We start from the raw sequence: 72,089 nt of genomic DNA, 5'->3' as shown, positions 1-72,089 counted from the left end.
TGGCATCCAGTCCCATCATTTCATGGCAAATAGAAGGGAAAAGTAGAAGCAGTGAGTTTTTATTTTCTTGGTCTCCAAAATCACTGCAGATGGTGACTGCAGTCATGAAATTAAAAGATGCTTGCTCCTTGGAAGGATAGCTATGACAAACTTAGCATATTAAAAAGCAAAGACATCACTTTGCCAACAAAGGTCCATATGGTCAAAACTAGTTTTTCCCACAGTCATGTACAGATGTGAGAGGTGGACCATAAAGAAAGCTGAGTGCCAAAGAACTGATGGTTTCAAACTGCAGTGCTGGAGAAGACTCTTGAGAGTCCCTTGGACTGTATGGTGATCAAATCAGTCAATCCTAAAGGAAATCAACCCTGAATATTCACTGGAAGGACTGATGCTGAAGCCGAAGCTCCAATACTTTGGCCATTTGATGCAAAGAGCTGACACACTGGAAAAGACCCTGATGCTGTGAATGACTGATAGTAAAAGAAGTAGGCAGCAGAGGATGAGATGGTTAGACACCATCTACAACTCAATGGACATGAATTTGAGCAAACTCCGGGAGATAGTGAAGGACAGGGAAGCCTGGCATGCCGCAGTCCACAGGGTTGCAGAGTCAGACAGGACTTAGTGACTGAACAACATCAAAGGAATATTATTCTTTCATATTTCATGTAAGTTTTAATTACTTTTTCTCATTCTATCATCTTTTAAACTGTAATCTTTTTGGTGCTAAGTTTTGAACTTTTTATGTAACAGATCTACCAACTTTTCCTATATGACTTGGATTTGTTTTGCATTCCTTATCTGAACCATTAAAATAATCTCCTAAAAAAATAAAATAAAATAATCTCCTAAGGTATCTTTGTAATTATAATTTTGTCTCAATAAATAAAATCTTAAATAACACTTTAAATACCTTTCACCATCAAAAGGGTAATAATTTGAACTAAAAAGTCTATCCTTTTCCTGACATAAATGCTGTCTATAGCATGTATTATTAAAACTTTTTATCTAGTTGTAAATTTTGTTCCAATGATCTATTCACTTAATACCACACACAAATCTATTCAATACCATACTTCATATATTGTAGTTTTATTATATGTTCTAAAACATACCAACTTTCCCATCATAATGCTTTTTCAGAAGTTTATTATTCCACCACCCTGAAGGACACTTACAATTTTTACTTATGTGACTGTGCTGTACAATTTGTGGGATCTTAGTTTCCAGACCAGGGACTGAACCCAGGCCAACAGTGAGAGCCCAGAGTCCTAATCACTAGACTGCCAGGAAATTCACATTTATTTACTATTCTTGTGAATCTTACTTTTCCAAATCTTTAATATCAACTGGACAAGTTCTTTTTAAAAACCTATTATTATTCATATTGCACTGAATTTATAGGGGGAAAAAAGGCAGTCACTTGTACCATATTGAGTATTCTCATCTAATAATATTGTCTACTTTCTCATTACTCCTATCTCCTCTCTTGTCCTTCAAGAAATGCTAGTTTTATTCATATGTATCTTGCATAATCTTGTTAAATTTATACCCTTCAAGTTTATACCCACTGCACTTTTTGATTTGTGTATGTATGTGTACATGTGTGGTACAAATGAATTAGTAAAATTACTGAGTAAATTAACAATTTTTTCATGTTTATTTTGAACTATCACCTCACTGAACTCTTGTAGCAGTGCAAGTTTTTCAGCTTCTGGTTTATATTTTCTAGGTAGATAATCTTATACCTTGTAAGTAACATTCTGTTGCTTCCATTCTCAATATTTCTATCTCATTTGCTAAGCCCCAGAGAATACTGAAGAATTCAAGTGGCAGCTGACATTTCTGACTTGTTCCAGACTCTGAGAATATAGAAAAATCAAACAATAATATGAATTCCAGTATATGCAATTGATGACTACTTCCCAACCCTCTGAATTTGCCCGTTATTTGGTCAAGCTCACAACCCCACATTTTAGCCAAATGAAACCTTACCCCACCCAGCATTATGGGAGGATGTTACTGTGCTCCAATGTTTCATCATTAACACTGATTCTGATATTCTCTAAGTACCTTATGGCAAGTTAACAATTTCCTTCTCTATATTAACTACATTAAAAAAACTTTGAAGTGTATCAAATGTATCTTCAAGTTATGCTTTTTTCTTTCCACCAATAAAAGATCCATGCACATACAAGAATGCATTACTCTTTCAATATAATGTTGGACTTAATTTACCAATGTTTTAGAATGGATTTTGTAACTGTGAGAATGGCCTCAGGTGGTTTGCTTTTGCTTTGTCTCAAGCCAGAGAATGGCCCCTCTCCAGGTTTGGGCAGCAAGAATGTAAAAATTTTGAACAATGAATCAGAACATCTCCTTTTTTGCCTCCTTTTTGTGTCCTACATTATGAAACTACTTAAATAACAGGAATTACCTATTCCTTGAAATCTGGCAGAATGTATGAGTCTGTGGAAACTTCTGCAGAGGTAATTTTTTAATAACCTTGCTTCTTGATTATCAGTATTTTAAGGGTATCTGCTTTGTTCTCAGGTAATTTGAAAAACTTTTATATATTTCCAGAAAAGCATCCATTTTCCTCCGCCATGTTAAATTTTCCTAGAAACACAATTTCAGAAGTTTATGAGTGCAGCTATTTGCACTCCAAATCAGAAACACACAAACACACACATTATCTTTGGAGGTTACAAAGAAATAGCAGAGCAAGCTTTCTAGTCTGGAAATTATTTGGATGACATCAAAGCTAGTGTTCTCGTGTCCCCCATTTTCATGAGATGAACTTTACAGTTTATGAGTTTTACTGGGTTGACCAAAAACTTCGTTTGGGTTTTCTGTACATCGTTATGGGAGAACCCGAATGAATATTTTGGCTAACCCAATACATAGCATTCTCTTACAAAAAGGTTAACTCTGCCTGTGTTACCCCACAGACTGCAGTGGGACAAGTGTGGAAGGCAGGAGTTGTTACAGGGCTATTCTAGGTGAGAGCCACTGGTGGCTGGGAATAGGACAACAGCAGTGAAGATGGTGAGAACTGGTCAGATTGTGAAAATATTTTAACAGGAGAGACAAGAGGATTCACATATACAGTTACTTTCATCAGTAACATCACACTATAGGCAGATTCTCAACCAGGTACAACTTTTACTGAGAATCACTGTACGGACTTCAGGTTCTATGAAAATATGGTCTGTTGTTTTCATATTTGTGTATTCCCATTTACAGTAAGTACAGTGCTTTGCAAATTTATTGAAAGTCATGTGCATGTCTGAAATAGTTCTGACATGAGATTAATTACAATAAACAAGTCAACTTGGGTCTTATGTTACTCCAGAACTTCAGGTAGAAGGTGCTTATGTTAGACATAAAATCAACGTTTGGATTAAAATTTTGCTTCATTAAACTGTGTTTCTCATGCTATAATGCAACCTTTCAAAGTCAAGCAACTATGTAATATTAATATGCTTCCTCAAAACTTACGTTAACAACCAGAGTCAGCTTTTAAACTTCTACATGTCAGCATGTCCAATGCCCAAAAGACCACAAGGGTACAACTGTGGGCATCAAGTCCCACATTAAATGCAAATTTAAGAAAAATAAACTAAAGAGTATTATCAGACTACCCAAACATAGTAAGAATCTGTGTTATTTGATAAACCTACTTCTCAACTCTCTAAATTTGTTTTTCAACACAGGGGAGCTTTAAAAAAAATAACGCCTGGGCTCCATCCAAAGCCAATTAAAACCAGAATCTTCATGGAGCACTTTTTAAAAAAAATAAAAAACTTCTCCAACAATGCTAGTATCAGCCTGTTAAGAACCACTGCTTCAACAGAATTTTATGAAAGATAAAATAAGCAAAATTAAAATGCGCAGCACAGGAAAAGTATAGGAAAAGGGAGAGTAAGTTAAAACCCAAAGGGCTCACCCTTTGCTACCTCCTCGAACTACGAAAGATTACTAATATTAGGGTATACATCATAATCTTATCAATTAGGCTGCTAAGATAAAACATAAAATGAAGCCTGGAAAGATCTTTGCTACTTAACTAAAATCATCTGGTGTTTACAATACTTTCCAATGGGAGAAGGCTGTAGGGTTTCAGGCGTAAAGCAATGCAGAGACAATCGCAGGGCACCAGGTGGAGTAGCTGAAAACTTCGGGCTCTAGTTTCCTGTGCTCTAGTCCAGAAAGGGAAAGGGGAGAGAAAGGCCATGTCCATGGAAACAAGCCCTCATGCCTGAAAGGATAATTTTATTTGAATCTATTTTCACTCAAAATTTTAAAAAATAAAGCAACATAAAATATGGGGAAAGGGAAGGTGGTCTTTGAGAATTTGTCAAGTTTTCACTGCTACAACAATCCTTCAAACCTGGAGCTACTCAAAGATGAATCATGAAAAATAAGAACAAAGACTTTATTTCAAACAGGTTCAGTGGTATGTCTACTACAGCAAAGTCTGGTTGTAGCAGTTTCCTTTCAAATCTGCACTGACATATAAATTAGACATTATTTGGGAATGATTAATTTCTGGTAAAATGTAGATTCAATCCAACATGATACTAATTTATTGTAGGCTCTATTTCAGTACTAGAGGTTAAATTTTCATCACCAAAAAATGAGAATAACCTTACAGCTACTACTAAGGTAATGAGCTGTGAAATTACTTTCCCAGTATTGTTCTGAAAATATACCCCTAGGTTGTTAAGAGAAATTCCAACTTCATCCAAATCTGTTATTTAATTCTTCAGTCATCATCTACTGTTGGCTTGATTGTCACTCCTCTTCTTATTTGACCCCAACCAATTAAACTGCAAAATGAAAATAAAAGAAATCATGAATTTTATATCCGCTTCATCATCATTACCACATAATCACATGACACAACTAGTTTTACTTGCCTATCTGCTCAAACTGAATGTTTCCAAAACCTGCTCCTCCAGAAAGAAAGCTCACACTATCTTCATAGACCCAGAGATGGGCTCTGGCCAGAAGGACTGACAGGAAAAGCAAACAAAAAGTTGCTACTATAAACATGCTCAACTTCGCAAATACACCTGCCCCTTCAGAACCACTAATGAAGAACATTCCAGTCCACCCAAGGAACCATGCTAACATACAAACCACTTCGGTCTGATTTTTTAAAATTCTTTTTCCCTTTTTGAAAAAAATAAAATAAAATAAAATAAATTTTTTTTAACGGTTCGCAACACTTCAACAGGTCACATGGCTTTCTCATGACTTTAACTGGTAAAGGAAATTAAGAGATGACCTAGAGTAGATAATCTATAAACAGATTACTCTCAATAGCAGACGGATTTCTGCTCCATCTGTTTCAGTGTCTGCTTTAGTCAATGGCCAGGACAGATTGTTATCTAAATTGTAGGTTACAGAACAGAACTTACCTAAGCATGGGTTAAAAACAATAAATCTAAAGAATATTTCTTTTAACAATTTTAACATACTTGCTTATTTTTAAGCAACATCTAAAATTTCATTTGGACAGAATCCTCTTATAATATTAGTAGATACACAAAAATCATTCCTTTCTTTAAAAATACACTGGGGAAAAGGGAAAAAAAAAAGATAAAAAATACACTGGAAATCAGTCTGTCTATAACAGCAAATAGTATAATCACATGAGAGTCAGATCAAGCAGGCATGAATCACCACAAAGCAGGATGATTTATTTAAAGGTTTAACTCTGTCTCAATTAGAAATAATTCAGATCTTCTGAACAGTACATGATTAGATCATCCTGAGGCCCTGTGCCAGGGAAGCCTTAATAAGGGAGGTAGATAGTGAGGAATAAACAAAATTAAACCAAAGGTGATTTAAGTAATTATGTGGACAATCAGGACACAAAACAGTCTAATATAGAAGGTTTATATGAGACTAAGCAGGAGGAATTTAAAATGCATTCAAGTAGACTTCCAGAAAGGTCCTGAATCAGAAAGTAGTGGGAAGTTACTAGAAATTACTGAGTACTGCATGAAAAAATGTTCTAGGAAGATCAATTTTGACTGAATGCTTAAATAACAGTAGAAGAGGCATATTAGCAATCTTTTGCAATAACTTTTAAGTGTGAAATGATGATGGTATGGGCTACAGAGAGGTCACACAGAATAGAAAGGAAAGGGTAGATTTAGTAACTAACCAGGAAAAGAGAAAAGAGGAGTCAACAATATGTGTATGTTTCCAAGCTCTACCCACTCAAAGGGCCCTGAAGAAACAGCACCTTTGGAGAAGTGAGCACACCTCAGTTCAGTTCAGTCGCTCAATCGTGTCTGACTCTTTGCGACCCCATGAATCACAGCACGCCAGGCCTCCCTGTCCATCACCAACTCCCGGAGTCTATCTAAACCCATGTCCATCAGGGGTGATGCCATCCAGCCATCTCATCCTCTGTCGTCCCCTTCTCCTCCTGCCCCCAATTCTTCCCAGCATTAGGGTCTTTTCTAATAAGTCAACTCTTTGCATGAGGTGTCCAAAGTATTGGAGTTTCAGCTTCAACATCAGTCCTTCCAACAAACACCCAGGACTGATCTCCTTTAGGATGGACTGGTTGGATCTTCTTGCAATCCTAGCACACCTAGCACCCAAATCTTCATTTCTAACACCATTTCCCACTAAGAGGAACCAGGGCTCCCTGGAGAAATGGCCAATTCTAAACTGGAGCAGGGGAGACACAAAAAACATGGGGAAATACCAACAGGACATAGGAGCCAGTTTGTCTCCTGGACAAATTCTAGACATCAAAATAAGTAAGTACAGTAATGAATCGGTAAGGGCCTACTGAATAAAATAGGACTCCATGAATGCATATTATAACTAGGTAAGTAAATAATGGGGAAGAAAGAATGTCAAATGACAAATGATGAGTGACAGAGTTAGAGTTTTGGGAGATGGGTAATCACCATTTTGTAATCACTATAATCAAGCTCAATTAAGACAAAAATCATCAGTGGATGCTAAGCTAAATCCCTACCCCTGGGGGGAGGGTGGGGTGTGATAAGGAACAGACTATTTGCATAGGGTCTCCCCCAAAGAATACTAATTCACAAGTGTAAAGAGTAACTATAGGGTGGAGAAATTGGCTAATGCCTTGCCTGTATGATCAAAATTAACCTCAACAAGAAGCAATCAGATAACATGCATCTCTAGTTATGACTCCCTGAGGAGACATCACCACCTACCTGAAAATATCCTAACCAAGAATACATAACCCGAACCTAATCTTAGGAAACATCAAATAAACCCAAATTGAGGAACAATCTATAAAGTAACTAGCTTGTATTCTTCAAAATTGCCACTGACAAGTAAGACAAGGAAAGGCTGAGGAAATTCCAAATTAGAGATCAAAGAGCCATGAAAACTAAATGCAATGCATGACCCTAGACAGGAAGGAGACAGACGACATTATCAGAACAAGTAATAAAACTGACTGTAGACTTTAGTATTTTAACAATGTTAAGCTTCTTGAAGTGGTTATATAAGATAATCTTGTTTTTAAGAAATATATACCAAAGTATAAAGAGATAAAGGGGCAACCTATTTCTCAAACAGTTCAGAAAAAGGGAGGTATTAAACCTAAATTCACTGGTTTTTGCATGCTTGTGTCTATCAAAAATCAGGCCTAGAAATAGAGATTTCAAAATCATCCGAATAAACGGTTAAGAATTAAAGCCATGGTACAGTAACTGCTGCATTCAAGGTAAAGTGTGTTTGTGAGTGTGTTAAGTAAACTATGTCTTTTTTATTGGACACTGACAAAGGCTAATAAACTTACCGCCAGTGTTTCTCAACTCTTCGGCTAAGTGCAATTTTTTCTCCTACTTCTGTGCACACAGGATTAGTCAAGACGATTTTGCCCAAATCAGCCTTGACTGCACTAACTCTTCCTCCTGTTGACAGGGATCCTATATTCACCATAAGCACTTCATTCTTAGACAGCTTTTGTACCTAAGGAAATCAAGTGGTGAAAAATAAACCCCCAAATCAAGAAGATGCTTTCCAAATAACTGCTTATTTTCCTACCACCTTACCAACAAAAGACACCAGCAATTTTTCATCTCTGCCAACCTGATTTCAGTTAAGACTTTTAAGAAAAACATACAGATAACAGGAATTATCATGTCACTGTTATATAGGACATACTGTTTCCTGTTTTGTTTTACTTTAGACTGCCATATGCAAGTTCTCGATTTTCAGGAAGTCAAATTTATTTACCTTCTCTCTTTTCTTAATCCTATGTTAACTAAAAAGTATGAATCTCAAAACTGGTCCTAAAGTCACTGGCACTTGAAGCACTTACTTTCGCTGCTTTCTTGTCTCCTTCAGTGCGAACACCTAGAAGCCGTCTAAGCAGGAAATAGGAAATTTCCAATTCTGTGAAGATCTCAGGTAAAGCTCCAACTGCACCAAGTACTTGCCCCACCATTCTGTCAGCCCGGCACAAAGTGGGGTCAATTTTTGTTCCAACTCCTGATCCAAAATAAGATATATGTGGTCCAACATTTTATTTCCGTTTACCCAAAAACCTTATTCAAACTAGTACAGCACATACCTACCTACACATTTTAATACACACCTTATATTTTCATACTCGTTTATTGGCTACATAGATGTGACAATAGTTATCTGAAGGAAGAGAACTGTAAACTCACAAGTTAGTTGGGTATTTGAGGACGATTCTCTTGATTTAAATTGTAAGCAAAGGACAAACAGAGATAACAGCCTAAATAAAAAATGAATCTGAATATCCTTAATGAAGGCTGAAACAATACAAAATTCATGAGTAGTTTGCAAGATATTTACCCCCATTTCTCCCCTGAAAGAATGATCAAAAAGATAGCGTAAAGATTTTAAGTGATTCCTGGGATTGATTTCAAAATATTTTAGCTGCATGTCTTTCATGGAGGAGAGAAGATATAAAGATGAGGCAAGAATGGTAAAGTATTGGGAATTCCCTGGCGGTTCAGTGGTTAGGAATTGGCACTCTCACTGCTGTAGACCTAAGTTCGATCCCTGGTTGGAGAACTAAGATCCTGTAAGCCATGTAGCACAACCCCCCTAAAAAACAACTGTAAAGTATTGCATGGTGGCTACATGACCACACATTACACTATTCTCTGTACTTTTATGTTTGAAAAGTTCCATAAGTTAAACCTTAAAAGTCCCAAGAGTTTCTTTATTTACAAAACAAACAAAAAGGATAACATTATACACAGCAAACTCCTAATTACAAAATACAATAGAAAAATGAATTAAAGGGCCAAACATCAGAGAACAAAAAGACGAACTCCTTCACACCAAACATTTTCTTTAATCCAAAAGTTATTAACACCTCTGACTAATTTTCACTGTATCTTGCCTTTTTCTGGGTACCTGGTAATACACTACTGCATGAGACCAGGAAACCCATATATTTCAGTAACAGCAAGATAATGGAAGTTATAATCTTTAATTCCCACCTCAGTGTTTAACTATGATCTATCATGATTTAATTGACATTTGTGGGTAACTCTCCATTTGAAAATTATACAAAAACAACAAAAAAACCACACTACCCTAAAACCATGTTTAAAAAAAACTATGGTTAGGTATTTTTACATTTTAGGCCATAAAATTTACTTTGGTACTGCTAAAAAGGAGCTACTTTAAAAATTAAACCAAAATTCTTATGTTTAAAAATAATTAAAAAAAAAAAAAATTTTTTTTCACAAGCATATGAAATCATCATATGACCTAAAATCAACAGCTTAACCACATAAACATCCCTCTACCCTGCTCGATCATTAAACATCAAATGCTGATTCTTGTTGATGTTTGACAGAAAACAGCAAAATTCTGTAAAGTAATTACCCTTCAAAAAAAATAAATAAATAAAGTGGCAAACAAAAACCCCGTAGGGATGAGAGGAAAAGCCTTACCAATAAGACCTCCTGGGGCAGCATACTGAAGATCATTATGCTCTGCGAAAAGTGATACAATTTTGGAAAAGATAGGTTTACACATGAGTTTTCCTTCACTGTCTTTGGAAACAATACCAGGTCTGACTTCTATCTCCTGGCCCACCTGTAAAAATATAAATTAATAATTAGAATTTGTGGGACAACACCATTTTCCTTACATACGGAAAGTCCTAACAGGAAGACCACAAAACTGAAAGGTTATCCTTATTTCAAAGATCACTATTAAAAAAAAAAAAAGATGTGGAAGAGATCTTCAAATTCAGAACCATCCAAATGTTTTGAACAACCTATCATATAAGCCTATTGCCAATTTAAAATGTGCTTCATATTCATAGAAGCCTATAAAGTTTGAGGTCAAACACACTCAAAAGATACACTGGTAAACAAAGAAATCTACACCAAGTACTAGACACCATGAAGAAAAAATTATTTTTCAATTTGAGTGTCTACACTATTCTCCTACTTAGGACAAGAGAAAAAATAAAGCAAAAACACAACAATCAAAATCCAGTTTACCTTTAACACTCCTTTTAGAATACTACCACCAGCTACACCCCCCTTAAGGTCATCAACTTCACAGCCAGGTTTGTTGACATCAAAGGATCTAATAACTAAAAGAAAACAAAACAAATTAAAGCCAATTCTATTCACTTTAACTTCAGAAAAATTTATTTTTTGTAAGTTAACTTTTCTTAAATAGTAGACACATAAAATTTACACAAGGAGACTTTGTCACAAAGTTTAAAATTATTATTCCAGCTAAGTATACTGCAATTTTAATTATGCTAGAAAAAGTAGAAGTAACTTAAAAGTACATTGATAGGAGGCATATTATGGTACACCCATAGTATGGAGTATCATGCAGCTATTAAAAAAAGACTGTTAGAGGGGAGAATAGTTTGAGGGAGAATGGATACATGTGTATGTATGGCTGAGTCCCTCTGTTGTCCACCTGAAACTATTACAACATTCTTAATTGGCTATACCCCAAAATAAAATTAAAAACTGGAAAAAAAAAAAAAAGAATGTTAAGAGTATATGTAATGATGTAGAAGGAAAACCTTCATCTGTTGTTCAGGAAAAAAGACAAGACTAGTTATGCATAGTACGATCCCACTTTCACATACAAAAACTGAAACAAGAAACGTATTATGTTTATACATGATGATATGAACAAAGAGAAAGGTGCACAAACAGTACACACCAATTGTTAACTGTAACTTCAGGGCTAAGGGGTGAGGCAAGAATTGTGGACCTTTCTGGTCATGTACCTTTATACGACTTCTGCAACAAAAAGATTTAGTTTCAAAACTTCAAAACAACCCTAGGACTATGTGACCTGCACTTCAGTCCTGAGAACAGGAACCATTAACAAGGGGTACTCATTACAACAATCCAAGAGAACCCTGCCCACAACACACAGAAAGGGCTGGGGGGTGCCTAGGTGAAGCTTCAGAGGGTTCAAATGTCTGTTGTGAAAAGGTTCCACCATCTATGTACAAATCATGAGTTTAAATGAACAAATTATACCAATATTGATACCACAAACTTAAACAAATGAGATGAATAACTTCATTAACGGTACAATGAAATCATTTGTCTGTAAGTCCTAATATCCTGTTTCTAACTAAAACATAATTCCATAAGGCATACTTTATTGCTCCATCTTGATCATGTAACATAACACATACCAAGCACAAAAAGGCTAAAAGGTGTGTCTGGATTCAGGATTCTCATTCAGTAATGCAATCTAACTCTGCTAATACAATCTCAGAATTAACTGACTTAAAAAAAAAGTTTTTCATGGAGACTGTAATTTATTATCACCTCTGCAGAAATCATTGGTGATTCCCTTAAAGAGGAATCAGCAATGTGGTAAAGATCAGATAAAAATTCTATTACTTACCAATAAGTCTGGGTTCTGAAGTAAAGTCTCTTGGGGGTACTGGAATTTTCTTTACTATGTACTCACAGACAACTTCAATATTGTATTTTAGCTGGGCAGAAATTGGGATAATAGGAGCGCCTTCTGCTACTGTACCTATAAGACAAAATTTTCAAAAGATCAAAATTTTTCAGTTTTATAGACCCTGTTCTTTATATATTATAGGAAACAGTTAAGATTATTAAAATAGATGCCTAAATATACCCACATAAACCCACAGCAACAGGCAAAAATGGTCATTCTTTTCAGAAAAGTGTCAGTATTCTGTTTGTTTCTACTCCTGAAAATTAACACTATTGCATTCAAGGGGAAAAAACTCAAATTTTACTAATAGATATATTTAATATACCAAAATAATAAAACTGTTTAAAGGATTAAAATACTTAACACTCCTGGGAAAGACCATTTTACTAGTTGAAAGGTTTCTTCAGTTCAGTCACTCAGTTGTGTCCGACTCTTTGCGACCCCATGAACCGCAGCATGCCAGGCCTCCCTGTCCATCACCAAGTGCTGAAGTCCACCCAAACCCATGTCCATTGAGTCGGTGATGCCATCCAACCATCTCATCCTCTGTCGTCCCCTTCTCTTCCTGCCCTCAATCTTGCCCAGCATCAGGGTCTTTTCAAATGAGTCAGCTCTTCGCATCAGGTGGCCAAAGTATTGGAGTTTCATCTTCAACATCAGACCTACCAATGAACACCCAGGACTGATCTCCTTTAGGATGGACTGGTTGGATCTCCTTTCTAATAACATGCAACTGATCTTCCAATAAAAGTCAAAACAAAATTATAGTCTCTTGCTAATCAAAGACTAATGGCATACATAATATCTGCTCCTTATTAATTAAATGTCTAAGAGGTTCATGAAAGAAATGTACCAAACACAATGAGGCTTTAATCAAAATGAGACATTCTTTTTTGTTATGAGAGAACTGGATGCAGAGGAAGTCAACCTTTCTCACAAGAAAAACAAGGATAAGAGAGAATCTAATGTCAACAATAAGATGTCTTCCCTGAAATGAAAAACACCATGTCATTAAAGGAAAGGAACACTAAAGATAAATCACTATCAGTTCCAATTCTAAAAGTAGCTGATCAGTAAGGATAGTCTAAGACTGAAATTTTTTTATGGATCTTAAAAAATATTTATTTTTGTGACCATGCCACAAAGCTTGTGAGATCTGTTTCCCAACTGAGGGATTGAATCAGTGCCCTCGGAGTAAAAGCACAGTCCTAACCCGTGGACTGCCAGGGAATTCCCAAGACCAAAGTTTTTTTTTTTTTTTAAAGCTTTTGCTTATTTTACCATTACTGAGGAAGATTTTTATTAGGTATTATAGCTTCTTACCTTGAACAAATGCAAGGATCTGTTCATACTGTTCTTTAGCCTGGCTTTCTTTTACCAAATCAATTTTATTTTGTAGAATCAAAATATGCTTCAGTTTCATGATTTCTATAGCAGCCAAGTGTTCAGATGTCTGAGGCTGAGGACAAGACTCGTTACCAGCTAGATGATAAAGAATAAAAAAGATGCATGAGAATTAGCTAGAACTATCTGTCAGAATAGGAAAATCCGTAACAGGCAGATTAGTGGTTGCCAGGGAGTGAAGGAAAGGGGGATTAGACTGACTGCTTCTAAAACACTGTAAATGTACTTAATATCACCAAATTATATACTTTAAATAGCTATAGTGCTAACTTTTATGCTATGTATATTATACTATTAAAAAAACCAAAACAAAACACCTACCTGACATCTAAAATAAGGAAATGCTTCAATGCCCTAACCCTATTCAAAACAAAAGTCCTGGATTATTGCCAAGCATTCAACTTTTGCCCCTGCTCTACCCCTTGTGCCTGCATTCACTGGAGTCTCCTGATTATTAGATTCTCTTTCCTGGTCTTAAGCCAGAAACTTAAAAATCTACAAGTTTGGCATTTCAGGGTCTGCCGTTGGCTTTTGCTCAAGCATAAGGTATAGCCTCCTGGCTCTATCCAGTTTTAGAGATGCTCTGACCTGGTCAAGTTCCTGAGATGTGGGGAGTAATTAAGGGAAGACACTTAACACAGTCCATGAATTTCAACTACTATCAGAGGCTACTCCCTAACAAATAGAGGAAAGAAAAAATAACCATTGGTGTTATCAAGAAGTAGGTATGTTTTGCTGGATACCCCAACGACCATCCTTCCTAAGTGGTGATGTTTAGGTGTGTCTTATACTCTATCCACTCAGCCTACTTTTAAAAATTATCTCTCACAGCAACAAAATCTCTTGCCAGCTCACATAAGGTGGCACAACTCCAGACTTGAAAATCACAGTTCATCTACTAGACTTCAGCACTTATTATAAATGAAATTTGCATCTAATAAAACCATTATACACCAATGTTGCAGTAAACACTTCAAAGATGCACACATACAAAAAAATCTAAAACTAAAGTAATAAATCATTTCATGGAATCTAAGGGGACAAAATGCACTACAGACTTTAGATCACTGGAAGACAAGGATGTCATACTGGGTGACATGTTAGTTCCCATTCCTGTCACCTTTAGACACAGGATGTGGTTCTTAAAGGCCTTAGTTTTCCTTTAAGTATTCCATCTTGGATTTGCTCCACAGTGATTTGTTGAAACCAATTCTGATGTATTTACCTATCAACAGAAGAGCGGCATCCATCACTGCGGCACCGTTCAGCATAGTAGCCATCAGAATATCGTGGCCAGGACAGTCAACAAAGGAAACATGCCTAACAAATTAAAAAATAACCATCAGTCCTAAGATCAATCAATACGTCAACATTCGAGTTACAGATTCCCTAAAATTAAACCCCGTTAAGTATAGAATGTCAATACGGCGTAAGAATATGCAAATAATTCTTATTTTTGTAAAGTCAAGCAGTTACAGGACTTGGTGTGTCTAGACTTTAGAAATAAGACCACCTACTGGCTCAATTATACTTCAGAAACAAACAAAAATTTCATAGAAACAGAGATCAGATTTGTAATTAACAGATCTATGGTTACCAACAGTGGGGTTGGGGGAAAAAGGAATCAGATGAAAGCAGTCACCAACTTTTTTAAGATAAAGAATTACTAGGGGTATAACATACAATACAATAGATATAGTTAACACCACTATATGTCATACATGAAAGTTGTTAACAGAACAAATCCTGAGTCTTCATCACAAGGAAAGATTTTTTTTTCTATTTATTTAAGCTTATATCTATATGAGATAATGGATGGTCACTAAACTTACTGTGAAAATCATTTCAAAATGTATGTATGTCAAATTATTATGTTGTATACCTTAAAGCTTATACAGTGCTGTATGTCAATTATATCTCAATAAAACTGGAGAGAAAAAAATAAAATATGAAAAGAACAAAAATTACCCACTGGCTAAGAGTAAAATCACTGCTGATCATTACAAAGCAAATGACATTAGTCATGTAGAGAAATAACTGAAGAAACACAAAGTCCCAAATCCAATCAAAGAAAATATGGTATAAAGTAAATACTGGGAATGTCATTGATTTGAAAGCTAAAACTGTTAACAGAATGGGCAGTGCTATCTGAAAAAATTTGCCAAAAACTTCTCTAGCATCTTGAAAAGCTGGAAATGCCAAAGAGAAGTAGAGATGGGAGCACTATCTTAACAAAACTATGCTACTCATTTGGAACCATTATTTTTAATAGTTGTATGCTCACACTCATAATCTAAAATAGGGGCAGCAAACTGCCCCACTGTCATAACCACTCATGTACATCAGGACTGCTTTCCTAACACAAGAGCAGAAATAAGTAATTCAAAAGAGAATCTGTGACCTGCAAAGCTGAAAATACTTATTATTGGGCCCTCTCCAGAACAAGTTTGCTAGTAAGGGCCACAAGTAGGGTGAGGCAAGTGAGGCACTTGACACACATGCAAAATTTAAGGGTAGACCCAAAAAGCCAGTAATCAAAACAAATAATATTTAAGTACTTAAAAAAACCAAAATTCATACAAGAAAATCCAAGATGAACAAATTATGAAAAATTTATTGAAAACAGGATCAGCGATTCATGTCAATGTATGACAAAACCCACTGAAATGTTGTAAAGTGATTGGCCTCCAACTAATAAAATAATATTAAAAAAAAAAAGAAAAAGAAAACAGGATCAGCAACGATGCCATGCCAAAAGCAAAACAAACAAAAAATCCAGTGATAATGAAAAGAAAAAAACAGTAATTTGAGCCTATATTTTACTTTAGGAATTCCCTGCCCGTCCAGTAGTTAGGACTCCAAGCTTTCACTGCAGGGGGCCCAGGCTCGATCCCTGATCACAAGGCATGTGGCATGCCCCCCAAAATTTTTAATTTAAAAGTAAATAAATAAATCACTGCTTACTTTGATTGTTGTTGTTTAGTTGCTAACTCATGTTCTCTCTTGTGAGGTCATGGACTGTAGCCCACTAGGCTGCTCTGTTCATGGGATTTCCCAAGCAAGATTACTGGACAGGGTTGCCATTTCCTTCTCCAAGATTCTTCCCACCCAGGGACAGAACCTGCATCTCCCACATTGCAGGTGGATTCTTTACTGCTGAGTCACCTGGGAAGCCCTTATCTTCATCTTGATTACCAGGCCTGATTTTTTTCTTAAAGCATTCTCCCTCGCCTCAAACTCTTAGCCTCATTCACCTCTCCCTAGCCCCAGCTCTGCCTCGCTCTACAACTTCCCTGTGGACATCCCCAAACACCATAAACATCACCAGGTGGATATCAGTATCCTCTGATAAAGAATATATAATCATATTCAGAAAATAAATGGGTTACAAGTCCTTGTATTTAAGAGAGGTGATTAAGAATGGCTTTGTTCCTTTATCTAAGACAAAACCAACACTGTTCAAGAGAAATTTAGGAAGCCTGGGAAAAAGAATCCCTTAAATTCAATGAGCTGTGTTTCCCTCCGTTTCATTTTGCTTCTGTGATACTTTTCCTTTGGAGCACTTACACATATGTGTCTTAATGTAGTTTTAAATACTTGACTTTTCAAATTACTGTCATTATGGACCAGAAAAAATAAAGGAAAAATAAAGCCATTCAACAATTAGGTTCACTGTGTAACATCTCAATTAAATATCTCAAAAAGTACAAACCACACGACAACAAAATATGAAATGTTAAAAGTGTTTTTAGCACAAAAAAGGTCACCTGACTAATTTGAAGTTCCCTTTGGTCCCTGGAATGTCTGTAGGAAACTCATCGGGTGTGCTACTTCCACAGGATCTATAACATTCTGGCCGAGGACAACTTGGGTCGTCAAGTTTATAAATCTAAAAGTTTCAATGAGAAAAGACTTGGATTTGTTATCTGCACATTCAACAATTAAAGTGAGTTTTTCATTTCACTGTACACAGCTCACCTTAGCATTAGCATAGCCAAGTTTGATTGTAATATTTCTTTCCAGTTCATTTTTGAACCGGACAGTGTGGACTCCAGAAATAGCTTTTACAACTGTAGATTTCCCATGAGCTACGTGACCAATTGTACCTACAAAGTACAAAAAATTAATTCAAGTGCATTTGGTTACACCGCATATTTTTTCAATTTTAGAGGAGAAAACCCAAAGCCATAACTCACTATGAACATCACTGTAAAACCAACAGTGACTTTGATTTTTCCTCCTATGTATCCCTGATTACAAAAACTTATTATGATACAGGACTGAAGAGAACTTTCCGTGTGACTGACAACCTTGTTTTAAACCATACTGAGCATAATAAAAGCCATCCATCTTTAATCACAGAAAACAGTGCCTTCATTTAAAATAAACACTTGTAAAAAAGTGCATGAAACTTTGTCTATCAAGAAACTTTTCAGCATTTTCAGAGCGAAGTAAGTATGAAGAGCCCTGATACACAAAAAAGGAATCTATGGAAACAAGAGAAAAACTCAGGCATGATTATAGTAATGCTACTAAGGCTGGCACGTATCTTACAACTTTTTTTAAGAGTCTCAAGGTAGAGCCTTACTTTTAAGGAGGTTTATACTGTTTTTGTACAGACTCTCAAATACTCCAAGTTTACACTCAGCCAACATAACTTCTCCAAAGTTCCAGGTGCCAATTAAGGGAAAAAAAAACACCCTAATTATAGCTTATGCACATATCAAACAAAACTTTCACAAACTCTGCTCTTGCAGCAACCCTGTGTGGCAAGTACAATCACATTTCCCCTCTGCTTTACTAGATGACTACACATCACCTTATGCTATTAAAAGTTTTCTTTAAGTCTTTATCTTTTCTTCTCACCTAGTCTATAAGCTAGACATAGGTAACAGGGGCCTCCCACCAAAAATCTAGCAGATGCATTGCTCCCAAGAGCTCAACATCTATTTCTCGAATATCTGCATCTTCAAGTAATTCAGGTACTTACACAAAGGGAAAGATTAAAATTATTTGCTGGAAATTAATGAAATCTCCAAGTTATTCTTATCTTACCTATATTAATTGTGGCTTGTCTGCTGATAACTTCATGTGAAAGTGGCGTCAACTTGGAAACATCCTGCAATCAAATATTTCTATATTAAATCATTGTACATAAGATGAATCAAAATTTTGGCTTTACATTGTTACCTACAGCTCGCTACCATTTGAATAGCCCTCTTCTACTTTTAAAGCGCTTTTCCTGTACAATCTTGCATTCTGGAAAGCACTAAAAGTCCTTCATCCTTACACACTGATTATGGGAGATGTGGAGGCTCGGGGTCCCCCAACCTTGAGAGCATTAGCACTAAGGAATGTGTAGAAACTCCTTTCCCAAAACTTCCAAAGTGGAGAGCCTTAATGACACTTAACATTGTAAGTTTCTAGCCGAATCATTCGGGAGGTTCGGGGCCCCACGACCGCACAGCTCCATGCCCAGCTCCCTAATTGACAGAAGCGCGTGGGGAAGCGCGAGCGCGGCTTAGGGCGCCGGGCTCCAGGTCTCTCTCCTAACTCATGATCCTGACCGCCCGGCACCGCCTCGTTTCACAGTCTCGCGGGAGGCCCGGTCATCCCTACTCCTGAGCGCATTCCGCATACTTCCAGAGCCATGCCTTACCAAAGTAGCGAGATCTTGCCGAGAAAGATGCGGCTGCCCTAAAGTCACACCAGCCTCGCCCCCCGCCATCTTGCCCGGAGAGGAAGGAAGTCGGCCGCGTCCCTGCCTGAACGCGCGCAGGCCCCCTAGTGCAGGGCGGAGCAGCGGAGGCGGGAGGGCTGGCTAGGGCCCAGGCCTGGGAGAGGAGGATGGCCGCAGCAGCGGAGGCCTCACTGCTTGGACTTGTCTCCTAATTAGTTTGTATAGTGCCCGCCGGCAGGCTGACCAAAAAACACAAGGCCAAGTTTCGGGATCTACTCGCGGCAGACCTGTTGGATATTTCTGCAGGCGACGGTGCGGGCAGCCCCAACAAAGGCCCCCGACGAGGCGGGCGATGCCACCGAGGCGCGCGCTGACGAGGGTGAACCCACTTCCGGTTCCCCTAGGGATGGCCGAAGGAGTTTCCCGGAACCTGGGATTCTTATCTGGGGTGTGAGGATAGACTGTTGGAATGTCCTACTTTACCGATTTCCATAATTTAATAAGACGAGATCAGCCCCGTGTCCGTCTTGCCAGTGACGGGGTTCGTGGCCGCGTACCGAGCTGGCGGGCGGTGAGGAGGGCGCCCTCAGGCGGATGTTTTGCGACCCAGGGATGGCAAAAGCAAAGTCTCTAACTTGTTCTCACAGAGAGGTTTCTAGAGCCTGGGAGGTGGTCCATGGTGGCGCTAATGGAGTTAGCACAGGATGGAAGCTAGGTGTCGTGAGAGCGCCCAAAGGTGTTTTTTGTTTTTTTTAGCCGATCCGAATCTCTATTTTCTTTACTGTTTCTCCTTTCTAAATATTCATTGTTCTTTTCCTGCAGCTAATGAAAACTGAATGTCATGTTTGCGAATACAGACTGTATTCAGCGGAAATTGGGAGTCACTAATGTGTGTTTTTAATCCCAAGAACATAACAGTCTGTACACACATTTTTTGGAAATCTTAAATGTAAGAAAATATAATTAAAAATCACTCTAAAATCAAAAGTAAAATTATTCTTTGGGGATTTGTTTAAAAAAAAACAGTGAAAAGCAAAGTGTAGTGAATGTATTAAAGCTACTTAAAATCTCTTAATGTACTTGAAATTTTTTTCTGTTAAAAGCTTTTTTATGTGACTTCCTGATTTTCAGTAAAATGTGCATATAATAACAATAAACTGTATTCTGTGTGAAAAAAAAGATCTGAGAAAGCCCATTTTTTCACTGGACCTATTACCAATAAATCAGTATTTTAAAATTTAAAGATTTTTGAGACTTTCTTAACCCCTTTTTCAATAAGGTTCATTTCTGCTTAAGCATTTCTACACTGTAAATTTTCTATCATGTACAGGTCTTCATTTCTAGCCAGAAAAATAATGTAAGGAGAAATGAGTACATATTTAGGTTATCTGTGGTCATTGACTATGTAAGCAAGATTAAAATGAATATATGTTTTCTATCAGAGAAAGACAAATACCACATGATACCACTTATATATGGAATCTAAAATATGACTCAAATGAACTTAACCTATGAAACAGAATCATAGACATAGAGAACAGACTTCTGGTTGTCAAAAGGGAACAGGGTGTGGGGGAGGGATGGTTTGGGAGTTTGGGATTAAATTTACACTACTATATAGAGAGTGGATAAACAACAAGATCCTTCTGTGTAGCACAGGAAACTATGTTCAGTATCCTATGGTAAACCATGGTGATAAAGAATATGAAAAAAGTGGCTCAGTTTTAGGGTCCAGTTGCAATGCAAGAGACCCAGGTTCAATCCTTGGGTGGGGAAGATCCCTTGGAGAAGGAAATGGCAACCCACTCCAGTATTCTTGCCTGGGAAATCCCATGAACAGAGGAATCTGGCAGGCTACAGTCCATGGGGTCACAAGAGTTGGACACACCTGAGCGATTAAACCTACCTGCTGCTGCTGCTGCTAAGTCATTTCAGTCGTGTCCAACTCTGTGCAACCCCATAGACGGCAGCCCACCAGGCTCTGCCGTCCCTGGGATTCTCCAGGCAAACCTACTGAATCACTGCTATACAGCAGAAATTAAAACATTGTAAATCAACTATACTTCAATAAAATCTATATATTTTTCTTTTTAAATTTATTTTTAATTGAAGGATAATTGCTTTACAATATTGTTGGCTTCTGTCATACATCAACGTGAATCAGTCAAAGGTATACATGTTCCCTCCCTTTTTGAACCTCCCTCCCACCTCCCAACCCATCCCACCCTTCTAGGTTGTCATATTTTTTTTTCTATCACACAAGTTTTGTGCACAACAGTTTACCTAAAATAGGACGTTACATTTCAATAAATGTATTCATTGGTTGATGGTAGAAACTGTACCATATATTGTATTTGGGTGGAGGCATTTGGTTACTAAATTTATACTAGGAACCAAATGCCTCCAACAAAATATAACTTCTAAATTTATAAGTTCCTAAATTTAGAATTTTTATCTTATATTCTAAATAGTTATACTGTACCAGCCAATTCAGAAAACCCACTGAGGTAATAAAGATGGGGAATTAGTGATGGTTACACAATTACATATATACTAAAGAATAGTGAATTGTACTGTTTAAAAGGATGAATATTATGGCATGTGAATTATTTTTCAATAAAATATAAAACTTGTTGGTAATAATATATAATATGCTTCACTATCAGAAACTTTTATTGGAAGTAGAAATGTCACTGAAAATAATGCTATTAATAATAATAGTATTAATATTGGCTCCAACCTGGGGAATTCTCTGGCAGTCTAATGGTTAGGATTTGGCGCTTTCACTGCCAGGGCTTGAGTTCAGTCCCTGTTCAGGGAACTAAGATCCCACAAGCTGTGAGGAGTGACCAAAAAAAAAAGGTATACAATTCAGTGACATTTTAGTAAATTTACAGTTGTACAGACAATTCCAGGGACAGAGGAGCCTGGTGGGTGACATGTAGTCCATCGGATTGCGTAGAGTTGGACACCACAGAGCGACTAACACACAAAGAATTGTGCAACTATCACGCCAATCCATATTTTGAACATTTCCATCACCCCAAAGAGATCCCTCACGTCAATCCCCTTTGCAGTCAATCCCCATACCCATTTCTGGCCCCAGGCAATCACGAGTAGTCTATCTCTCTATACTGATTTGCCTTTTCTGGACATTTTATATAAATGGCATCATACAATATGTGGTCTTTTTTCACTCAGCATAAGGATCTTGAGGTTCATCTACGCTGTAGCATCTATCAATAGTAGTTCATTCCTTTCTATTGCTCAATATAATTCCATTTCATGGACAGATCTCTTGATTTTTTTCCACTTTTTGGGTGTTGTGAATAATATTTCCAGAAACATTTTTGTACAAGTTTTTTATGAAAATATTTTTATTTATCTTGGTAAATATCTACTTGTGTGATTGCTGAGTCCTGTGGTAAACCTATGTTAAACATTCTGAGGAACAGCCAAATTTTTCCAAAATGGCTGTACCATTTTACATTCCCACCACCAATATACGAGGTTCCAGTTTCTCCTTACCAATGCCTGATATCGTCTCTTCTTTTTATTACAGACATTCTTGTAGATGTGCTTTTAATGTGCATTTCTCTAATGAATATATTGAGCATCCTTTCATGTACTTAATAACCACTCAAATATCTTCTTTGGTAAAGTATCTATTTAAACCCATTTTAAAATTGGGTTGTTTATCTTACTGAGTTGCAAGAGTTCTTTATATATTCTGGATACAAATCCTCATCAAATGTATGATTTGCAAATGTTTTCTCCCAGTTTGTAGCTTGTCTTTTCATTTTCTTAATGATATCTTTGAAGAACAAAAATTTCTACCTTTGATGAAATCCAATTTATTTCTTTTATGAATCCTGCTTTGGGTGTCAAATTTAATAACCCTTTGCCTAACCCAAAGTGATGAATACTTACTCCTATGTTTTCTTCTTAAAAGTTTATGGTTTCAGTTATTACCTTCCAGATATATGATCTATTTTGAGTTAATTTTTGTGTATAGTGTGAGGTAAGAGTTTAACTCCATATTTTTGCATGTAGATAGCCAATTGTACCAGCACTGTATACTGAAAAGACAATCCTTTCCCTATGGAATTGTCTTGGCATGTTTGTCAAAAATAAATTTGACCATAAAAATGCTTATTTCTGGACTCTCAGTTCTGTTCCACTGATGTACATGTCTATTCTTATGTCAGTACTACAATGTCTTGACTTCTGTAGTCATATAGTACATTTTTAACTATGTTCTTTTTCACAACTGGTTTGGCTCTCCTGGACCCTTTGAATTTCCATGTAAATTTCAGGATCAGCTCATCAGTTCCTGCAATAAAGTTTGCTGGGTTTTTGATAGGGATTGTTTTATTTTGGGGGTGGATTATATCCTTTTATTCCTTTGGAAACTCTCGTCTTCCTAAATACCCCCCAAACTCTTAGCGTATATTTCCTAGTAATAATTACTGTGTACTAGGCATGGTGCTGAGTGGTTTGCAGTCATTTCTGCATTTGTTCCTTACAATTACCCTTGGAAATTTTCTATATCCTTAGAAAGGTGAAAAAAGTTTTTGATGTGTACAATGACATTTATTTTTCCACAAACATTTTCTGGCCTCTATGGCAGCATGGACAGTAGTAAGCAAGAAGGTTCTGGAATCAGAACAGTTCAAATTTTAACTTCTTCATTTTCCATCTATGTAAATTTAAATCAGGTACTAGCTACTCTGGGCTTCCCACATGGTGCAGGTGGTAAAGAATCCACCTGCCAATGTAAGACAGGTCAGTTCGACCCCTACGTTGGGAAGATCCCCTGGAGAAGGAAATGGCAACCCACTCCAGTATTCTTGCCTGGGAAATCCCATGGACGGAGGAGCCTGGTGGGCTACAGCCCATGGGGTTGCAAAAGTCAAACACAGCTGCACGCATGCACCAGGCACTAGCTACTCTGTCAGCAACTTAATCTGTAACAAAGGGCTAGAAATAGTATTGACCTCAAAAAGGAGTAAATGAGTAAATACATCAAACAGTTGACAAAAGTAAGCAAGTAATACTTGGTAGGTGTTAAGAAGTCATGTATACCAGATTTTATTCATGACCTTCTTTGTCAGGAACCCTGGAGTAACTGACTAGAGCAAGGGTTAAAGGAAATGAAATCGCAGTATGAACTGAGCACAGTCTTACTAATGATCAATATCTTTCCTCTAAATATTTGCTTGTTTATCTTCACTTCCATCTTTGTGCTATCACATAGAAAAGTATAAGTGACATGTACTGCTATATTTAAAATAGATAATCAACAAGGATATATTGTATAGCATAGGAAACTCTGTCCAGTATTCTGGTAATAACCTAGATGGGAAAAGAATTTGAAATACATACATGTCTATGTATAACCAATCACTTTTCTGTACATCTAAAACTAACGCAAGATTGTTAATCAACTATACTCCAATATAAAATAAAAAATTTTTTAAATTAATTGCCCTAAGGCATTAAGCAAAGCAGTGGGGGATCTAGGATTTGAATCCACGCAGTCAGACCCAGAACCCACATGTTGAAGCATCATGCTGCAAGTCTCCTACATGGCTGTCTGGTGAAGCTGACCCAAATGCCACAAGCACATGTTGTTTGCTTGTATAAGGAGAATACTTCTGATAGGGAAGGCTGTGTGTGTGTGTCTCAGTTGAGTCTGACCCTGTGACCCCATGGACTGTGTAGCCTGTCAGGCTTCTTCGTCTATGGAATTCTCCAGGCAAGAATACTGGAGAGGGTTGCCATTTCTTACTTCAGGGGATTGTTTTAAATCTGTAGGTAAGTTTGAAGAGAACCACCATGCTCTTGACCTTGAGACTTCCATTCCCAGAGGGCCATCTAGCCCCACCTAAATGGCCCTCCCCAGTCACGCTTCCAGGACAGTGGGACTCTCAGCCTTCCTCTCAGCCAGGCCTAGGTCCTGGTTATTCACCAGCTCCCACTCCAGCTACCCCCGCCCCAAGCAGAAGAGGCCAAACTAACTTACTCAAGTGCCTACGTGCCCTGTATGGACAAAGATATTTTGTCCTGAGACAGCTATGCAATCGCTGTTGGTTGTTTTTTTTTTTTCAAAGAACTTAGAACCAATAAATAGCCTCAGAGCCGAGATTCAATCTCGTCTCTATCCTTAACCACAGTCCCCAAACCCTAAAGCTGTGCTTCTGGCAACAGTCATTACTGGAGACTTTTCTTCACTTCTTTCATCAAGCAAACACCATATAGCAGCTTTTCATTGCTCCCACTCACTCAACTCGGCTGCTCACACTTCGGACATGAATGTGTGTGTGTGTGTGTATGCACATCTACTGAAATGCAGGAGTGGTGAAGTGAATGTGTGTGTGTGTGCGCGCGCGCGTGTGTGTGTGTGTGTGTATGCACATCTACTGAAATGCAGGAGTGGTGAAGTGAATGTGTGTGTGTGTGTGTGTGTGTATGCACATCTACTGAAATGCAGGAGTGGTGAAGTGAATGTGTGTGTGTGTGTGCGCGCGCGTGTGTGTGTGTGTGTGTATGCACATCTACTGAAATGCAGGAGTGGTGAATATGCAGCTTGTATCTTGAGGCTTCTGAAGTATACTGCTGCTTTTCACTGATTCATAAAGAAGATAAAAAAGATTAACTTTAGGAAAAGGGTTCGTTCTTTTTAACATTTTCATTTACAAAGAGGCATTGTCTGTACTGTGTTTCAAAGTAAATACATTTCATTAAAATGATGACATTAATTTTATCTTTGCTTGATACTGGATGTTTAACAAGTTACAGTACTTTTCTAGCTAGACTAGCATATCACACTCTTTGTTTTTACTCATCTCCCTGGCTACTCTCTACCTTTGCCTGGATGACTCCTGGTGCTCCAGACCCCAGACTTTGCTCTATTTCCCCTCAGTCCCTTGGTAATCTCCCAAACATGTCATGAATATTTGGCTTCCATGCTGAGGCTTCTGAAACAGTGTTATTTTTCACTGGTTTGTAAGGAACACAAAAGTGATTAATTTTTTGAAAGGTTTATTCTTTTTCATGTTTTCATTTTCAAGAGGGCCTTGTCAACACTGTATTTCAAGGTAAATATGTTCAGTTAAAATGGACCTAGAGATCGTCATAATGAGTGAAGTAGGTCAGACAGAAAAAGACAAATATCACGAGATCAATTGCTTATAGGTGGAATGGTACAAATGAACTTATTTACAAAACAGAAATAGAGTCACAAATGTGGAAAACAAACTTACAGTTCCCAAGGGGGTTTGGAGGAGGAGACAGGGATAAACTGGGAGATTGGGGTTGATACACACACACGACTGTATATAAAATAGATAACTAAAAGAACCTACTGTATAGCACAGGGAGCTCTAGTCAATACCCTGTAATGACCTGTATGGGAAAAGAATCTAAAAAAGAGTGAATATATGTATAACGGATTCATTTTGCTGTACAGTAGAAATGAACACAACATTGTAAATCAACTACCACAACAAAAATTAATTTAAAAATGGCGACATTCACTGTACTTGATGGTGGACGTTTAGCAATTTATGTACCTGTCTCTACAGCTCGCAGTGTACCACACTTTAGTCTCCGAGACCAGATCCCAAAGTTCTCCTGGATAGCTCCCTACCCTTGGCATGCCCCAGGTTCTACTCCTTGCACCTTCTCCTTTCTCCCCCATTCCCTTCAAACCTGCTCTTTCTTGAAGTCTTCCAGATGCCAGGAAATGAAAATTCCACCTTCTTTGCAACCTCTTTTTCCTTTGTCCCTACATCCAGGAAATTCTGTTGGCTCCACCTTCAAGAACATTTACAGAGTCTGGCCAGTTCTCATGTCTCCACTGTGGCTCCCACTTCACTCCATTGTTAGAATACTCTCCTTACCCATCTCCCTGCTTCCACACTTGTTTGCCTAATTCTTTTTTTAACTGACCACTGTGTGTGTGTGTGTGTGTGTGTGTGTGTTATTTTCCAGTGTTTGTCCCCCCTTTCCATTTTATTGAGATGTAACTGACTTACAGCACTATATAAGTTTAAAGTATACAGGATAATGACTTGACTTACATATATTGTGAAATGATTACCACAGTAAGTCTAGTTTAACAACCATCACTTCATACAGATATAAGGGGGAAAAAAGAAAAAAATACCTTTTTCCTTGTGATGAGAACTTTTAGAATCTATTCTTTAAGTAACTTTCAAATATACCATACAACAGTGTTAACTATAACTGTCACATTGAATATTACATTACGCCTAAGTTCTATTTTTCACACAACAGCCTGAGTATTTATCATATTACTCCTCTTCTCAAAACCTTCCAGTGGATCGTAATTTCTCAAAAGGCCAAAGACCAAAGACTTTATAATGACCAAAAAGGCTTTACACAGCCTGGTCCCTTATCTCCCTCAAGTCAAGGCTAAAATGACTATCCAATCATCCTAGTTAAAAAGGAAACACCTCTCCTCCTTGACACCCCTCATCTCTTTATCCTGCTCTGTTATTTCCTGTATGGTCACATTCTAAGAGATCGTATAATTATAATTTGCTTATGTGTTTATTGCCTGACTTATGTAGTCTATAAGAGGGTAAGCATTTTCATGCATGTGTCACTGATAGAACTGCAGTGCTTAGAACAGGACTTTGTATATAGTAGGCACTCATACACAGAAGAACTGTACACAAAAGGTCTTAATGACCCAGATAACCACGATGGTGTGGCTACTCACACAGAGCCAGACATTCTGGAGTGTGAAGTCAAATGGGCCTTAGGAAGCATTACTACAAACAAAGCTAGTGGAGGTGATGGAATTCCAGCTGAGCTATTTCAAATCCTGAAAGATGATGCTGTTAAAGTGCTGCACTCAATATGCCAGCAAATTTGGAAAACTCAGCAGTGGCCACAGCACTGGAAAAGGTCAGTTTTTATTCCAATCCCAAAGAAAGGCAATGCCAAACAACATCCATACTACCATACAATTGTACTCATTTCACATGCAAGCAAGGTAATGCTCAAAATCCTTCAAGGGGTAGGCTTCAACAGTACGTGAACTGAGAACTTCCAGATGTTCAAACTGGATTTAGAAAAGGCAGAGGAACCAGAGATCAAACTGCCAACATCTTCTGGATCATAGAAAAAGCAAGGGAATTAAAAAAAATCTATTTCTGCTTTATTGACTATACTAAAGCCTTTGATTGTGTGGATCACAACAAACTGTGGAAAACTTTTAAAGAGATGGGAATGCCAGACCATCTTACCTGTCTCCCGAGAAATCTGTATGCAGGACAAGAAGCAACAGTTAGAACCGGACATGGAACAACGGACTGGTTCAAAATTGGGAAAGAAGTACCTCAAGGCGGTATTTTGTCAACCTGCTTATTTAATTTATATACATATATATATATATATATTACATATTATATATTACATCATGTGAAATGCTGGGCTGGATGACTCACAAGCTGGAATCAAGATTGTCAACAGGAGAAATATCAATAACCTCAGAAAGGCAGATGATACCACTTTAATGGCAGAAAGCAAAAAGGAATTAAAGAGCCTCTTGAGGGTGAAAGAGGAGAGTGAAAAAGCTGGTTGAAAACTCAACATTAAAAAAATGAAGATCATGGCATCCAGTCCCATCACTTCATGGCAAATAGAAGGGGTAAAAGTGGAAACAGTGACAGATTTTATTTTCTTGGGCTCCAAAACCACTGTGGATGGTGACTGCAACCACAAAATTAAAACTGCTCCTTGGAAGAAAAGCTATAACAAACTTACTGTATTCAAAAGCAGAGACATCACTTTGCCAACAAAGGTACGTATAGTCAAAGCTATGGTTTTTTTCTAGTAGTCACATACAGATGTCCAAGTTGGACCATAAAGAAGGCTGAGTGCTGAAGAATTGATACTTTTGAATTGTGATCTTGAAGAAGACTCTTGAGAGTCCCTTGGATAGAAAGGAGATCAAACCAGTCAACCTTAAAGAAAATCAACCCTGACCATTTGTTGGAAGGACTGATGCTGAAGCTGAAGTTCCACTACTTTTGCACACCTGATGTGAAGAGCTGACTCACTGGAAGATCCTGATGCTGGGAAAGATTGAGGCCGAGAGAAGTGGGTGACAGAGGATAAGACGGTCGGAAAGAAAGTCAAGTCACTCAGTTGTGTCAGACTCTGTGACTACATGGACTGTAGCCTGCCAGACTCCTCTGTCCATGGAATTTTCTAGGCAAGGATACTGGAGTGGGTTGCCATTTCCTTCTCCAGGGGATCTTCCCAACCCAGGGATTGAACTCGGATCTCCTGCACTGCAGGCAGCCTCTTTACCGTCTGAGCCACCAGGGAGATGGTTAGATGGCATCACTAACTCAATGGACATGAGTCTAAGGAAACTCCAGGAGATAGTGAAGGACATGGAAGCCTGGCGAGCTGCAGTCCATGAGGTCATAAAGAGTCGGATGCAACTTAGAGACCGAACAACAAAGGCACTCATAAATATTTATGGCATGAATAAGTAAATGAGTATAGTAGATTATAAGTGAACAATTTATTTAATTAACTACGAGTAAAAAATGCAACAGTGTGAAGATCATTTAATATGTTAATTAGTATAATAACATAATGGTCTTCCCAGGTGGCTCAGTTGGTAAAGAATCTGCCTGCCAATACAGGAGACCCAAGAGACATGGGTTTGTTCCCTGGATCAGGAAGATCCCCAGGAGAAGGAAATGGCAACCCACTCCAGCACTCTTGCCTGGAAAATTCCATGGACAGAGGAGCCTGGTGGGCTACAGTCCATGCGGTCGCAAAGAGTTGGACAGGACTGAGTAATTGAGGACACATAATAACATAATACAGTGCAGAGAGCATGAGCTAAGAGGTGACACAGGAGGGGAGAAGCCCTGACTGCCAAGGTCTACACATGCCAGCCTTCCTGAGTTTTGCTTCTTTTCCCTCTCCCCTTCATGTCCTACTGTGACTCTACTAAATTTTTGGCGGTTCTCTAAATAAAGGTACCTGGCTGACTCTTTCAGGCCTGGAAGGCACTGCCCTATGGGTGTCCTTTACCCATTTCCTTTTCCCCTTTCCTCCTTCCCTTTGGACGGTACTTAGCAATCGCTGCCTCTGAGTAGCCTTGCTTGACCCGCGGAACCCTAGACTGCATCCTCTCATTTGTGATTGCACACACAGCACCCCATGCTGTCTAAACCTGTCACCATGTGTTGCTGCTGCTGCTGCCGCTAAGTCGCTTCAGTCGTATCCGACTCTGTGTGACCCCATAGACGGCAGCCCACCAGGCTCCGCCGCCCCTGGGATTCTCCAGGCGAGAACACTGGAGTGGGTTGCCATTTCCTTCTCCAGCTCATGAAAGGGAAAAGCGAAAGTGAAGTCGCTCAGTTGTGTCCGACTCCTAGCGACCCCATGGACTGCAGCCCACCAGGCTTCTCCGTCCAAGGGATTTTCCAGGCAAGAGTACTGGAGTGGGGTGCCATTGCCTTCTCCACACCATGTGTTAGGGACTCTGAAACCAAACCTGAATAGTTTTGAACCCCTTTTAGCTGACCACAGGTGCAAAGCAGTTCCTCTAACAACTGCCAGCAGAGAATTGTTTGCCAGGGCTTTAAGGATGGAAGTGAAATATGAAGAAGCATTGGGTTTCTGGAAGGATCACAGTGTTGAGTCTTCTTGACTATAAACATATACGTTATCACTTCATTTTCCTTTCGGTGGTGCGGTGCCTCCCCATGTTGGTGAAATGACACACGTGTAAACATTTCGGACACAGTTTCATGAGGGGAGGGCCCTTGGAAGGGCCTTTGCCTCTTTTCGCGTCCACAACCCTTCTGGATTTCGTATTCATGAGATTTGGGAAGAGAGATGGGAGAAACTACTGATATGTTTAACAATGGGTTCACACCAAATAGTCCAGATCTGACTTTGAGATGATCAAAGAGAACATCCCTGTGCAAGGATTTCTAGAACCTGTGACCTGTTTTTAAAGAGACTGAAGTTTCTTTGTGAAGGCTTTAGGCTTTTCCTTTCCTAGGGAAGTGCAGGGAAAATTAAGTTTGTGTGTCATGCACTGAGGAAACCAGAATTGAAAGAGACACGTGTACCCCATTGTTCATCACAGCACTGTTTATAGTAGCCAGAACATGGAAGCAACCTCGATGTCCACAGGCAGATGAATAGATAAGGGAGCTGTGGTATATATACACCATGGAATATCACTCAGCCATTAAAAAGAATACATTTGAATCAGTTCTAAGGAGGTGGATGAAACTGGAGGCTATTTTACAGAGTGAAGTAAGCCAGAAAGAAAAACACCAATACAGTACACTAATGCATATATATGGAATTTAGAAAGATGGTAATGATAACCATGTCTGTGAGACAGCAAGAGAGACACAGATGTAATGAACAGTCTTTTGGACTCTGGGGGAGAGGGTGAGGGCGGGATGACATGGGAGAATGGCATTGAAACATGCAAATTATCATATGTGAAATGAATCACCAGTCCAGGTTCGATGCATGAGACAGGGTGCTCGGGGCTGGTGCACTGGGATGACCCAGAGGGATGGGATGGGGAGGGAGGTGGGAGGGGGGTTCAGGATGGGGAACACATGTACACCCATGGTGGAGTCAAGTCAATGTATGGAAAAACCAATACAATGTTGTAAAGTAAAATAAATAAATAAATTAACTAAAAAAAAAAAAAGTTTGTGTGTCATGAAGTGCAAGGAGAGATATGGAGAAATGTGGAGAGATGGTGACAGACCGGAAGGCCAGAAGTAATAGGAGAGAAGGTAAGGAGAGCCATTCCAAGTGACAGCTGACCAGTGATAACCGAGATGGAGAAACATTAACCAGAGTCCTCCAACGTTCATGAAAACACCAATTTCCTATTAGTCACACAACATAAAGACTCAAGTTCTCCTATTTGGCTGTTAAAACAACACACTGTCAAGGCTGGAAAATCTGGGGATCCTCAGATTGCACGTTAAAGGCTCCATCTGGGTTAGGGCCTCCCAGGGGTACCTAGTGGTAAAGAATCCGCCTGCCAGTGCAGGGGATAGAAGAGAGGCGGGTTCAGTCCCTGGGTTGGGAAGATCCCCTGGAGGCGGGCATGGCAGCCCACTCCAGTATTCTTGCCTGGAGAATCCCATGGACAGAGGAGCCTGGTGGGCTACAGTCCATGGGGTCGGAAAGAGGACACAACTGAGCAACTTAGCACTCATCTGGGATAGTGACCAGGAAATAATGCTCAGGGCAAGAGCCACCAACCTGTTGAATGGGTCAGTGTACAGGTCTTGGTGTGGACCCACAGAAGAAGTTTGTGTGGATTTGGGGGATACTGGTGAGCCCTGAAGGACTGAGAGAGACTGGATCTGACAAGTTACCTCTTATGGAGTGCTTGGCAAAAGTTTTCAAGAGGAAAGAAAACGCATGTGCAGCTTTATTAGGTTTTCCTGAGGGTGTAACTCTTGATTCCCTGAGACTGGGGTGGAGGTTAGTTACATGAAAAGTGATTACCAAGATATTTACTGCAGACTCTAGATTTCTGAAAAGCCTCAATTTATTTAAATAAAAAGAGAGAGAGAGAGAGACAGGGAGGGACTTCCCTGGTGGTCCAGTGGCTAAAACTCTGAGCTCCCAATGCAGAGGGCCTAGGTTTGATCCCTGGTCAGGGAGAATGGCAAACCACTTCAGCATTCTTGCCTTGAGATCCCCATGAACAGTACGAAAAGGCAAAAAGATATGACACTGAAAGATGAACTCTGCAGGTTGGTAGGTGCCCAATATGCTACTAGAGAAGAGCAGAGAAATAGCTGCAAAAGGAACAAAGAGGCTGAGCCAAAGCAGAAACAACGCCCAGTTGCAGATGTATCTGGTGGTGAAAGTAAAGTCTGATGCTCTGAAGAAAAATATTGCATAGAAACCTGGAATGTTAGATCCATGAATCAAGGTAAATTGGAAGTGTTCAAACAGGAGATGGCAAGAGTGAACAATGGCATTTTAGGAATCAGTGAACTAAAATGGACAGGAATGGGCTTCTTTAATTCAGATGACTATTATATCTACTACTGTGGGAAAGAATCCCTTAGAAGAAATGGAGTAGCCTTTATAGTCAACAAGAGTCTGAAATGCAGTACTTGGGTGCAATCTCAAAACTGACAGAATGATCTGTTTCCAAGGCAACCCATTCAATTACACAGTAATCCAAGTCTATGCCCCAACCACTAATACCAAAGAAGTTGAAGCTGAACAGTTCTATGAGGACCTACAAGACCTTCTAGAACTAACACCAAAAAAATATGTCCTTTTCATCATAGGGGATTGGAATGCAAAAGTAGGAAGTCAAGAGATACCTGGAGTAACAGGCAAGTTTGGCCTGGGAGTACAAAATGAAGTAAGGCAAAGGCTAACAGAGTTTTGCCAAGAGAACGCACTGGTCATAGCAAATACCCTCTTCTAACAACACAAGAGATGACTCTACACATGGACATCACCAGATGGTCAACACCAAAATCAGATTGATTATATTCTTTGCAGTCAAAGATGGAGAAGCTCTATAAAGTCAGCAAAAGCAAGACCAGGAGCTGACTGCAGCTCAGATCATGAACTCCTTACTGCCAAATTCAGACTGAAATTGAAGAAAGTAGGGAAAACCACTAGACCATTCAGGTATGACCTAAATCAAATCCCTTACGATTATACAATGGAAGTGACAAATAGATTCAAGGTATTAGATCTGATAGACAGAATGACTGAAGAACTATGGACGCAGGCTCGTAACACTGTACAGGAGACAGTGGTCAAAACCATCCCCAAGAAAAAGAAATACAAAATGGTTGTCTGAGGAGGCCTTACAAATAGCTGAGAAAAGAAGAGATTTGACAGACAAAGGAGAAAAGGAGAGGTATACCCATCTGAATGCAGAGTTCCAAAGAATAGCAAGGAGAGATGAGAAAGCCTTCCTCAGTGATCAATGCAAAGAAATAGAGAAAAACAATAGAATGGGAAAGACTAGAAATCTCTTTAAGAAAATTAGAGACACCAAGGGACATTTCATGCAAAGATGGGCACAATAAAGGATAGAAACAGTAAGGACCTAACAGAAGCAGAAGATATTATGAAGAGGTGGCAAGAATACACAGAAGAACTTTACAAAAAGGTCTTAATGACCTGAATAACCACAGTGGTGTGATCCGTCACCTAGAACCAAATACCTTGGACTGCAAAGTCAAGTGGGCCTTAGGAAGCATCACTAAGAACAAAGCTAGTGGAAGTGATAGAATTCCAGCTGAGCTATTTCAAATCCTAAAAGATGATGCTGTAAAAGTGCTACACTCAATATGTCAGCAAATTTGGAAAACTCAGCAGTGGCCACAGGACTGGAAAAAGGTCAGTTTTTATTCCAATCCCAAAGAAAGGCAACGCCAAACAACGTCCATATTACCATACAATTGCACTCATTTCACATGCTAACAAGGTAATGCTCAAAATCCTTCAAGGGCTAGGCTTCAACAGTATGTGAACTGAGAAATTCCAGATGCACAAGCTGGATTTAGAAGAAGCAGAGGAACCAGAGATCAAATTGTCAACACCTATTAGATCATAGAAAAAGCAAGAGGATTTCAGAAAAACATCTACTTCTGCTTCACTAACTATGATAAAGCCTTCAATTATGTGGATCACAACGAACTATGAAACATTCTTAAAGAGATAGAATACCAGACCATCTTACCTCTCTCCTGAGAAACCTGTATGCAGGTCAAGAAGTAACAGTCAGAACCAGACATGGAACAACAGACTGGTTCCAAATTGGGAAAGGAGTACCTGAAGGCTGTATATGGTCAACCTGCTTATTTAACTTATATGCAGAGTACATCATGAAAAATGCTGGGCTGGAGGAAGCTCAAGCTGGAATCAAGATTGCCGGGAGAAATATCAATAACCTCAGATACGCAGATGACACCACCCTTATGGCAGAAAGGGAAGAGGAACTAAAGAGCCTCTTGATGAAAGTGAAAGAGAAGAGTGAAAAAGTTGGCTTAAAGCTCAACATTAAAAAAACTAAGATCATGGCATCCAGTCCCATCACTTCACGGCAAATAGATGGGGAAACAATGGCAACCATGACAGATTTTATTTTTGTGGGCTCCAAAATCACTGTGGATGGTGACTGCAGCCATGAAATTAAAAGACAATTGCTCCTTGGAAGGAAATCTATGACAAACCTAGATAGCGTATTAAAAATCAGAGACATTACTTTGCCAGTAAAGGTCCATATAGTCAAAGCTATCGATTTGCCAGTAGTCATGTATGGATGTGATAGTTGGACCATAAAGAAGGCTGAGCACTGAAAAATTGATGCTTTCAAACTGTGTTAGAGAAGACTCTTGAGAGTCCCTTTGATCAAACCAGTCAATCATAAAGGAAATCAGTCCTGAACATTCACTGGAAGGACTGATGCTGACGTTGAAACTCCAATACTTAGGCCACCTGATGTGAAGAGACGACTCATTAGAAAAGACCCTGATGTTGGGAAAGAGTGAGGGCAAGAGGAAAAGTGGCTGACAGAGGACAAGATGGTTGGATGGCATCACTAACTCAATGGACATGAGTTTGAGCAAACTACGGGATATGGTGAAGGACAGGGAAACCTGGAGTGCTGCAGGCCATGGGGTTGCAAAGAGTCAGACACAACTGAGTAACTGAACAACAGGGAAGTAGATCTCACACGTGGTGACTAAGAGTTCACATGCCGCAGCTAAAGATCCCACATGCCGCAACGGAGATCCCTCAAGCCGCAACTAAGACCGGCACAGCCAAATAAGTAAATAAAAATTAAAAGATCCTTTAAAAAATGATGGAGAGGAGGGGTTATAGTGGATATACAGTATCCTAAATCCTCAGAATCCCTGGCTGGGAACTTCCTTCCAACTTCCCTACCACTCCCAGCCCCAAGCCTCTAGCACGCTTCGGGACTGCTAGATACCTGGTTTGAGGACTGTATTCTTACAAAGTAAGCCAGCCTGCTAGGAAAAGCAGCTTTCACTTCCCCCATGGGGCTCTATCAGTGTGAAAGATGCCCTCAAGGCATTCAGGAGCTCCTATTACTTTCCAGTGAGAAAAAGAACTGAAGACAGGAATTACCTGGAGGAGTTAATTTAAAAGATGTGGTTTTACTTTGGTTGGTCTCTTAGAAGCGGAATGCTTCTTATTATACCAAGACCTTTCCATAAAACACTCACTTTTTAAAATGTATTATGCTTCTTTTTAAAAAATTTTGTTTAAAAACACATTTTATTTTTTTTTAAAAAACACATTTTAAAAAGTGGTAGTGAGGGAGGCATCTGTGAGTGAAGATAACTTTTTTTTTCCCCAGGGGTGGGCTCTACATAGTAAATATAAAGATTGGTGGAAAGACATGACTCAGTTTCAGAAACTATACACATACACATTTTGGACTTGATGAAATTTCACAAATGAAACCATGAAATATCATAATAAGGACTGTACTGATGGGCTTCCCTGCTGATCCAGTGGTTAAGAATCTGCCTTGCAGTGCAAGAGATACAGGTTCGGTCCCTGGTCCCTGAAGATCCCACATACCTCAGAGCAACTAAGCCCATATGCCACAACTACTGAGCCTGTGCTCTAGAGGCCGAGAACGCATCAGCTACTGAAGCCCCTGCGCCCTAGGGCGGATGCTCCACAACAAGAGGCCATTGCAATGAAAAGCCTGTATATGCAAGGAAGAGTAGCCGCCGCTTGCCGAAACTAGAGAAAGCCCACGCGACAAAGAAGACCCAGCACAGTCAAAAATAAATAAATCTTAAAAAAAAAAAAGGAGTGTGTGGAAGACAACAGCTCATGATGTCACCCACTGCAGTTATATGGACACCTGCTACTCAGAATACAGATACATTTCAGTTCCCGCTTGAATAAGGAACAGAAGTCTCTCTCCGACAGGTCAGTGCGACTCCGTAATGCATAGTTTAAAATGTATGTCTGTTAGCTACTGTGCAAAAATCAAAATCCAGCGCTTTTGGGTGTGCAAAGTTGAATCTATGCCGTTTTAAAGTTATTTTATGACTTACAGTTTTTAAAAACTGGTTTTATACTTTAAATTGGAAAAGGGACGCGTATTTCCCTATTTTCAAAAGATGAGAGTGATTCTCTTATTTTTTCCCACGAAGTAGACTACTTCAGCAAAATGGTACACCGTGTGCTATTCTGGCCTCTTGGGAAACATGACATATTCAAGTTTGCTAAAAAGAGATTAATGATCGCTTTCAGCCATACATCTCACTGTGACTTCTTCGGGATATTTACTGGTCTGAAGAGAAAATGGCGGCGGGGGGTGGGGGTAAGAGAAATTTCTGTTTAGGATCAGATATGGGCAATGGATGACTTACGGTTAACTGTAGAACCACTGGCTTCCAACTGTGTTTTTCTGTCATCTACACTTTTCCCACATAAGAGATTTCACAACAATAAATTTACAAAACAGTCCTGTAATGCAGTTTTAAATTATTAAATCAAGAGAAGGCGGTATGTAAAAAGCATGAGCTACACCTCTAGAGCCAATTTGTCAGAAACGAACAACAACCTTAAAATCACTGCTCTCTGAATGTTCGTTCTTGCCATCTATTTTGACGCAAATAGAAACAGAACAGCATTTTTAGATCCGGCATTTCTGTGTGGTGCAGACATTCCGGCTTCTATGAATTTTCTCACCTCTGGGAAATGTACTTCTGAACCGTGTAACTGTTGTGCAGCTAGCCAAGTGGAACTATGACGCAACAGTCCGCTGCAAGTTGCCTTGAAAACAATGATGTCATTTGGCGCAGATGTAGTCACGTTTATAACACAGGTAGATACCGCAAAGCACCCTCCATATCATCCCCGAGTCCCCCACCCCCACCGTGTGCAAGATGCAAAAAGGCATTTTCCGGGTTTCCTAACCCTCAACTTGTGGACGGTGGGCGCACCACAGTGGCTCGAGCCCACCGCTCATGCAAGTGAAGTGGCACCGCGGCGAGGTTAGTGGGACACTGCCGACAGTTCGCAGCCCCGACGGCGAAGTCGCGTTGGGCCGGGCCCACGGCCTCAGCGCTGACCGCTTTATTCCCTCCATGAGGCCCGCTGGCGCGGCGGGTAGAACGTGGGGCCCCGCGGGCGTGGGACAGCCCTGCCCCCATCCCACTCCCACACCCGCTCCCGCTCCCGCGGCGCCGGAAGTGACGCGCGCTGGCTGAAAGATGGCGGCATTGGCGCTCGACCAGGGGGAAGGTAAACACCCTCCAGGCCGCTGCCCGCGCGCGGGCCCCCTCGAGGCGCCGGCGGGGGCCGAGGGTGCCTCCCGGGCCTGCGTTCCAACTCTCGGCTCCCCACCCTTCGACCGCCCTACCCGCGTGGCAGGCTTCCGCGTTGTACGACGGCGCACGGGGCCCCCTGCCGGCGGGCCCCGCCTCCCTGGGCGGGCCCCGGGCGGCTCCCGCGGCCCGCAGGGGGCGCGCGGCCCGGAGCGGCCCCTGGCTCGTGGCCCCGCAAGCTCCTCCCTTTTCCCGCCCCTTTCCCGCCTTCCTCCACCCCCGGCGTGGGTGATCCTGAGGCTCCGCGCGCTCTGGGGCAGAAGCCCGGAGACGCCGTCGTCGACGTCTTCGCCGCCGGTGCTTCTGCTAACCGCGGCCCCCCAGCCCCTCTCTCCGCCCGAGGCCCCGCGTCGGCCCTCCCGCTGAACCCCACCGGGCGCTGCGAAGCCCCTGGCGTTGGCAAGGCCGGCCCCGGCCCCGACGCCGCTCCGCCTCGCCCGACTGTCTTGAATCTCTCCTCAGTGCTGTCTTCTTTCCCAGGACTGGTTTCGTGGGGGCCGCAGGCGCGCAGTCTCGCCCCCCGCCAGAGCGGCCCGGCTCGGCCCGGGAGCGGCTTCTTGTAGACGTTCGAGGAGCCTGCCGAGTGCCGTCCCGGCGCCCGACCGCCCACCGTCCGGCCCGTTGGCCCGCTTCTTCCTGATGCAGACTGCCGTCCACTAGAGGCTGGACAGACCCCCGAGGTGCGTAGCCGCCCCTGGCCCTCCGGCCTGCGGGAGCCCGGGCTTCGTCCGCGGCTCCGCGCTAGGCTCGGATTCGGTAGCCCCTCTGCACTGACCCCAGTCGCACATTTGGTTGACGCCGGGATCTAATTTGTCTTTGAGTTTACTTAGATTGTTTAAAATCTTATTTTTTTTCCCAAGGAGAAAAAAAAAAAGGAAGAAGCATAATTCAGCCATTTTTTGCAGCACACAGCTGCAGGTACCATGATTATTTTCTCCCTATCCTGCTCCTTCCCTTTAAAAATGCTATTTTTGCCTGAAATAGAACTATGCGAAATGCGAGGCATAAAACGCGGAATCAGAAGGTCTGGGTTCGACTAGGTGACTCTGAGAAAATAGCTTACCGAACCTCGGTTTCTTATCTATGAAATCGAGTCGGTAATAGCCACATCACAGGGTAGTGAGGACTGTATGAGGTCATATATGTGAAAATAATCCGTAGCTGTTAAGTGTTGTGAAAATGCAAGGCAATTTTTAAAGTAACCTTTGCCAGAGTGGTTAATGTTGTAGTGGCTAACTGTTGCTGCCTCTTTTTTCCTATATTATAAGTATAAGCGATAAGGACGGAAATTAGTAAAGCACTGCTCTGAATCGATTAGATATAGTCACGTTGCTTGGCCTTCTTCCTCCGAAATGCTAACTGCTTATTTAAATAACGGTATTCTTTAATTCAAATTTAACGTTTCTGAGGTGCTTTGCTTTTCATTTTTCTAGGCCGCTTATGCCCTTTTGCTTACTCGGAATATTAAACACCTTGCATTTGTTGAGTCTTTTCTATTTTTCGAATTTACATTTTTCTTTTCAAGATTAATATTTTGATAAAATTGTCATTTGGAAAATGCTGTTAAGATATATACCTTAATTTTTATTGCTTATTTTTCATATCTAGGAAACAAGATGCCTGAATATCTCTACTAATTTGAAAATTGTTTTTGGAGAGCTTATACATGCAATTCGGATTTCTGTAACTAATAGATCTAGATATGTATAGAAAAATCTCAGCTTTTTGACACTTAATGTAGTGTTTATGTAATTTAATTCTTTTTTTATTCATCACCACACTTAGTTGGTGCTTAGAATCAGTTTTTCTATGGTAAGGGATGTTAATTTGCACTTTTTATTGCTGATTAGCTTGGGGGGGATAATGAAATACATAAGCCATAAATACTTGTGGGTTGAAAATCGGAATTTTTTATCAAAATTTATAATATATGTGTGTAACAGTATGGGATCATTCTTATTTGACACATTAAAAATATATGGTCTGGCTTTTTAAAATGGGTCATAAAAAGTGAAAGAGAAGCTTTTTAAAATATACAGTTTTAGCTAATAAATGGGTTTTCTGAGTTTTTTTTTTCTGGAATGTTTTATTAAATTTATATTCCAGACCGATTGTCTTTCTGAATATGCTTTTGTTTTTTTAAAAAAGGCAGTATAATACAAGGCGGCAGGATTAAATTAGCAAAAGGAAGAGCCTACTTTCATGTGCTAGCTTTTATACGTTGGACTTACTGCTTGTCCTGAAGATAAAATTTTGGCAAATCATTGCTTTATTGGGAATTTCAAAGTTTGGCCATCTCTTTGCCTTGATCTGTGTTACCTGGGGCTAAAATTTTGGAACCAGGACTGGTGTGGCTTCATGGTTGTCCAGAAGAACCCCAAACTTGGTTTAATAATCAGTGCGTAAAACTGGTATTGTACAATATAAAGGTGAACAGTAAAATTCATGATGATAATGTAAATTTCTGATTTATCTTTACTTAGAATGCTTTAAACAGCAAATTAGAAGAACACCATGATATGTCGAGAGAGACCTCAGAAGAACGGAGAAAACTTTATACTTTAGTACTTCTTTAAAAAATAATTTAGTACCTTTAATGACACTTTTTTCCAGCTTTTGAACAAGGGGTCCCGCGTTTTCATTTTGCCTTGGGCTCCCCAAATTGTGTAGCAAGTCAGTTGTCAAATTTGCCTTTTCCTATTTTAAATGTTTTGAGAGTGAAAAACGTAAACTGTGAGGAGAATGAATCTGTAGCTTAGGAGGGGTTGGATTAATTTATTAGAATATATTCCCTTTGAATTGGAATGCTGTAGTCCGCATGGGCTTCCCTGATAGCTCAGTTGGTAAAGAATTCGCCTGCAATGCAGGAGACCCCGGTTAGATTCCTGGGTGGGGAAGATTCGCTGGAGAAGGGATAGGCTACCCGTTCCAGTGTTCTTGGGCTTCCATTGTGGCTCAGCTGGTAAAGAATCCGCCTGCAATGCGGAAGACTTAGGTACGATCCTTGGGTTTGGAAAATCCCCTGGAGAAGGGAAAGGCTACCCACTCGAGTATTCTGGCCTGGAGAAATCAGTCCATGGGGTCGCAGAGAGTCAGATGCGAGTGATCAACTTTCACTTTCAGTCCGTGTGGACTCCCCCCCCCCCCCCCCACCTGATTTTTAAGAAATTTTCATCATGCCACACTGCATGTGGAATCCTAGTTCTCAGACCAGGGATCGAACCTGCACCCCCTGCATTGGAAGCGTGGAGTCTTAACCAGTGCGCCTCCAGGGAAGTCCTGATGTGGTGTTTTTTGTTGTTGTTGGTTTTTACTGAAGCGACATGAAAGGCAGTTATTGGTGAAAGATTGCAGGATAGTGGTTAAACTCCAAGGCTCTGAAGTCAGACTGGCCCCATCTTATTAGGTATCATAGCCTTGGGCAAGTTACTTAACCTCCATGAGTTTTGATTTTTCTCATCTCTAAATCAGGGATGGTTACAGAACATGGAGGGTTGTGAGAGTTAAACTTATCTATTCATCCTACAGGTATTTATTAAGCACTTCTTATGTGCCAAGCAGCGTTCCTAGAAAGGTTCTGGGAATACAACAGTGAATACAAAACAAAAAAAAGAAAAGAAACAACAGAAAAATAAACTGAATAAGAAATATAGCCTGTATCTCATTTACTATACTGTGTAGAAAAATAAAACAGAAAAGGAAAGGGAAGATTTTCTGTTGCATAGGGTGGGTGAATGGTTTTCTCTTTTAAAGAGGGGTTGCAGGGAGATGCCTCACCAAGATAAAACACTGGAGTAAAGACCTAAAGGGAGCCATGTATGTTGGGATTAATGATACAGTCAGAGGGAATGCCAATTTTCGGGGCTTTAAGGTGGGTATGTGACTGGTTTTCAAGAAGCAGCAAAGAGGCTGGTGTGTCTGGGACAGGGTGAGCAAGGGGCAGGAATTAGGAGATAATTATTATTTATTATTGCTGTTCTAGGAGTCACTGGAGAAACTCTGATAGTTCATCTTTGTCATGTGTATGTGTGTGTACACATATACATACACATACATACATACTGCTGCTGGTCTGAAAGTGGGAGGCCTTTTCAGAATTAAAAATTTTAACTTTGGAATAAAGAAACTAGAAAAGGCAAGATATTTCCGCAGACTTTCTGTTTTTAATATAAGCCCTTTAAAATTCATCTGGCTGAATCATTGAAGCAGATAGAAACGAATAGAAGATTTATTCTTTGTCTCTGATAAGATCATTGAATTTAGTTAATGATTCTGCATCACTTTAAAAGATTTACAGGAAATCCGTATCATAACATCAAGACCTTCTAGAAGGTTCAGTTTAGTTGTTTACTTCTTGTGTAAAACTAAGATGTTAACTTTATAGTATTGACGATTTCATGTTAGAAAGTAACTTAGAAGATTTGGGGTTTTATTCCCCAGTAGAGGCTTTTCCTAGAATTCTCACTGGATCCAATCTCTAAAGGCTAGGGAAGCTGTTTTCCATGACATCACTCTTGGACTACTTTTACTTGTGAGGAATAAGCAGAGGAGCATTAAATTAAAATCTTCTGATGAAAAAATAGCATTGAAACAGGAGTGGTTTTTTTTTTTCTCATAAGGGTTCTTTTTATTATAGGATGACTAAATGCTAAACATACCTGAAAAATGAAGTAATTTAGATAAAAGATGCCAACTGGGAGGCTGGAGGACCCAGAGCCTTCCTAAAAGCTTAGTTAAATGGTCATTGGCAGTTTGGTACTGAGTTTTAAAAACATTTTGATGGACAAGAAAGAATTTCCAGTACTAAACAAATTAGTTAACTTACACAGCCTTTTGTCTAATATTAGACTTAATTGTTTGTCAATTTGAGCAGTATATCTCAGGGTAAAAGGGCTACAAATAGAGCTAATAAAGTTGGTCTGTTTTTGAATTTTTCTTTCCTTTTAGATTAAGTTGGTCACTTTGAAGTTGTTGAATAAAAGATTTTTACTTTATAAAGAAATTGTGAGGAATTTTATGACTCGGAAATTAATTCTATTTTTATCTGTAGTAGGCTTTGCATTTTCTTTTTAGTATGCAAGTATGGCATTTTCTACATAGGGTTTAACACTGGTAGGCTAACAGTTTGAGAATGAAGGTAATATGAAATAATTTCAAATTTTCACTGAAGATATGTATATCAACCTCTGAGAATCTAGCTTTGGTATTGAATAAATTAGGGATTTGTATGAATTTTCAAGCAGCTGTGGGGATAGTGTAAAAGCATTAAATTATTGCTTATGGCATAAACATGAAGGTTAGTTAATTTTGAAACATCTCTACTTGCCTAGAATTTTGCTTTCCAATCAGAATGACAGCCTTCTAGCTGAAAAGGAAGCATTTAATTTCTTTGCCTTTTATTTCCTGTCTAGTTTTACCCCCACCAGACTTGCTTTACTCGTCACTAGAGAGTTTGAACTGTTAGAAATTTCTGTGGTATAAATAGCAGTAATGGTCTTTCAGAGCAGAGGTAGGAAGAGGTTGCTTTGTGTGTGTGTGTTTGTGTGTGTGTTGTCATTTATCTCTTGTACAGTCAGTGGTACTTAATTTTTTGGTCTTAGAACGTCATTATATTCTTAAAATTTATTGGAATCTCAAAGAGCTTTTGTTTATGTGGGTTGTATCTATTTATACTGAGCATTTTAGAAATTAAAACTGGGAAGTTTAAAAAATACTTAAAATGAATTTAAAATCCCATTACTTGTTAATTCTAAATTTTTTTTTCTGGCTTCACCAGGGCTTGTGGGATCTTAGTTCCTGAGGCCCCCCTCCCCCCGCCCCCCGCATTGGGAGCTCAGAGTCTTAACCACTAGACCACCAGGGAAGTTCCTAAATAGCATTTTTTTTAAATGAAAAATAACTACTTTCCCAAACAACAAAAAACTTAGAAGAATGGCATAGATTTACATTTTTGCAAATCTCTTTAATGTCTGGCTTAATAAAAGAAAATGGCTTCTTATCGGCTTCTACATTCTTATCACATGTAGTCTCTGGAAAACACTGAGAGAATGAAAGTAAACAAGAAAAGTCACTTTTAAACTTATTATGAAAATTGTTTTGATCTCACAAAGTCCTGTTCGGGGACTGAAGCCCTTGGACCACACTTTGAGAAATACTATACCACTCATTCTCATGCATAGAGAATGTGAGGCTTTCTTTTTTCTTTAGTCAGTGCCAAGTTTATGGAATAGGACAAACTCCCGTGTTTCTTTCCTGATAGTATAAGTATGCCTTGTCATTTAGTTTAAGTTGGTTCCCCTTTTGGAAAAAAACCTACTGTTTGAAATTCTGAAGGCCAAATGTAGAATACAGAAGTGTAGAAGGCCAAGGGTATGCAGGTTTATAAACCCATGATTTCTCTTAATCTGACTTAGCTGTTTTCAAGAGTGAGGATATGTGATTTTTGTACATTGAGCATTTTGTTTGTTAGTAAATAACTTTTCTCAAAGCCCCTTAACAGATTTTTTTTCTCCAAACCTCATTGATTTTGTAGAAGTATTTGATTTTGTTTACTTTTACAGTGATTAGTTCTTATAATTATTAATTTATTCCTTACATTGCTATAATTATATAAATTTTGTATGTTTTCCTTTTTGTATTCTTCTTACACTTTTTCTTGTTATTTGTTTATATGTCTTTTTGTGTGTGTTATTTTTGTTTTATTTTAATTTAAGCCTTTTTTTTCTTTTCTTTGTAGCTTCCAGGGTATGGATTGTGAACAAGGTGGTTTTGTTTCACGTGTTCATTTGTAAGTTTGGTTGTTTGATCCCTTAAACATTTATGTTACAGATCCGTGCTGTCCAATAGAATGTAATGCAAACCACATATGTAATTTAAAATTTTCTCATAGCCACAGTTTTAAAAAGTAGAAAACAGGTGAGATTAATTGTAATGTTTTATTTAACTCAGTATATACAAAATATTATTCCAACATGTAATCACTATTAAAAATTTGTATAAAAAAATTTGTATAATGAGAGAGTTTCCCTTTTTTGTACTAAGTCTTCAAAATCTGGTGTTCATTTTACACTTAAAGCACATCTCAATTTGATCTAACCATATTTCCAGTGTTCAAAAACTCCATAGGTAGTGGCTTTCATATTGAACAGCACAGATACAAAGAGTAGTTACTCTTGTTGGGGCAGAAAAGCTAGAAAATTGTGCTTGTGTGAAGAGAAAAAAATGGAAAACAATGCCATTGTAAACAAGGTCCAGTGTTTTGACTACCAATACATTTCCTGATCCCTTATAACTTTGCATTGTGGTAAACCTTCGGGTAGTATGGGGTCTATAGAGGGGAGTTTGAAGGATGTTAAGTTCCTGTGGTTGTGTGGGTGATAAGGACATTAGGTCAGAGTTAGACAGGAAGGCAGCATTGATTGACCTCTGGTGGGGTGCTTCCCTCTGGGCTAGACATTTAACTTACCTTAATTTATTTGATCATCACCCCAACTCAGTAATAATAGATGATGATTGCTCCTAATATATGGATGGAAACTGAGGTCAGGAAGTTAGATTCCTCTCAGACACACTGATGGTAAGTACTAGTAAGTGCTCTGATTTCAAAGATTTTGCTCTTTTCTAGCCACACTACTTTGTATGTTTTGCAAATCAGGTTCTAGCCTTAACTCTGTTTCAAACTAGTTGTATGACCTTGAAAAAAAATATCACCTGTGGATATGAGTATCTTCGTCTATCAAGTCAGAGTTGGCTTGAGTCCTGAGAGACTTTACTAAGAAAATAAGCTGGGTTTGAAGTGTTGTTGCTAAGGAGAAGGGTTTCACCGCATTAACTGGACTGTTAAAGGGTCAGGGTTATTTTATTCGTTCCAGTAACAGTAAGTGAAGGGACGTAATAATAGGCCCTGAGGCTATGGTATACTTAAGGATCATATGCTGTTCTACATTGTCATGTGTTTTAACTCGTTTATTTCTCACAGAAGCCTTTGAGATAGGCTCTATTAATATTAGTATCCCCTTTTTACAGATGAGGACATTAAAACCCAGAGAGGCTAAGTAGCTTGCCCCAAGGTCACAGATCTAATAAGAGGTACAACCAGGATTCAAACACAGGCATCTGACTCCAGGCCTGTATTCACTACTGTTTAGAGACTGTATCATGTTGGGCAGTTAATCACTGAGTATTGATATACATGCTTCCCATAAAAGTGTAAGATACTGCTCCTTCCCTAAAGCTGTTGCACTGATACATGCACAAAGCTTTTTCATGTAGAAAGAGTGACTGCAAATTTCCAAACTATTACAAACTAGTAGAGGAACTTTAGATCAGATAAACTTCAGAAATGCATTGCTAAGTCCTAAAACATAGCTATAGTTTATTTACTTTGCATATCTTTATAAGTGCTTTACACATCTGTAAAATCATATAAAAGTAAATGAAAGTTTTATGACTAAAAATCTTGAGAAATCATCATGTTTAATGCTTTTGTAGATGTGGAGATAAGGCCAAGAAAGTTTGAGTAACTTATTCAAAGTATAGCTATTTCTATTCTAAAACTGTCTTAGTAGGAACCTTGGTTATACGTAGGAAAAACCCACCTGAGGTAGTAAAGGCGAGTGGGGGGTATTTATGCTGAGCACGTAAGGATTTCTCTCAGCACCCACTGGCAGGAATGGAGTGGGGCCTAGGAACTGGGAAAATGAAGGCGTTCAGGAGCACTCCCTTTCTTCTGTCTTGGCTTTCCTCTTTTTTCTCAGTTGACTGACATTCTCTGATACTCAGCCCACATGACAGGCAAAAGTTGGTGCCCACAACTGAGCAGACGCTGCTCTTTGACATGTTCTAGTTCCAGTCATACACAGTGCACTTCTGTTTCTTTTTCTTTCTCTCCTCTTTCTAGATTCTCACACAGGAGCATTCATCTTAATTCATATTTCTCAGCCCCATCTGACCATATGTAGTGACATACTAGCCGTGGTTAGTGTGTCCATGGAAGCCTGTCTGCTAGGAATCCCCCTTTGTGGGCTGGGTGCCTAGAGGACAGCAGGTGCTGTCCTTACATCTAAAGACCTAAAGGATCTTTTGCCTCACAGCTTACCAATTCCCTCCCACCTCGTTTGTGCTATGATGTTTACACCATATTAAGTATCTGGAAGCTAAATTACTTTTTTTTTGAGAAAGCATAGTGTCTCCTTTAGATGGAATCTTTGTCACAAAGGTGAATATTAGCTGTTTTTAACTGTTGAATAGAGAGGGTTACTTTGACAAGAAGTGAAATACATAGTATTTTAGGCACTGTCAAAATAACAGATAATGACACAAAGCAGTTTCATCTCAAGTATGTGAATGCTGGTGTTCAGCCTTCCATTATTAAATCTACATTAAATGTGACCAATAAATCTTGATGAGTCAGAGTGATAGTTGGTGTCCTTAATGATCCTGAGAAAGATAGTGAAATACTGAAATTTTCATCCAGTTTAATTTGTTATATTTTTTATTCGAATTATGTTGAAAACTGCTAATTAGTGTGATGTTGATAGCACTCTACTAACCGGAATGTTTGATTATTCAGATACCACGGTGGGTGATGTTCCTTTTGTTCACAGAATGCATTTGTGTATATGTGCTTTATATCACTTCGAAAATTCTAAGTTCTTTAAAGTTGCCTTTAAAAGTAATTCAAGAAATAAAATCTGATAGCTTGCTTTAATCTTGAATGTGTTAGTAAAGTAGTTCTGCCAAGCATTGATTACAGTGTCTAAAATATTTTATATCGATTTTCCAAATTATAGACAGCTCTCTTGTTTTCTCCCTTTTCCAAAATGAAAGTATATAGCTTTTGGATTAATGGATTACTAATAAAAATAAATTTTGATGTAAAGTATCTTGTGCATACTTTACTGTCTTAAGTAAGTTAACATAAGTGAGCATGTAATATAATTCAATATTGTAAAGTAATTAGCCTCCAACTAATAAAAATAAATGAAAAAAGCTTTATTTTATTCATTTTCAGTATTGAATACTACCATTTTTGAAACTAATAAAACTTATAATTAACTGTCAAAAAAAGACAGGTAAGTTAGGGACAAAAGGGGAGAAAGAAGCACCTAGAATCCTCTTGATAAGGAGGGAATACAAAAGAAAGAATTGATTGGGGAGAGGAGAGAATTAGGATTCTGTCTAGACATGATTTTTGAGATCCCTGTGGTGCACCCAGAGATATCTAACAGGAGATGTGCTATGTAGTACTAGTGTAAGGATAGCGATTGGGACAGTGATGGTCAAGGCATTGGTAAAGGTAAATGTTAGTAGAAACCATAGGTTTAGATGAGATCGTTGAGGGAAATACAGTGTTTAGATGAAAAGATAAAAGGTGCAAGAATAGAATCCTGGGGAATACCCATGTTTAAGGGATAGCTCAAGAAAAGTAAATCCAGGAAGGAGATTCAGAAATAAGTACCCCAAAATAGGTAGAGAACTAGGAAAATAGTGGCCTGAAGCTGAGAGAGTGATGAGCCAAGGGAGTAAGTCATGCTGCAGAAGGATCCTGGGAAACAAGGGACTACGATATAACCACTGGATTTGACTCAGGATTTTGTAGATTTTTTAAAATGAGCTTTTTGAAAGCAGTAATACACTTTTATTGAAGATAGATTAGCAAACACAGATCAGCCAAAAGAAAAAAAAAGACTTGCCGGATAGTCTCCCGTCCCAAGATAACTTTTTTTTTAGCATTTTAGTTTATTATCCTTTTAAACTTTTTTCTTATTTATTAACAAAGGGTTTTTATTTTCTTGGAGATAACCCCAGACTGGGATAACTACTGAATAAATAGGTTAATATGTCAGGGAGTGTAAAGTGATTAACCTCCAACTAGTAAAAATAATTGGGAAAAAATAGTGTCAAACAAAGTAGTCAAATCGAGTGATAGCTTGCTCAAAGAGTGGGGCGACAGTGCCTGTTAGTACGTCTGTGGAAGTGCCGTTTTTACTCTCGGCAGCTGAGGGCTCTGCCAAACCCAGGGTGCAGAGGGGATTCCTGAATGGCACACACCTTTATATCTAATAGTGCCTGGCACACGGAGGTGCTCTTTTAGTTAACAAAGGGGAAGGCTTCTGTGATAAGAGCGGTGAGGCTGGCAGCGATGGTCTACCTGAAGAAGAGAGTGGAGCAGGTGCCAGCAGTGACTGTGGTTCCAGCTGCTTCGCTGGAGGGCTCGTGGCCCACCCAAACACCCAGCCAGGGTAAGGAAAGAGGTTGGGAGTTGAGGTCTGATACCAGAAGATCTAAGCTGGAGAAGGACAGGTAAAGTTCGGAGGTGACAGACCAAATGAAAGGGGAGGAGACTATTAAGCCAGAGAGTAGAAAGTTGACAGTTAAGATTTCAGGTGTGGATCAGTTCCTGACTGTGGTGAGGCCCAGCAGATTTGAGCATAAGATTTTAAAATGGAGTAAGAAGGGAGGTGACAAGAGTTTAGGTGATCAGGGAACTTCACCTCTCGGTTTTTGGGTGAGCGATCTTAGGTGAACATTGAAGAGGTGAGGAAAATGACTCTTAGCCAAGTACCACAGTCATCAGCGAATGTGGAGGGAAGAGAGAGGATATGTGTATGTGATAAATAACAGGGAGCAATAGAAGGTGGATTTTAACTAAGAGAAAAGCCATATTTTAGAAAAAGGACAGTAGAAAGCCAAGAGAAGGCTCAGGAGGTAGGTTGTAAGCTATAGAAGAGCATTTTGTTCTAAGAACATAGACAAGGGTGTTTTGTTTTGAAATCAGACTGCGGAGAAAACTTTCTGTGACCAGCATGACGCTGTAGGGGAGTTTGTTTACACTGAAGCCAGGTTCCACAGGGCACAGTGGAAAGGGTTGGGAGGGAATTCGTGGATGAGGATGTGTCATTGGGGAGGAAGCTCAGAGGTATGTGAGGATGAGAGTTGAGGAGAGGACAGATAGTTGGCCTGGGGGGGGTTGTGTGAAAAGAAGAAAATTACTTAGCTTCATAAAACGTCTGATAGACTGAATTATTCTGCTTAAGAGATCTAATTATAATTCCACTATTTTGGCTTCGTTTCTCTGATATGCAAAAATGCAGTTTAATTTCCTTTAAAATGGTATATTTATGTTTTAAATATATAAGCAATATAAGCTCACTGTTTTTTTAAAATAAGGTTAATGAGGTAAGTAAATATACTCAAAATTTCCTGAACTCCCACTACCCCAGGGCCATAATTTTGGTATATATTCCTCCAGACTTTTTCTCATCTAAACATATATATATATGTGTGTGTGTGTGTATTTAGTATTCGAAAATACACTGAACATACTGTAGTTACCTGCCTTTTTTCACATAACAATACATAGTAAATGTTATTTGTCAGAATTAGGTATATTGCTGCCATCATTTTTAGTTATTACAGTAATCCATTAAAGGACTACACCATACTTGTTTCTGTTGTTGGGCTTTTGAATACCTTCCAGTTTTTTAAATCATAAATGAGGCTAGAAAGAAAAACCTTTGTGTGTACAAGTTGGCATATGTATCTGATTATTTCCTTTGGGTAAGTCTCAAGGTCAGTTTAAGTTTGGGTAAGTTTCAAGGTCAGGAGTTTTCAAGGTCAACAGTATACTTTTTGGTTTAATTTCTTTTTTGTTTCTCTTTCTCATGATTTAGCATTTGGCTGAGAAATCCTTTTTGGTTGATGATTTGGGAACATGTTTAAATATATTTGGTAAACAGTGTAAAATCACTGTGATAGGCATATATTTGTAAGTTAATAATTTACTGTTGTTGAATAGATATTTAATAGATTTTTTTCACCAGGTGGGGAAGCCAAAAATATTAACCTGCAAATCTTTAAGTTGTCTTCTCCCAAAGGGTTTGTATATGTGAGACTTAACACAGTAGAATTGAGATAATTTTGTTTTATTTTTTTTGTGAGATAATTTTAAAAATTGTTTAAGTTCTAAGTTAATAATGTCTTTAGAATGCATGGAAATGATTAACACAGTTTTCTTTGATTACTTTTTTCCCAGGTGATCCATGGCAGGGGACATGGAAGGATTCTGTTCTTCCATCCATGACACCAGTGTCTCTGCTGGGTTCAGAGCACTGTATGAGGAGGGATTGCTTCTTGATGTCACTCTGGTTATTGAAGACCATCAGTTCCAGGCCCATAAAGCACTCTTGGCCACCCAGAGTGATTACTTCAGAATCATGTTTACTGCAGACATGAGGGAGCGAGATCAGAACAAAATTCACTTGAAAGGTCTAACTGCTACAGGCTTCAGCCACGTCCTTCAGTTTATGTACTATGGAACTATAGAACTGAGTATGAGTACAGTTCATGAGATTCTTCAGGCTGCCATGTATGTTCAACTTATAGAGGTGGTGAAGTTCTGCTGCTCTTTCCTGTTAGCGAAAATCTGCTTAGAAAATTGTGCAGAAATTATGAGACTCTTAGATGATTTTGGTGTAAACATCGAAGGAGTCAGGGAGAAGTTGGATACCTTTCTGCTAGACAACTTTGTACCCCTCATGTCCAGGCCTGACTTCCTGTCTTACCTGAGCTTTGAGAAGCTCATGTCTTACTTGGATAATGACCATCTGAGCAGGTTCCCAGAGATAGAGCTGTACGAGGCTGTGCAGTCTTGGCTGCGGCATGACAGAAGACGCTGGAGACACACCGACACCATCATTCAGAACATTAGATTTTGTCTGATGACCCCATCCAGTGTTTTTGAAAAGGTTGGTGCATTTGAAAGAAATAGACAAGACTCATCATTTAGTTATAATGAGGCAGTATGTCTTTAGAGAGAAGATTCCCAGGCTTGGTTTGAGCCAAAAAGGGAATGAATCGTTTTTAAGACTAGTTACGCATAAGAACTCTAATTTGTTGTAGCTTGTGTATTTAGTTTTTTTAAAAACACATTTTGTGGGTAAAAGATGGACCAGGTAGGTGGTAGAGTAGTTTCACTTAGAAAGTACTTTTAAAGTTGAAGTATAATTATTTAATCTAAAGATTGTAAGTTTGCTTTAGCTTCTCATTCTTTTCACAGAGTAATTAAATCTGAACTGGGTCAGTCTAGCTCTCTTTTTAAAAATTAATTTAAGTGATACATGCTGAAATTAGAGTCGAGAGGAGTTTTATAGTTCTGAGCGTTACACATTAACACAACCTCTTATTCCTCTAAAACGTAGTAAGGAAGAACATAAAATAGATCTTGAAAAGCAGTAGGCCTTGGTGGTGATTTTCTTCCCTTCTCTTACCTAGTTCTGCATCCCCCTCTTTGTCCATTCCCCACCCCACCCCCCACCCCACACTGTGAATACCAACTACATTTAACCATGAAAACATATATTTGTCCAAAACCGTTTTTGGCATTTCAAAGCAAATAAGACTATAAGTCTTCTGTCAACATTGATCAAACATTCCTGTGTACCTTTCCCATGTAATAGTTCTGCTATCTTAAAATTGTCTTTCTCCAAAGCAGTCTTGGCCTTTTTGCATGTAAGCATTTTTCATTTTTACCAGTCTCAGTTGTGATCCTTTCTTGCCCAAAGGAGAAGAAAGCATTTTCGGTAATTGCTCAACTTAATTGGTTTCTAATCACATGGTTACCTCTGGGGCTCTGGTTTACCTCTTGCATCTTTTCTTTCTAGAAAGCATACTTAAATCTTTGGTTGACACCCTTCATGTTAGGTAGTTCCTCAGTTTTAGTTACCAGACCTGGTGATAAAAATACAATATTTGCAAAGAAGGGTTGTTTACACCATTTGAAAAATAAGCAAATTTGTGCCTTCAAATAATACTCAGCAGCCTGGAATGCATTTTTGTTTCCTCTCTGAAATGGTGTGAAATATCATTAACTTACACTTTCAATTTTGTGGGATTTTATCTTTATTCTCAGAATGTACTGATATGGCAGACATAATTGAAACTAAAGAATACACTTCTTAATTACTTTTTGTTCAGCGATAATCAGCCCCATGTCAGCAGTGCAAATCATTTTTCTCTGCTGTTTTGATTTTTGTCCTTATTGTTTTTATTGCCTTCTTTTCCTGGGGAATCCTGTTTTATCTTTATGTGTTAGATGCAGATGCTTTCCCACTACTAAAGCAAACAACCCTGCCCTCCCCAACTTCAGTTTAGATGGAGGTGCTTGTGAAATAGAAAATAAAATAAAATTTTTCCTCTTGTAAGACATTATGATAGATAATTGATAGCAGTAAATGATTTTTTAGTGCTGAGTTGCAAGAGTGAGGTAATTCTACACAACCATAATACCATTATTGAAATTAACAGCCTTTCCTTAATATCATGTAATATCCCAGTTTATTTTCTGATATTCTCAGGTATCTCCAAGATGTCTTTTTTAAGCTGTTTTTTGAAGATTTAATCAAGGTTCATATAGCACATTAGTTACGATGTCTCTCTTTTAATCTGGAATGGTCCCTTCTTTTCTTGTTTATGATGAGGATACTCAAACATACAAAAAGTTGAAAGAATAATATAATGAATAGCTATGTAACTATCACCTAGATTCAAGAACTGTTAACATTTTATCATATTTTCTCTATATAGATTTTCCTTTGCTGAACCTTGGAGAATAAGTAGAAAATACAACATCCTGTCTCTTAATACTCATTAACTCTTCTAAGAATAAGGATGTTTTCCTACTATTAAAAATAAGACCCTAGTATCAACTAATAGCTAGTTAATATTCAAAGTTGTCCCCCAAATGCCCTAGAATCTAGTCATGGTTTATGCATTGCTTTTAGTTATCATGTCTTTTTAATCTTTCTTTTTTTTTTCTTTGAGCATTGATGATTTTCTTTTTTTTTTCATGTAATTTTATTAGTTGGAGGCTAATTACTTTACAGTATTATAGTGGTTTTTGTCATACATTGACGTGAATCAGCCATGGATTTACATGTATTCCCCATCCCGATCCCCCCTCCCACCTCCCTCTCTACCCGATCACTTTGGGTCTTCTCAGTGCACCAGGCACAAGCAATTGTCTCATGCATCCAACCTGGGCTGGTGATTTTTAATTCTTCTTAATCTAAAACAGACCCCCACGTTTGTTTTTTTTTTTTTGAGAAAAATCAGATTAGCAATTATCTTAGTGTGTCCCCACATTCTGGATTTATCAGATTTCCTTATGTTGGTGTTAGCTTAGTTGCTCTCTTCCTTATATTTCCTATTAACACATCTAACATCCTGTATTTTCAGGAACAGCTACAGGAAAATATTGTTGTAATGCCAGAGAAAGTCTTGGAAAACCACTTGGCAGCTCTGATCAAACTTAGAGTTTACCATTCTTTTTTGTATTAGGAGGCTAAGTAGCCCCAAATCTTCGAGGACTTCATTCACATTATTTTGGGTTAGGTTTCTTTTACATTCATAAAGTTCCCCTCCCTTTAAAAAATTTGGAACTCTTCCATTCAATTTATAGAAACTGAAACTAGCTAAAGTGTCAAAATTAAAAGATTATTCTTTCTTACTTAAAAAAAAAGTTGTATATTTATAACTCTAGAACTGCTCTGTTCAGTACAGTCACTGCTTGTGGCGTTTTGAATACTTGAAATGTGACACATATGATTTGAGATTTCAAAGATTAAAAGATGACAAAAAGGATATAAATTACCTAATTACTAACTTTTATATTTTGGATATATTGGGTTAAACAAAATACATTATTAAGGTTAGTTTTACCTTTTTACTTAAAATATGGCTGATAGAAAGTATAAAATTATATCTCTGACTTAACATTTGTGACTCAGATTATCTTTCTGTTGCACTGAGCTGCTGTAGAAGTTCAAGGAGTTAAGTTGTGCTTTAGAAACTCTAAAGGTGCATACATTAAACAGTCTTTCTCACATATATAACCCCTCTCCTGGAGTTTTAGCCTTTAGAAATGTTCTGTTAGGTTTAGTGTTCAATTAACAGATAACTTACCTTAGCTAATTATTCTGTGGAGTGGCTGATGCAGATAGCTTGAGAATAGCATCTCTTTGTCTGAATCCTTTCCCTGGCCTCAGGACAATTCAAAAGTGATTGAACAGAACTTGGTGAAGGAATCTTGAGAGATTTTAACTCTTCCTTTGGTAGTAACAATCAGATTTTAGCAGTGGCTTGATCAGATCTGAGCAGTGGCTTTGTAACGGGTCATTCTGCCTCTCCCCAAGGAAGAGCCCCCACTGATTCCAGGTACTTGGATCATGCCCTCTGGATCTGCTGAAGTCTTTAGATTTATTCGTTTCCCCTAGTCCTCTACTAGAATTTCTCCCCAGCTGAAAACAAACTGTCTTAAACTTCTGTAATGAATACTCTGGGATAGGATCTTCACCCAAGGGACCAAGACTCCCAGATTTCCACACCAAGTTCCATCTAGGCAGTGATTCTCCTAATCTGAACACCTAACACATACATGCCAGGCCATGCACTGAGTGCTCTACACATAGGCAAAGTCAATAGGTTCTCTCTGTTTTGTAGCTAGGAAAACAGGCTCAGAATGGTCTGGGAGTCTTATCCAAGAGTAGGCGCTCTGTCCAGACTGGACCCAGGTCTGCTTGCTTCTCAGTTGGAGCTGCCAGAGTTGGGAGAGGAGAGGATTCTGTGGAGCAGGAAGCACGCAGTTAACTCTGTGACCCTGCTAGGGTGGCTTAGAAGTTGGTACAGAGTTGTCAAAATCCTAACGTGTTTGCATGAAGGAAACATAGCCTAACAATTTTAATGGCACTGAAAAAAAGTATAAGATATGGGAATAAGATATGAAAGCACAATTCTGGAGTTTTTACTGTATAATCAAAGAAACCTGAAAATAAATTTAAGGATCTTGTCCTTTTGATATAGTTGTTTAGGAGTTCTTATGATTTGTTTTATTTATAGTGGATTCCCAGTTTTAATACTAGACATCAATTTCAGTTTTTACATAATGCAAATATTTGTAGCATATATTTTTGCTAACTCTTAACAGTCTTTGCATCTGGAGAGATTAGGCCTGACATTTGTCATTCTGAATTTCAGTGATGTGCAGATTTAAATAGTTTTAAACTTTGTTCTCTTTGGTCTTTTAGTTTTTAAAAAACAATTATTAGTTTATCAAAAACATTTTATGAAGTGAACGTATATTTGGCAAAAGGCACATATACTTTTTTGTACAGAAAAGATCTTTTTAGCAAATTTGTTAGATTAGTCATTAAAATACCCATATGTTGATTTATCTTCCATATCATAAATATGCATAAAGTAAGATTTAGCATACCAATGATGTCCTTAGAAATTGTATTAATCATAATCATAATCTTAAAATTTTTCAGAAGAAAATATTTTTGAAGGAATCAGGTTATATAGATGAATTCTGCTTTATTTCAAATGTTTTATAAAGTAGTTTATGATATTCAGATACTCTAATGTGCTTTTTCCCTCTGATCTGTTAAATGTAATTCACCATATCCCCCCAAATTGAGTTTATATAAACTTTTGAAGAGCAAAACGAATGTTTTAATGAGAAAAGAGGTTAATTCTCCCTCACTGAGAATATATTTGGATTTAACAAATCTTATCTACATTTGATAAAATTTGTTATAAGGATATTTATAGCCTTAAGATAATTTTGATAGTCCATTAAAAGATAAATTCATTACTAGTGAATATTAATCCTAGGATCAGAGTGAAATTTTATGCTTAGAAAGGCTCACACTTTTTTTAAAGTGTCTTTTACTTAAGGAGCAGAATGTGTGACTTTAAAAGCTACACTATAAAATGCGGATAAGGTGTCCTGGACTCATCTTGAAACTGATAGAATTTAAGTATTACAAGTTTACCTTACTAAGACCCTTTTAGTACCTTCCTAAGAATATGGTAGCACGCAGAATTGGTCTTCACAAAGCACTGATAATCTTCCAAATATTTCTCTTATCAGCGTAGTTGGTATATATAGCATTTAATAATGTGTCATGCTTGGGTGGTGTGATATTCTGGTTAATTGAGGCACAACACATTTGATAGATGATATAGATTAATTCTACTTTATTCCGTTTGCTTTTAGCAAGGACACATCTATAAAAAGTGTAGGTGGTATGCACCCTTCAGAATTCTTTCATTTAGGCACTGTAAAATGTTTTGACTAATCTCACACTTGACCAATCCAAAATTTCTGTCCAGAAACCAAACCAATAACTCTAGGGTTACCACAGTTTGCCCCCAAATTCAAAAAAAGTAATTACTTCTAATGAGTTAAGCTACAATCAGACAAATCTAGAGGAAAAATAAATTTCCCTCTAACCCTCACAGTTTTTTTTTTTAACCCTCACAGTTTTAAGAAACAAGCAGTGCTCTATTTGACAGTAAACATATTTTAAAAAGATAATAACCTGGATTTCAAATGTAAACTTTGATTAGAATTTCTAATAAGCTTGTGTTGTTTTTGAAGAAGTTTAAAATCCCCTTCATAAATTAACAGGACTTATATAGCTATAAACTTGAAATTACTTAACAATCAGCTCACTTGCCCCTTGGAATAAAAGCACAAGATTAGCAGATTTTTGTTTGAAACTAGGTCAGTGGGTTAAGCATACTTTCTCAGTTAATTTAAAATCTTTTTCTACATGTTTCCTTTTTGCTGACCTCTCCCTTCCAGCCCCTTGGACTGGGATGATTGTAATTAATACGTGTACAGTTCTTTAAAACTCACCCAGGGTATTTTTCTCAAGTCTTCTGCCCTTTGTGTATAGATAGGAATGTTCTTATTTTCCACCTTTGATTTGCATTCACTCCAGGTTCAGGTTCCTGGAGAGTGCTGGTAGTCTAGGTGTTGACTGGTGTTCATCCCGTGAAAAAGACTATCTTAAGCTGACAGGAACCTACTAAAATTGGAGTTAAAAAAATTCAACCTTACGTGCTGATTTTCCTTTTAAATAAAAGGGAGATGAAAACAAAAGCACAGAATTGGAAATTAACTGTAGTAAAAGGAAGGGAAGACATGTAATGGGGATAGCATGTTTACCTGTAAAAGGAGAAAATTTTTTTAATGAATGGGAAAAATTAAGGGGAAAAAAACATGATAAACAGAAATCTAAAAGGATCAGAGAAGTCAGAAAGTGACTGGAGAAAAAGTTAGGAGCAGGAAAGGAAACACAGGGGCTTATTAAGATTTTAGGCTTTAAAGTTTTAATTCTCAAATGTAATACTTACCCAGAAAATGTTCTGTGTCATAGGTAAGCCTTGCTCATTCAGAGGTTAGTTTTAGGATTAAACTTTTGACTTTGCTTCTGCTCTTCCATATTTATAAATAAGATATTTCCGTAGTTGAGTGTATTTCCATTAATAGGAGAAAAGTGTGTTAAAAAGTTTCGGATTCTAGAACTTAGTTGTATTCTCTAAATATTAGTATAAGCAAATGATAAGATGTTCTTAAGTCTTTCAAAATTTTCTACCTTTAGGCTTGTGTACTCTAATTTCTAGTGGTGCTCTATTACTATTGCATCAAAATTGGAAGGAAATTAAACTTTCTAAGCACATTTATTTATTTATTTATTTGGCCGCACAGTGGGGCTTGTGGGATCTTAGTTCCCTGACTAGGGATTGATCCTAGGCCCTCGGCGGCGAAAGCTCCAAGTCCTCACAACTGGACCACCAGGGAGTTCCGTAAGCACATTTATTTATAATTGATTTTTTTGGAGTATAGTTGATTTACAGTGTTGTATTAGTTTCTGCTGTATAGCTAAATGAATCAGTTATACATATTCATGTATCCACTCCTTTTTAGATTCTTTTCCCATATAGGTCATTATAGAGTATTGAGTAGAGTTCCCTGTGCTATAGTGTGTATATGTCAGTCCCAATGTCCCAGTTTATTGCCCATCTATCCTCTTGGTAACCATAATTTGTTTTCTACATGTGAAAAACATTTATTTTTGAGTTAAACATTTTTCACTGTATAGAAAAGTTGAGCAGATAAGAGGACTCACCAGATTATGCTGAAACTCTTATTAGAATATTGTCCTCAGGGAGTCCTCTCCCTTGCTCCCATTTGCCCTGGTCGCTTGCCTTCTGAAGCTCTGTCAATATTTTAAACTCTGCTTGGAGAAGACAGGATGGGTAAATCCTTTTTAAAATTTGCCTTTACCATTTGGCATTTGACTGCAATTATAGTATTACTAAGAGGATTTGTGCTTAGCAGGAACTGATATTTTTAAAATAGCCTTATCCCTGGTCATTATTCAGTTTTTCAGGACAAAGGGATTAATTAAAGGCCTTTTGCAGCTAGCTTTTTTGTGATGATTTTGTTTCACATAAATCAGGATCAACCTCAGTTCTGAGCATGATTTTATAAGTAGACCTCTGATATCAGAATAGATGCTTTTGCAGTATAACATATAAAGATTTCCACATTTTACTGAATGTAAATGTCAATATCAATATCAAATGTAGCTGTGGTTCCCAAAGACATAATTTGCTTTCCCACTAAAGTTCCATGACAGTCACTGCTTTATTTCTGGGTATTTGAGAACACTGGATCATGTAGGAAGGATGATAAAACTGACAGCTAGGACTCAATCTTCCTTCCACATGACACCTTATACTCATCATTCCAAAAATTAGGTTAGTAGTTGTGAATGTGGGGTCGGAGAGCTGTCTGTTCATGCAGCGTACTCCTTTTTATAATGGGAAAACACCTAAACTGGAGGTTTGTCCATGGTCACACAGTGGCCTGTGCACAGTGTCAAGTCTTTGACCTGGGATCTTGAGTTCAGGGATTATTCTAACCCTCAGTCCCCACCTCTTCTACCTCCCCACAACTGGATAAACTAATAAAAGACATTTTGTTTTGATTTAGTATAAATGTATTGGGCATTTAAAAAATCCTTTCGGAAGGTGAAACAGCTGATAATACCTTAAATTAGTTGGCTGAAAATGTAAAATAATTTTTTAGACTGTACCCCTTTTTAGTAGATATTTTTAAATTGTAGATTTTTAATTAAAAAAATAGTAAGCTCTATGGAAATGCCTGTTTTAATTGTATTGCCTGTTTCACTTTAATTCTTTCAAAATTAAGAATAGTATAAACAAATTACCTTTAAAAGTTAAAAATTTAATAAGTGGATTATACAACATTTTGACAGTGCAAGGAGAATCATGGAATTTTTACCCAGTGGTAATGGCTAGCTAATAATTCTTTGACTTAATAAATATATTTCTAGGAACCACATTTAAAATTATTAATTTCTCACATTTTCTCTATGTGCATGCACGCAATTACATTAAACTAAAAGATTAGAGGAGGAAATGGCCAATTTAAAATTTTTAGATCACTGTTTTTAAGAGGTAATAAATACTTTCACTTCAAAATGCTTTTCATAATACACTTTTTAAAGTATCAAAGCACGAAAAGTGATAATATATTCTTTCCAAGTTTCGAAATAAGACAGCTTTTTAAATCCTAGAAAGAATAAGGAAAGTAGTTCAGAACATGAAAGAAGTGTCGTCCTTCCCTTATTCTTTCTTTTGAGAGCCACCGATATATACAGATAGGTAAACTGTTACATGAGGAGCCAATGATGAGAGAAATGCTTTCTCTGTGACAAGGTGAGCCACACATTTCTTTTTGAATAGTCCCCTTCATTAATGCATTTTGAGTGATTGCATTCACGGAGAAGGTTTCGGCCCTACGCTTTCTGTTCTAAAGCAGAGTATCTGTAATTACTTTGTCTAGGATTATCAGTGAGGCATTAATTTCCTGTTTCTGCCATGAAAGGAGAAGCTAGTTATGTTTATGGATTTTGTGTGGTTTTAGAGTAAAATTGCAGCGATAAGTAGCCCAGAGAAAAGGGCAAGGTAGATCTAGAACTTTAGCCTTGGCAGAGAGAAGTATGAGCTAAACTTGTTCGGTTAGAAGATCTCTTACGGTATAACAGCTATCTCAAAAGGCACAACTTCCGGTGTGGTGGACTTAGAGGTAGAGCAAATCGGGTAAAGGTGTAACTTTGACTGGGACTTCAACATAGTGCTCAAGTGGTGCTTGTAAACCCATTGGAACCCAGATATCAAAGGAGCACAATAGAATGAATAGGGAGAGAACAGAGGGGCCAGAAGAGTGGGTATAAACAAAGAAAGACTCAGAAATAGACTGTAGGAAGCCATTAAGCTGGTCCCATTCGATGTGATTTGCAAGAACCTGGGGTTGGAAGGTGGAATGCCATTACAGGCCATGGTGCCTGGTCCTCATGAGACACTGGATGGGTGGTCACACCTGAAGTTCCTTCAGTGGCAGTATGCTTAGACTCAGAGGTATACTGCTCTTGACTTTGGGAACGTGCACCTGTACCCTTTTTACTAGAGCCCCTGTGAAAAGCAAAGTCCCTCACGAGCTCATTAGTAAGTATATGTTGTACCAAATATTAAGTACATTTTCCTCCTGCATAGATTACTGACTGTGAGTCCATTTTTATTTTTTGAGAATATTATGTATACAGCTCTGCAGGTTTTGTCATTTGACATTTTAAATGTCTGTGTTACTGCATATGGATTAATCTCATTCTTTTCGATTGCATATGTTATATACCAGAGTTTGTTCAGTCAGTTTCATATTGATATGTGAGTTATGCCCAGTTTTTGTGCTCTTACAAATAATAATGCAGTGAACATCCATTAAGTTGTCAGTCCTGATTACAAAGCTTTTCCTTATTTTGGCCTAAAATCTTTCTTTTAGCTTCTGCCTACCGGTCTTGAAAACAGGTGCCATTTTTCTCCTGCGTCTTCTCTTGAATTGAAACATTCCTAATCTGACCACTCTTCCTATGATTTGAATCCCTTTGCTGTCTTCTGGACATGATCCACTTTGTCATCTAAAGTACAGTGGTAAAAAATAAATAAATAAAGTACAGTGGTGGAATTGAGCACTGTCTTAGTTGTGGTTCCACCTGAGCAGATAGGGTAGGGTTGTCTGTTCTTTTAATTTGGTCCACAATTTTATTAGTTCTGAAGACTGTCATATCACATTTTTGGTTCGTAGTGAGGGTAGAGTCAGTTAAAAGCTTTACGTTTGAAGTTTGTGGATCCCTGGAGCATTTGATAAAAGCTGTGGACTTCCCACCTCCCACCCTAAATGCATTAACACAGTCATTGTTGGAACTTCAGGTGTTCCATGGGTCCCTAGTGTTTCTGTTTTCTTTATGGTTAGGCTTTGTTGATTACTTTGCCAAAGTCATAAGTTCTCTCATTCTCTATCAGTGTTGTTACAGCATCAAAATTTAACCAGAAATGGTCAGTCTTGGCATTACTTGGTGAGTCTGTGTTGCCTCCTGGTTTTGTGCTTTCTTATATGCAAGTGCTAACAGTTTTTCACAGTTCAGGATCAGCCTCTAGCTAACCGGTCTGTAGTTCGGAGATCTGTCTGGTTTCTAGTCCTCTCCTATTTTTCATGATTCCACACAGATTACAGAAAGCAATTAAGCAGCCTTATCTGCGAAGCCTCCTAGGATCCCAGGACGTGACTTGAGAGATCAAATGACTTGAACTTGGTGAGAATATCTAGCTGGTTTTTCTTTTTTTCTCAGCCATCTTGGATTTAAGTTTCTTCTTAGTCATTATGTTTGATCTTCAGATTGAAAAGAATATTCTTAGCCGAGAATGGAAATAAGATAGGAGACTGTTTCTCTTTATCTTTGTAAATATTACATTAACCATGTCACCCAGGGAGGAATTCACTTTTTTCTCTACCTTTTTTTTTTTTTTTACTTTAGCCTCTAAAATGCCATTTATTCACGATCTGGCACTTTGTAAAGTCACAATTCATCTTTAGGCTTTAGCTTTGTTCACAATATTCTTAAAGCTCCATTTCATTGTTCATAATACTTGGTTTATATGCCTGTTTTTTTTTTTTTTTACCATCTGTTGTAAATGGTTTTTTAACATCTGAATTCCAGAAAGCTCTCTGTGCAGCACATCAGATTTTTTAGATGCTTTCCCCTTTTCTTCCCCTCATCAGTGTGTTTTGCAGTTATGCAGTCAGCATTATTACTTTTGAGAGCCTCCCAGCTTTCTCAAGCTTCCTTACACAGTTTCTGATCTTGGAATTGATCCTAATTTTCCTTTGAAAATCTTGAAATCTGACTATGCAATATGGGCAGCATTCCCCTTCCTTTTCTTTCTTGATCTGCAGACAATACGGCCGCTTCCTTTAAAGCTTCCTCCTACTTGCATGTCACCAGTCATGCTTTCCTGGTGAAGATTAGGTACAAAGTATCAGTTTTTCTAATTTCTCCTCCAGTTTCTGGAAGACTGAATTTTTACACAAACCAAAAGCACATCATCAGATGCACTAATGTAAACTGAGTGATACTTAAACAGATGTCCCCTGGTCAGTAATAATAGCTAATAGCAGCTGTAATGTTTTCTACACAGCCACATGACAGGCACCATACTAAGTACTTTCCGCATAGGATTATCTTGCCCATTTTCTACCTTAGGGTTATGAGGTTTAGGTGATATTGTTGTCCCAATAATACAGATGAGGAAATAGGCTTAAGAATATTGAGTCACTTGCCCAAAATCACACAGCTTGTGAGTGGGAAAGTCAGATATTTCCTAAGTCAAATTCTTAATCACCCTACTGGGCTGTTTGATGCAGTTCTTAATTATTATGCTGATTCTATTACTTTAAAACCTGTGTAACTGTCAGTCTACTGGCTGTGCACAGTAGGCACTTAAATATTTAATTTGAGATTTATGTTTCTTGTTGATTTCCAGGATATTGCCTTTTAGCTCTTAGAAATAAATAAGAAAAAGATGAGAAAAATAGGTGAGGCACACTATTAGTTCATAGAAGAAATGAATGGAAAATGAAGATTTGAAAAGATGTCTCTTTTTTACTAATCAGACATTTATGATGGTTTTAGGAGACCTATTGTTTGAATGACAAGATTCTGTAAATGTGACACATGAAAAAGAATGCAAAAATCTGGAACACCAGAAATAATCACTTTTAACACAAGCAAACATATACAAAATTTTATTTAATTGGGATGCCAGAGTACTATTGCCGTTTAGAAAATATATTGTGATCACTCCATGGTAACAAATAGTTTTAACTGTTTATATGTGAAGTAAAAGTAGTAGAGGATAAGACCTCAGATCTTAATCATTTTTCTCTTTACTGAAATTGTTTACCATTATTATTTACTATCTTTTCTCTTAGAGGGACCATTAGACTAATTCATTGAAACATATTAAGTGTTTTTTTTTATTAATAAGTATGTCATTTAAAGAGTTTTCTAAAGAGTGATGGAAGCAGTGTTATACTAGAAATTGAGCCTTGGAATAAGACTGTCCTGGTTGAAGGTTCAGCTCCCAGCTCTACTAGTTTTAGTCATGTAAATAATTTGGGCAAGTCACTTAACATTCTAAGCATCAGTTTTGTCACTAGGAGAATGGTTACCACTCTCTCAGAGGAGGAATAATTTAACATGAGATGCACACATAAAGCACCTGTTTCTGCAGTAATGTCAGTTTTCTCTGTTTTACAAAGACATGGAGTTCTCGATATTTTTTGTGCCATTTACCCCTTGGCTAGTCTGGCAAGACCCATGGAAGGACCCTTCCCCCTCAGAATAGTGATTTTAAGTACATAAAATGCTTAGGATTACAAAGGAAGCCAACTATATTGAAATACAGTTATCAAAATACTTCAAGTAAACATCTGTAGTGCTTTCTGTTTCAGATATGTTTTTTTGGACTATGGTGGGAAGTGAATGAGAGAGAAAGAAGGGAAGAGAAAGGAGAAATGCAAAGAAGGAAAGCAAGTTCATAAATACATATGCCTGGTTTTGACTCCCTCCCAAGCTATCATCCCAGATTTCCAACAGGCTCCTAGACATTTCCACCTCAGCATCCTACTAGCAATTCACATTCATCACCAGTGAAGTTGAATGCCTCTCCCAAACCAGCTTCCTTGTTTCCCTTATCAGTACCACTCTCCCTATCACCTACTTCTAATTCCTCAAATCACATTTGAGTCCTGTTTCTTCATCTTATCTCTACTTCAAATCAGCCACGAACTTCTGTCAGTTTTTTCTCCTCAGTGTCTAACTCTACCATCCAAATCCTAACCCTCTTACCTCATCCTTGTCATTATGATACAGGCTCTTTCTGCTTGGTTTCCAACTTCCTACCTCTTTCACAAAATATCCCCTGAATGTTTTGGACCAGTTTGATATTTTCTTTATCTAAAGTTCTGTAGCACTCACAGATGTGCTATACAGCTTCATACTTAACTGTCAATTGCCTCATTTGCTTAAAACTGGTAGATGTGTATTTTTTTTTATTTCCCCAAATATATTCTAAGTTCTTTGAGTGAATGAACCACATCTTCTGCTTTTTAAAAAAAAATCTCCCCACAGTAGTTAGCATAATACTTAAAAGTTTCATAAGATCTTAGCAAGCATAATTAGGTAGTTCCAACTCCAAAAACAAAGGAAAAAGTTTGACCTTTGTTGTCAACTGAACTATTACTGTAGGAGTTGGTGATACTAGACCAAAATTTTATGTCTAAAACCGACTGAGAATTTTTTTGTGTCTTTAAATTTTTACCAACTCACTACAAACAAACTCACACCAAAAAACTTAATTCCTTAGATTATTCAGTCATGGTTGTTCTTACAGTGTTCCTTATGGTTAAGAAAACCATGGCCAAGGTTTCCTCTGCTGTGAAACCTTTGCTTGTCCTTCTATAGCCACCACTTGTAGCCTAGGGCCTGACATAGACTAATAACATTTTGTTAGAGGAATTTAGCTTGTGCCTAGAGAATAACTTGTTTACTTGAAAAAGATTGGGAATGTGCATTAATTACTACAAATACAAATTACAAAAACAAATATAAGAGATTTGTTAAAAAGAAAGTGTATGATCTTAACAGGAAATCAGTTTTAGGAAAGTAGCTTAAAATCATAAGCTAATCTTAGTGGACTTTGATATTTTGCCATTGATGTTCTTTTCTCTTTTTTTTTTTTTGTTAAATTCTTTTACTTGTATTCTTAGGTTAAGACATCAGAATTTTACAGATACTCTCGACAGCTGCGCTATGAAGTTGAGCAAGCATTGAATTACTTTCAGAACATTCACCAGCAGCCTCTGTTGGATATGAAATCAAGCCGCATCCGCTCTGCCAAACCCCAAACTACAGTATTCCGAGGCATGATTGGACATAGCATGGTTAACAGTAAAATACTTCTCTTAAAGAAACCAAGAGTCTGGTGGGAACTAGAGGGCCCACAAGTACCTCTGCGTCCGGACTGTCTTGCTATCGTCAATAACTTCGTGTTCTTGTTGGGCGGGGAAGAGCTGGGCCCAGATGGCGAATTCCATGCTTCTTCCAAAGTGTTTAGATATGACCCAAGACAAAACTCTTGGCTCCGAATGGCAGACATGTCTGTGCCACGTTCAGAATTCGCAGTTGGTGTTATTGGGAAGTTTATTTACGCTGTAGCAGGCAGAACCAGAGATGAGACTTTCTATTCAACTGAGAGATATGACATCACCAATGATAAATGGGAATTTGTGGATCCTTATCCAGTTAACAAATATGGACATGAGGGGACAGTGCTCAATAACAAGTTGTTTATCACTGGTGGAATCACCTCATCTTCCACCTCCAAGCAAGTATGCGTGTTTGATCCCAGTAAAGAAGGGACCATAGAACAGCGGACCAGGAGAACGCAAGTAGTTACCAACTGTTGGGAGAATAAGAGCAAAATGAATTATGCCAGATGCTTTCACAAGATGATTTCATACAATGGCAAGCTTTATGTCTTTGGTGGTGTCTGTGTGATCTTGAGAGCCTCTTTTGAGTCTCAGGGATGCCCTTCCACAGAAGTGTACAACCCAGAGACTGATCAGTGGACCATCTTGGCATCCATGCCAATTGGTAGAAGTGGCCATGGTGTGACTGTGCTGGACAGACAAATAATGGTTCTTGGAGGCCTTTGCTACAACGGTCATTACAGCGATTCTATTCTCACCTTTGACCCGGATGAAAACAAGTGGAAGGAAGATGAGTACCCGCGGATGCCCTGCAAGCTGGATGGTTTACAAGTATGCAACCTGCATTTTCCAGAATATATTCTGGATGAGGTCAGACGTTGCAACTGATGACATCTTTCTCCCTTCAAAAAAGCCAAACAAAATCCATTTGTGACAGAGTAGTTAATTAAAAAACATAAGAAAAACCTCACCAGTTTTACTATCAAAGCCATTGGTCTAATATCGTAAAAATGTTTTCATTCTGTGCTAGCATCCTTTTTTTTTCTTTTTAGTGGCCTCAAACTCATGCAATAAGTCAGTTGTAAGCGCTAGCTCTTGAAACTACTTCCAGAAGCAGTTTAATAGAACAATTCACTTATCTGGGAAGTTGATGTTATGCTTTAAACATTTCTTTCAAATGTCAGTGTAGGAGTCATGCATCTTCTAAGAGAAGACCTGATAAGTGTCACTGGATGTAATTTCAGTTCCTATCTCTAGCTGAAATCTTTTTGAACATTTATTTCAATGTATTTCAGTCTGTTAGACTTTTTGATTTTATTATTTAAGTTTAAAACTCTTGACCTTTTTGCATGGCTTTTTGCTGAAAACGCAAAAGTATAAATTTTCTACAAGATTAACTTTTTTATATTCAGAACACTATTTCTAAGCTGCCTTCTCTTATCTGCATTGTGTTAGTGAAAGCATATCCATACTTGCTTACATCTTATGAATATATAAGGCACATCCCCTTTTATGCGTGGTTAGGATTCTATATTTTTAAGCTAGTGCACTTGCACACACGGTTTGCCATACGTGTTGTATTTTAGATGTAACGTCTTTTCATGTATTAACATTTTTAGAAAGATAATAACTGGAGTCCTCGTTTCGTATCAGAGTAGCCTATCTTCAGTCCATACTGATTCAGTAATATTCAAACTCCTTATATTCCTGAAACGTATGGTTTTATGAAAGCTAACATTTTATGTTTTACTTTCAAAAGTAAACATTAGTGTTCCTTATCAATGTATGTCTTCTTTTTGAAAATGTTTTTCTTTGCAGTCTGTTTAATGTTACCCTGTTTTTAGTGAGAATTGGAGTGGTATGTGACAAGGCCTGGCCCTGCAGCGTGCAAGCACTTTTAAAGAGAACTTAGGTAATACCAGACTCCTAAATAAAGGTCCCTTCAAAGTAAGTGCAACTCCCATTCTTTGCATTCAATAAGGCTGCTGCATCTGTTATTGAATGGAAAGTAGCAACTTGTGGAAAATTTGAGCTCAGTTTTGACTTAGAGGTAAGGAATAGAATTATAATCTTAACTGGTCATATCTTCTTGTTTATTTAGTACAAAATATTTAGCGGCACTGGGGATGTAAGCCCTCAGCTTTTATTTACTGAAAGCTACTAGCATGAAGGATAGTAACCTCCAAGTTCAGAGTGGATCAAGAATAACTGTTCAGAATCATGGATCAAGAATAACTGTTCAGAATCATGGATCAAGAATAACTGTTCGAAATCACGGATCAAGATAACTGTTCAAAATCATTCTTAAGTGTTTTAGGATTAGCCGCACCTTTCAACTCAAAGGAAAAACGTAGTTGTCAAAATTAAGCAAGAATAACCAGGGAGTGGATCATTCAAATTGATGCCATTTTATCCTGAGTAGAGTCTATATCTGATACTACGCTGGCAAAACTTGCCAGATCTTAGATGTTGGTGCAATATTGCAATGCCTTCTATACGGCTGTTGTAAAAAGTTTCGAGTTTCACTTTTTTTTTCTTTCTTTCTTTTTTTTTTTTTTTTTTGCTGCTGCCACCACTGAACATAAAATGGAAGCGCGAAATCATGGAAATGTGAAGACTTGTTTCATTTTTGCGATTATGAAAAAAACCTGATTTTAAAACTCCACGGCTTGAGGCATTTGAGTTTAAGAAACAGTCAGGTACAGAAGTAGTTTTCTTTTTTTAAAGCAAAACATTGGGATTGGTTTTAGAAATCAGGTTAATATTCTTCGTGTATGAGACAGATTTTTATTAAGTGGTCCTGTCATTTAGTTTCTAAAAATTAAATTTGATACCTTGTTTCCCATGGTTATATGGGTAAAAGTCTTTTTATACATCTGAAAAATCATTTTTAATCATTGTACTTTTGAAAACTAGGAATTAGGTGAGCCATTTGATTCTGTTTCTCATGTATTAGTTGGTGTAGTGTTTTATATGTGTGCTGTCTTGCTTTAAAGAAAATAACAATAATGTCTTCATTATTTTCCTCATTGTTGTCTTTTGCTGAAAAAGACTGAGACAGGGTACCCCTATCAGGCTTTTACACTCCCGTGGTGGTTCTTTTTAATTGCTTAGATATGACTTTGTAGCCCTAGTTAAAGTAAGATGGAACAAACAATTAAATATTCTTGGTCTTCATTATAAAAGCACAAGGCCAAGATGAAAGTTCATGTTTTGGAAAATTTGTGAAATCTTAACTTGAACTAATTCTGGGTTCAGCTTCACACGTGAGTCATGTCTGACCTGATGTTAGCTGTAATCAGTTTTGAGCTTTAAGAATAGTTGTTATTGCTTGGGTTCTGAATGTATGAGAAAACTCCTCTGTTTATTTGTAGTGCTGACTTAGGTTATTTTAAATCCATGATTAACGTACATTCCCTTTTAAAATTATGGTTTAATTGCTGAAAGAGATTTATTTTTGTTATACTAGACTATGGAAAATTTTTTCATAGAATTTTTTTTTGAGTTTATTTTTTGTGTGCTTCATTTGGAACCATTTTTGTTTATATACATTGTATGTGCTCAAAATAGTTTTTTTTTTAATTCAGTAAGAGATTTAAAACTACAGTGTAACACGCTGTGATCTTTGTGTGTTAATTTTCATTTTACATTTTAAACGCCAGACTTTACAAAAATGGCTGATCTTTATTAATTGCATCTTAATTAGAAACATTTGTTCTCTTCCATGTCTTTGACCTTCTAAGTTTTTATTTTAGTCTGCTTAAAGAAAATCCTTGCACTACAACCTTTTCATGAAATTCAAGATTCTCACATTGAAGGTTTTGTATTGGAAGAAATACTACTGGTTTTTAAAAAGCTAAGGCTTACTTAATAGAATTATTAGCATTTCTTGAGACAGCTTTCTGTGTCCTCATTACTCTGTGTGAGTGTTACTATAATTTGTGAAATATTGACTGAGCCCTTCACTTATCTTTTCTGAAGCAGCACCTTTGGACACCTCATTCTGGGAAGCCTGCTCAAGTTATAGTAAAGGACACACACATTTGTGTGGGGAGAAGTGGTAAAAAATGGAGAGTTGTGTCTTAATTACATGAAACTAAGCTTTAAAATATTTTATAACAAATTATTTGAGCTGCATAATCTAAACATGTCAAACGTTCAGTGGGACTATTTTTATATATGTATATGTGGTTGTAGGTCATAACATTTCAGTTTATAATATAAATTGTTATTTCAGTTTATAAGCTATCTCTCAGAAAAGACTAGCTCTTTTGAGAATACATAATTTAAAGTTTTAGAGTGAAGTAAAACACAACATAGATAATAGTGTAAATTAGATATAAATGAGGGCTATATGGCAGTAAAACTGCTAGTGCCATTTTTCCTCTTTGTCTATTACACATTTTTTATTTTATTTTTTTTGTACTCTGAACATTTTTAGGGATCATACATTCTATCAGATTAGAGTTGGTTTGGGAATAAGTATCTTCTAAAAAGAGATTTATCTTAAAAATGAAAGTCCTGAAAAATTAGTTTATCAAGAGTTTATAAAGTCAAATATTCCATAGACATAGACTGGAATAGGTAAACTCATGAAAGTTGTATCCTTTCAGTATACCAGTATAACTTCAATATTACATGAGTAACATTGAGAGAATGCCATCAGCTTTGTTCCCCCTTAATATTGGATTTTCGTTTTACATCTTTGGGAACAACTACATTAAGAACCTTCTTAATCAGTATATCAGTAAGGATTAGGTGTTTGCTTTTGGAAAGAATGTTCCAGTGAGGTGATCAGAGAGGTTATTTTCTACCTAACTTGTTTATCCCCTATACCTCTTGGGCATACTTTGTCTATAGAAGAAATATTTTGACCTTTAGGTACATTTTGGGCCAGTAGTCAAGTAATCCTAGGACTGATTTAAAAATCTTAGACTAATTTAAGGTTTGCCTTTTATACCTATTTTGAAAGCCTTTACATTTCTGTCAGGTAATTTTTCCCATGCCGTGAATATAAAACATGTTTATGCTATCCATTCTGTTTTTAAATTGAAAAAAATGTTAAAAGTGTTTATGAAGAAAAGTTTAAATAAAATATTTTCAATCTTTAAAATATACTTCATCTCTTATTATTTACTATCTTGATATAATCTATCACTTTCAAAGTCACTCATGACTTGATTAACAGTATACATTTTATTTTCCTTCAACCTGCCAGGGAAGTGCCACAAAAATGTAATTTCTACTGATGCTTTCAGCCACAGATTCAAATGAGAGCATTTGAGTGAAATTATTTACACTTATATGCAATGGAAATTTTATAATGAAGCCAAGTAATTAAAGTTCCAGTAGCAGAGTTGTGCAG

At 38.0% G+C, this 72,089-nt stretch overlaps 2 protein-coding genes across 3 annotated transcripts; one reads left to right on the top strand and one right to left on the bottom strand.

Annotated features, from left to right (window-relative positions):
- Positions 1 to 4,427: 4,427 nt before the first annotated feature.
- EIF2S3 (eukaryotic translation initiation factor 2 subunit gamma) lies at positions 4,428 to 19,118 on the bottom strand. The gene is made up of 12 exons (XM_065914770.1): positions 19,031 to 19,118; positions 18,427 to 18,490; positions 17,350 to 17,477; positions 17,139 to 17,260; positions 14,597 to 14,691; positions 13,291 to 13,449; positions 11,905 to 12,039; positions 10,515 to 10,609; positions 9,957 to 10,101; positions 8,339 to 8,508; positions 7,814 to 7,986; positions 4,428 to 4,835 (listed from the first exon to the last, which is right to left on the bottom strand). Exons 1-12 carry the CDS (start codon positions 19,097 to 19,099, stop codon positions 4,772 to 4,774), a joined length of 1,419 nt encoding a protein of 472 aa, XP_065770842.1. The 5' UTR covers positions 19,100 to 19,118; the 3' UTR covers positions 4,428 to 4,771.
- Positions 19,119 to 38,357: 19,239 nt separating this feature from the next.
- Positions 38,358 to 71,837, top strand: KLHL15 (kelch like family member 15). Of its 2 annotated transcripts, none has more exons than XM_065915848.1 (4): positions 38,358 to 38,374; positions 38,938 to 39,137; positions 51,494 to 52,205; positions 66,503 to 71,837. In XM_065915848.1, exons 3-4 carry the CDS (start codon positions 51,501 to 51,503, stop codon positions 67,610 to 67,612), a joined length of 1,815 nt encoding a protein of 604 aa, XP_065771920.1. In that variant the 5' UTR covers positions 38,358 to 38,374; positions 38,938 to 39,137; positions 51,494 to 51,500; the 3' UTR covers positions 67,613 to 71,837. The 2 variants fall into 2 exon arrangements, with proteins under 2 accessions (XP_065771920.1, XP_065771921.1); XM_065915849.1 differs by lacking the exon at positions 38,358 to 38,374 and adding an exon at positions 45,194 to 45,244 and having other exon boundaries at positions 38,726 to 39,137.
- Positions 71,838 to 72,089: the final 252 nt, after the last annotated feature.

The sequence above is a fragment of the Muntiacus reevesi genome, chromosome X (assembly GCF_963930625.1).
Source record: "Muntiacus reevesi chromosome X, mMunRee1.1, whole genome shotgun sequence".
Lineage (NCBI taxonomy): Eukaryota > Metazoa > Chordata > Mammalia > Artiodactyla > Cervidae > Muntiacus > Muntiacus reevesi.
Note: the sequence above shows the minus strand (reverse complement) of the source record. Positions and strands in the feature narration are given on the sequence as shown.

Bases quoted from the DNA above. Each gene is read 5' to 3' on its own strand.
- EIF2S3 (XM_065914770.1), bottom strand. From the start codon at position 19,099: ATGGCGGGGGGCGAGGCTGGTGTGACTTTAGGGCAGCCGCATCTTTCT. The intron at 10,610-11,904 runs GTAAGTAATAGA...GTTTTCTTTTAG, and splicing joins TTCAGAACCCAGACTTATTG to TTATTAGATCCTTTGATGTC. The intron at 8,509-9,956 runs GTAAGGCTTTTC...ATTTTGGATCAG, and splicing joins TGCCCCAGGAGGTCTTATTG to GAGTTGGAACAAAAATTGAC.
- KLHL15 (XM_065915848.1), top strand. From the start codon at position 51,501: ATGGCAGGGGACATGGAAGGATTCTGTTCTTCCATCCATGACACCAGT. The intron at 52,206-66,502 runs GTTGGTGCATTT...TTGTATTCTTAG, and splicing joins CATCCAGTGTTTTTGAAAAG to GTTAAGACATCAGAATTTTA.